Raw genomic sequence first — 72,089 nt, 5'->3', positions numbered from 1 at the left:
TGATTGTATGTATCTATGATTTGAATGAGGAATGAAAGATTCAAGGTTGAGGTGCCAGCCTTAAAATAAGATCGTCTGGCTGAAGAAAGCAGTGGACGAGATAGCCCAATAAGCCTGAGGGCATACTTTGCCCCAAGGACAGGGGGGCTGATGCACATCTGACAAGGCCCTGCTCCCTCCTCATGTCCAGGCCACCTGGCCAGTGGCTTGGCATGAGCAACTCTAAGGCTGGTAACTATGATAACAACCTTGCAGAACCTGTGTGTGTATGAATGAATGTGAAATTGAATGGAATGTTATAGCTATAACTGACTACTTACTAGGATTCTTTCTGTATTCACAATAAATACAGTGATAATTGCCTTATTCCCTTTAATAAGATCGTGCTGATTTTTATTTTATTGGTATAACAGGCATACCATGGATTTATGTGGAGGCAATGATATTTTCTGTCTTCTTATCTATCCCTTTCTTAATATTCCCAACATTCTGTTAGCTTTTTTGACTGATACTGCACATTGAGTGGACATTTTCAGAGAACTATCCACAATGACTCCAAAATCTGTTTCTTGAGTGGTAACAGCTAATTTAGACCCCATCATTTTATATGTATAGTTGGGATTATATTTTCCCATGTACATTACTTTGCATTTATCAACACTGAATTTCATCTGCCATTTTGTTGCCCAGGCACCCAGTTTTGTGAGATCCATTTGTAGCCCTTCGCAGTCTGCCTATCTTGAATAGTTTTGTATCATCTGCAAATTTTGCCACCTTGCTGTTTACCTTTTTTTCCAGATCGTTTATGAATTTGTTGAATAATGCTGTTCCCAGTTCAGACCCCTGGGGGACACCACTATTTATCTCTCTTCATTCTGAAAACTAATCTGGTTGAAAATTCCTTCCCAACCCCAAATATGGTGATCAGTTAGACCCTGAGCATGTGAGCAAGAACCAGCCAGCGAAGCACCTGCGAGAGAGAATTTTCAGTGCCACCTCAGAGTCCTGGTCCACTGTCCCATCTCTAACCATGACCTTCCCTAATGCTTCAGAGGAACGGCTAAGAAGATAAAAAACCACCTTCCTAGAACATATTGGGTTCCTGATCCTTGCAGTTGATCAACTGAAACCCTGAAGCATGAACTTTTAGGAAAATAGGACAAACTGGAAGTGAGCCCCAGGGCTGTTGAGCCCTGCCCCTTATCATCATGGGCAACCCCCTCATACAATTATGCTCAAATTTGTCCAGCTCTCTTAAAACCAAAAAAGTTGATTGCCCCCATAATTCTTACTGGGAGTTTTCTAATCTTTTTTGTGTCTCTTCTCTATCTCTCTCCAATTTATCAACATCCTTCTTGAATTGTGGACATAGTATTCTAGCAGCAGTTGCACCAATTTTGCCTTTTCTGCATTATTATTGATAATTCTACCATTTCCATCTAGCAGTGACCAATACCATTATCAGGATTATTTTTGTTTCTAATATACTTGAAAAACTTCCTCCTTATTGTCCTTAACACTAATAGCCTATAATGGGGTGTGATTCACCACTCTGGTGCCTCCTGCTGGCTGTCTTGGGAATTAGCTTTGCATGTTAGTGCGCCTTCTTTGGGTGGTGCCTCACCGCCATCACTCCTGCTCTAGGACCCATGTTTCTCCAAGGACTGCAGTGTCCTCTTCAGCAACACAGCCCTTTGGCCATGCCCCACACTGTGCTCCCCCTTCTGGGGGACCTGCAGTCTGCTGTTCAGCCACTTCCCTTAGTGGCTACTACAGCAAATTGTCTGGCCACTTCCTCTTTGCCCTTGGCTCAGGGCCTCAGCCTGTAAACCCCAGCAGCCAGCCAGGAGCTGTCTCTCACTCCCCTGGTTCCTGCTAGCAGCATTGCTCTCTCTCCAGGGTGCTGGCAGTTATCTCAGCCCTCCAGAGACACAGTCCTTTCACCCTAGGCTCCCAGCAGAGAACTGCCCTGCTTTGCCCTGGAGGTCCCTTTTTATATGGGCTTGATTGGCTGCTTCCTTCAGCCCTCTCTGATTGGCTGCCTCCTGCACAGCCTCCCTAGGGCTCTATTAACCTAGCCCCTTATGGGCCAGTGTGGGGCAGATGCCCCATCGCATAGCCATAGAGTCTTGTGTTCTTTGGCTTTCCCAGTCTATTTTCTATAATTGCTAGTGTCTGATTTATGTTCATTACGATCAGCTTTCCCTTTCTCTCATTTTGTTAATTTTTTTTAAGCCTGCCTTCACTTCTCCTGTAAACCAGGTTTTTTTTAAAATACATAAGGCCTTCTTCCTGAGTAGTGACTTTTGGGGCATCTAGTAAAGTGTTCTTTAACAATTTCCAATTATCATTCACATTTTTCTGACTAAATTCTTCCTCACAGAAGATTTGTTTCACACTTGTTTTAGCTTTGTGAAATTTGCCCTTTTAAGGCATTAACTGTATATATTAAGAGTTTGGACTTTATTCTACTTGCATGTGATAAATGTGATCAAGTCATGATCACTTGTACATAAGCCACTATTAATTTTTAGTTCTGTGATCAGTTTCTCTTGATCTATCAAGTTGATGTTTAATATAGAATTTCCCCTTGTTGGTTGCAAAAAACTTATTGAGTCAGAAAATTGTCATCTATAATTGTTAGACATGCCAAGGATGTGTTAGTACAGGCAGCATGAGACCTGAAAACATGCCACTCAACTTGAAGTCCCACATGATCACAGTGTTTTTCCCTCCATTACTGGTAAGTTCACAAGGAACGGGTCATTCTGATCCATAGTGTGATGTGGTAGGCTGTAGCAGACACTAATACCCCATGTTATATTTTATCTGTTAGGACATTGAGCCATAAGCATTGAAGATCATTTTCTTCCAGCAGCATTAAGTTCTCGTTAATCAACTGGAAACTATACAGAAGTCTGTTTCTTGTAACTCCAACCTGTACTAAGCTCTAGACAGTGCTCTGGTCTGCATGTGTGGGAATTTCCTGTAAGTGGTGACAATCCAATCCTCAACTGACCTAAAAGTGTTTAGCAGAGTATTTAAACAAATCCCATTCTTAAAACATTTTATTTTGATATTTTCCCAAAAATATTTTCCCTTTAATCTATGTAGTCTGCATACCAGCTTATGACACCCTAAAAATGTAAAAATAATTGAAATTTACCTTAAGGAAAAATTCTCCTTCCTCACCAATTAGGAGTTTGTCGACTTAGGGCCTACTCCTGTATTGATTTAAGCACATTAATGTCTTCGCTTATGTGATTTAGTGATTGGCACTGTGACGGGTTGGATCACAGAAACCCCCTGGGAGCTGCCACCTGATGTGCCAAGCCTACTTCTGCCCCTGCTTTCCTGCCCAGTCAGCTTAGGACTTCAGTGCCCTGCCTGGTTTGAGCCAGACCCACTAGCCTGCTACAAACCCAGACCCAGGCCTGAACCACGTCCCCTAACAGCTGTAGGCTTAAATGAAAGCAGCTTACAGAAGTGTGCCTGTCTTTAACACTCAAATGCCCAACTCCCAATGGGGTCCAAACCCCAAATAAATCCATTTTACCCTGTATAAATCTTATATACTCATAAATTTTTCGCTCTCTATAACACTGATAGAGAGGTATGCACAGCTGTTTGCCCACCAGGTATTAATACATACTCTGGGTTAATTAATAAGTAAAAAGTGATTTTATTAAATACAGAAAGTAGGATTTAAGTGGTTCTAAGTAGTGACAGACAGAACAAAGTGAATTACCAAACAAAATAAAACATGCAAGTCTAGGTCTAGTATAGTAATAAAAACTGAATACAGGTAAAATCTCACCCTTAGAGATAGAATCATAGATTATCAGGGTTGGAAAGGACCTCAGGAGGTCATCTAGTCCAACCCCCTGCTCAAAGCAGGACCAATCCCCAATTAAATCATCCCAGCCAGGGCTTTGTCAAGCCTGACCTTAAAAACTTCTAAGGAAGGAGATTCTACCACCTCCCTAGGTAACGCATTCCAGTGTTTCACCACCCTCCTAGTGAAAAAGTTTTTCCTAATATCCAACCTAAACCTCCCCCACTGCAACTTGAGACCATTACTCCTTGTCCTGTGCTCTTCCACCACTGAGATTAGTCTAGAACCATCCTCTCTGGAACCACCTCTCAGGTAGTTGAAAGCAGCTATCAAATCCCCCCTCATTCTTCTCTTCTGCAGACTAAACAATCCCAGTTCCCTCAGCCTCTCCTCATAAGTCATGTGTTCCAGACCCCTAATCATTTTTGTTGCCCTTCGCTGGACTCTCTCCAATTTATCCACATCCTTCTTGTAGCGTGGGGTCCAAAACTGGACACAGTACTCCAGATGAGGCCTCACCAATGTCGAATAGAGGGGGACGATCACGTCCCTCGATCTGCTCGCTATGCCCCTACTTATACATCCCAAAATGCCATTGGCCTTCTTGGCAACAAGGGCACACTGCTGACTCATATCCAGCTTCTCGTCCACTGTCACCCCAGGTCCTTTTCCGTAGAACTGCTGCCTAGCAATTTGGTCCCTAGTCTGTAGCTGTGCATTGGGTTCTTCCGTGCTAAGTGCAGGACCCTGCACTTATCCTTATTGAACCTCATCAGATTTCTTTTGGCCCAATCCTCCAATTTGTCTAGGTCCCTCTGTATCCTATCCCTGCCCTCCAGCGTATCTACCACTCCTCCTAGTTTAGTATCATCCGCAAATTTGCTGAGAGTGCAATCCACACCATCCTCCAGATCATTTATGAAGATATTTAACAAAACCGGCCCCAGGACCGACCCCTGGGGCACTCCACTTGACACCGGCTGCCAACTAGACATGGAGCCATTGATCACTACCCGTTGAGCCCGACAATCTAGCCAACTTTCTACCCACCTTATAGTGCATTCATCCAGCCCATACTTCTTTAACTTGCTGACAAGACTACTGTGGGAGACCGTGTCAAAAGCTTTGCTAAAGTCAAGAAACAATACATCCACTGCTTTCCCTTCATCCACAGAACCAGTAATCTCATCATAGAAGGCAATTAGATTAGTCAGGCATGACCTTCCCTTGGTGAATCCATGCTGACTGTTCCTGATCACTTTCCTCTCATGTAAGTGCTTCAGGATTGATTCTTTGAGGACCTGCTCCATGATTTTTCCAGGGACTGAGGTGAGGCTGACTGGCCTGTAATTCCCAGGATCCTCCTCCTTCCCTTTTTTAAAGATTGGGGCTACATTAGCCTTTCCAGTCATCTGGGACTTCCCCCGTTCGCCACGAGTTTTCAAAGATAATGGCCAATGGCTCTGCAATCACAGCCACCAATTCCTTTAGCGCTATCTGATGCGACTCGTCTGGCCCCATGGACTTGTGTACGTCCAGCTTTTCTAAATAGTCCCTAAGCACCTCTTTCTCCACAGAGGGCTGGCCATCTGTTCCCCATGTTGTGATGCCCAGCGCAGCAGTCTGGGAGCTGACCTTGTTCATGAAGACAGAGGCAAAAAAAAAGCATTGAGTACATTAGCTTTTTCCACATCCTCTGTCACTAGGTTGCCTCCATCATTCATTAAGGGGCCCACACTTTCCTTGGCTTTCTTCTTGTTGCCAACATACCTGAAGAAACTCTTCTTGTTACTCTTGACATCTCTCTCTAGCTGCAGCTCCAAGTGCGATTTGGCCCTCCTGATTTCATTCCTACATGCTCGAGCAATATTTTTATACTCTTCCCTGGTCATATGTCCAACCTTCCGCTTCTTGTAAGCTTCTTTTTTATGTTTAAGATCCGCTAGGATTTCACCATTAAGCCAAGCTGGTCGCCTCCATATTTACTATTCTTTCGGCACATCGGGATGGTTTGTCCCTGTAACTTCAACAGGGATTCCTTGAAATACAGCCAGCTCTCCTGGACTCCTGGATGTTTCAATAAGTTTCTTTCACAGACCAGACACCTTTCTAGTCTGGGCACAATCCTTTCCCCTGGTACAGCCCTTGTTCCAGCTCAGGTGGTAGCTAGGGGATTTCTCATGGTGGCTCTCCCTTTGTTCTGTTCCACCCACTTATATATCTTTTGCATAAGGCGGGAATCCTTTGTCCCTCTGGGTTCCCACCCCTTCTTCTCCATGGAAAAAGACCAGGTTAAAATGGATTCCAGTTCAGGTGACATGATCACATGTCACTTTAAGACCCCAAGCCTTCATTCCTCCCAGCCGGACTCTCAGGAAGGCCTGCCTGCAAACAGAGCCATCCACAGTCAATTGTCCTGCTTGTTGGGAGCCATTAAGATTCCAAACAACCATTAATGGCCCACACTTTGCATAACTACAATAGGACCTCAGAGTTATATTTCTAGTTTCAGATACAAGAGTGATACATTTATACAAATAGGATGACCACACTCAGTAGATTATAAGCTTTGTAATTATACCTTACAAGAGACCTTTTGCATGAAGCATATTTTAGTTACATTATATTTACACTCATCAGAATACTTTCATAAAATCATATAGAGTGCGTCACAGGCACCAAAGGCACCAACTGAGTAAAGTTGTTCATGAGCTTGCGGATTGGACCCTTAAATTTAGAGCAGGAACTATGTTTCCTTATTTGTCTGTAGAGCCCATAACTCTTTTTGGGCTGCAACCCTAATGGAATGTCAATAGTCCTCTCCCATCAGATAAACAGACTAGTTATTACAATAGTACTGACCTGTGAGAGAAGAAAATACCTATACACATGACCTATATCATAGTTCTATCCTTAGCAACACACATGCATAAGAGATGCCTAAACATACAAAGACTTTATTTAGAAGTAATGCATACTCTGTAGTGGACTGGCAAAGCACCCTAATCGCATCATCACATATTCTCTGTGGTAAAGTAGGTACAAATATACATTTCTGGGAAGAGAGGAATGCGTTTTCCCAGCAGTCTCCGTAATAGAATAGTCCCCATTTACCATCATACTTTGCAATGGTACCTTTATTAGCAGGTGAAAGGCAAAACATAGAATATATAGAAAACTAATACAGTAGAAAGGGTGAGTCCTTTAAAGGAAAAAGGAATCCTCCTGCCTGTACTCTGTTTTTAGGTAGTTATTAGATATCTGGGGAAAAAAGTCAGTGGACTAGATAACCTGCTATGGATCCCCATCAGGCTCAGCTTCTTTGATTAAATGACATAGTACTAAAATCGATTTAAGGCAACAGAGGAACAAAGCCACACACACAAAAGGCACTGGCAAAAAAAAAAAAAAAACTAAACTAAAGGAGATTTTTTTTCTATTTATACAGGAGTTATCAAACAAAATGAATACTCCTTACAGAAGTAAACACAGGATAGGAGGTCCTGTTAAAGAAAAATAAGGGGATGGTTTCCAGCAAGGCAGCTATGTAATAGTCCTTTCCTCTAGCTTGAACAACCCACACAACTGTGCTTTCTTCCCACTGAATCTTTGAGGCATAGTGAACTATTCTATAATTCTCTTTAATTGTAGCATCTTTGAAAGGTCACATCAACAGCAGGAAGTTGTATGAAATTGGCAGCCTCTGCTCAGGAACAGCAGGGGAATTTCAGCCTGAGATGGAGAAATATGGAATAATCTAGGTGATTTTTACATTCTTATATGTTGTATCTCCATATGTACAGCTTCTACGGTTTGGGCCTCCCCATTCAGAAATTTTCCAGTTGGATTCTATGGGATCATTTAGGTACAGTGCCACTCCAACATGATGACCTAATCTGTCTGGAAGGCATGTATAACCTGCTCTAAGTATAAATTTGCTTCTGCAGCCTGTTGGTAGCGTTCTAGTGGCATAGCTAGCTTTGGAAATGGTATGGGAAATGTGTTTAAGAGAAAGGAAAATGAATCTCTGGCATCACTACTCTGTATCACTTCTTTGTATTGTCTGATTTTTAAAGCATGTTTATTGATTTATGTGGAGTAAGTCTCTACGTACATAACCCCAGGACAACGATCACAATGAGCTAACACAATATTTTTCCATAACAAGAAAACTAAGGACATATGGGGTATCAGTTAGTTTTGTCATTATATTCCCCATTCATTCTATTATAATGGTGGTAGGGAAATGTCCTGATTTTCTAAAATGAAACAGAACAGTTTTAGAATACTTGTGATTGCAGCTAATACATATATTTCATTGCTATTGTTGCAAAAATATTGTGATTCAACAGAATAAAAAGGAAACGGAACCTACTCTGCACATGTAAGAAAACACCTGAACTAGCTCAGGAAAGATGCAGCAAGTGAGAGAAAGATTAAAAAATCACTGGTATAACTCTTAGAATAACCATATCTCAAGATTTTAATTGTCACATCTCTGCTATCTTCACTTATTTTATATAGCCAAGATCCTCTTTTAATGCTTAGTTTAGAAAATCTCTTTTCAGCAATTCTGTTTACCTTTAACAAATATATGAAAAGAAAAACAGGTTAAGCTAAATTTCCCAGCAAGTACTATTTAACTCCTCATGTCTATTCTGTGGGGGAAAAACCTCTGGGAAAACAAATAATCCTTTGGTTGGTTTTAAACTTGATTTGGATGGAAGACACTTTCTGGGAGAGTGAGAAACTTTAGCTCGCTCAAAAAGGGACCCTGGCAGCTCCAGTCAGCACTGCTGACCAGGTAGTTAAAAGTCCAGTCAGTGGCGCAGCGGGGATCAGGCCTCTAGGAGCAGGGACTACCAGGGAGGCTCTGCTCGCTATCCCCACCCTGAGCACCAGCTCTGCAGTGCCCATTCGCTGGGAACTGTAGCCAATGGGAGCTGCGGGGTTGGAGTCTGTGGGCGGGGGCAGGGTTCAGAGACCCCTGCGCCCAGGAGTCAGACATGCTGGCTGCTTCTGGGAGCCACGTGGAGCCAGGACAGGCAGGGAGCCTGTCTTAGCGCCGCTGTGCCATGGACCAGGAGTCACCTGAGGTAAGTTCCACCCAGCCAGAGCCTGCATCTCTAACTCCCTCCCGCACCCCAACCCTCTGCCCCATGTCGGAACCCCCCACACACCCAAACTCCCTCCCAGAGCCCGCAGCCCACACCCTCTCCCACACCCCAACCCCGAGTCCCCTCCCACACCCAAACTCTCCCCTGGAACCTGCACCCCACACTCCCTCCTGCACCCCGACCCACTGCCCCATCCCTGAGCCCCATCCTGCACCCCAAACCCCTCATTTTTGGCCCCATCCCAGAGCTCACACCCCCCTCCTGCTCCCCAAACCACTGCCCTGGTGAAAGTGAGTGAGGATGCAGAAGAGGAAGCGATGGGGGGTAGGGCCTCAAAGAAGGGATGGGGCAGAGCCTCGGGGAAGGGGCAGTCAGGGGGCAGGGCAAGGTTGTTCGGTTTTGTGCGATTAGAAATTTGGCAACCCTAGTACCAGGGCCTTCTCCAGCTCCCATTTAAGTCAATTGTAAAACTTCCATTAATTTCAACGGTAGCAGGATGAAACATCTTGTTGAAAGTGGAAGCATACCTCTGGTCATTCAGATCACTACTTTAGGAGAATCTTGTGGTGGTTCTGACAAGCATAACCATTATTCAACAGGGCTCATTTATCAGACATCAAATGTTAAGTCTTCTCTCTGCCAGCTAGTCACTTCCCCTCCCTTCTCAGCAGGGAAATACAATTCATCACATCTTAGCTGACTGTCCATTTTTGATTTTTCAGCTTAATACTATTACTAGGTTTGTTTTTTTAACATTAGCAAGCTCTGAGCAATGATTTATAATAAAGTTAAAATGCTACCACTGGCATATCTCTACAGTTGATCTACCATTATATGTCCCTTGTCCAAACATTAAGGATAATTAAATACTATGAAATTATTTTCTTCTTTCTTTCCCCTTAATAGCTAAATGAGTTTGTATTTCTGATTGCCTTCCACTTCTAACTTGCCATCAGGTCCTTTGGTTCACCTCTTAGCAATCTCTATGAGACATGATTTTGCTTTCTGCAGTTCTCTCCCCTGAGCTGGCTTTAATTTTTTTGTAGGTTCTTAGACAACTCTCTGACCTTTAAAATATCTTCTGTGACACTTGGTCAAAATCTTAGACTATCCTTATTTTAACAGAATACTTCAGCTCAGGTCCCCTACGGCTCAGAAGCCAGAAATAAGAGTTGTCAGACAGGTGTAGATATTTGCTGGGATTAAATGATCCCATTTACCAGACTGCCTGCTGATAGCCTATCACCCTGCTCTGTCAAATACACGTTTTACCCACATGTAGTCTGAACACTGGAAGTACTTCTGACATGTTTCTTATAGTCATTCAGCATGGGTCAGTTTTGTGGTATCATTGCTGGAATCATAGAAATTAGAGCTGGATAAAGTCTATTAGGTAATATAGTCCATGTTCCACAGCGTGTTACCTAATGTTCTATCCAGTTTGTATACCTCAGTGTGAAGCCTTTCTATGAATTAAGTTATCTGGTGGTCATGTCGCCTGTTGGGTTTGCTGTAAATTTAAACAGTCAAAATATCCAAGGTAACAGCAGGCCTACACACCAAAGGTACCCGGACATTTCAAAAAAAAAAAAAAAAAAATTTCCCTAGCTCTGTGAAAAACATCACAATACCTACTGCTCTTGCTTATGCCTATTTTAAATTGGCTTCTCAGTATTAAAGCACATCCAGAGTAATCTGTACTGATGTGCTGTCTTCTCAGAGAGGTCTCTACCTAATCAACATGAATGCTTGGTACATGCTGTATCTGTTGAAAGAGGATGACTGGATTTGTTTGGTGCTCATTTTTTTATTGTTGATGTCTCCAAGATCTGTCTTTCTGCTTCTCTTCTGGTAGCTTGGATGCTGCAGGCCCACTTCATATCTTCACTGCCCTAGTGATGGGATCCCAGAATGCTGGCTTTTTTCATTTGTTGGGACTTCACCAGCTGCCCATTTTGGCATCTCACTGTCTGGAAGGAGTTTTTGCAGGGCCTGATGGCAAAGGTCATGTCATGTCAATATAGTTTCCTTTTTGGTTTTCAGTGAATCAGCTTTCTTTGTTCTCCACCTCCCAGACACACATTCACAGTTGAAAAAATGTAAGCCACAAAGGCTGAAAAGAAAGCATATCTTTGCTAACTGGGTAGACTGATGTAACAAACTGCAGAGATGAATGGTAAAATCTTGACCACAGAAATCCTGAACTCAGCAGGGGTGTAACGGGGTTGGGGAAGAGAAGAGGTCCCCCTCTTAGCCCCTGACCAGAGCTGAGGAGTCAAGGCTTGGAGGAGTTAAGATGGCTAAATGGAGAAGAAAACAGGGAGCAGGGATTTAATTAGAAGAGGCTCAGCTGGACAGGAACAGAGGGAGCCTATATAAGCCAGGAAGCTGGCAATAGAAGTCTGGGCTGCAGGGAAGTAGGCTGCCGTTACCCCCTAGGAGGAGGAAGCTTTGTTCAGGACTAGAGGGTAGTCCACAGTTACTCCCTGAGAGGAGGGAGTTGGGAGGCTGGCAAACCAGGGGGGAGGTAGGAAAAGGCTCAGGGGGAAAGCAGCAAAGTAGGACAGTGCAGGCTTTCGCTGCTGACCAGAGGTCCCCTAAGCTGGCACCCAGAGTAGAGGGTGGGCTTGGAATCCTCTGCCAGCCACTGGATGAGTGGCAAGGCCAGAGCAATAAAGGGAAGACTGCCATTTTATATGAAGGGACTTTGATACATCTTCCCCCCAGAAGGTGAACCACATGTGGCTCTGGCCAAGTCATGATGGGGGAGCCCCTTGAGAGGCAGATGGTGACAGGATAATAGGAGGGTGTGACAGGTTTCAATCGGTCCTCCAAGCACCTAGGGGGCAATGGAGAGCTATGGTCCCACTGGCAGGCCTTAGTCACACCTTTCGGGCACTGGGGAGTTAGTGGGAAAGGTGTGCCGGCCCAAGTCTGCCACGCAGCCCGCGGGCAGGGGAGAGCCGGCCCGAGTCTGCCACGCAGCCCGCGGGCAGGGGAGAGCCGGCCCGAGTCTGCCACGCAGCCCGCGGGCAGGGGAGAGCCGGCCCGAGTCTGCCACGCAGCCCGCGGGCAGGGGAGAGCCGGCCCGAGTCTGCCACGCAGCCCGCGGGCAGGGGAGAGCCGGCCCGAGTCTGCCACGCAGCCCGCGGGCAGGGGAGGGGAACGCAGGGGCACCCAACTCCACTGTGTTCCAGCCCAGGGCCCTGACAGTGGCAGGAGCCAAAGGTCCCACCGCTGGGTCAGCAGGGCCGTCCGCACCCGCTGACCAAACACACCCACCCCAAGGTGCAGTTCTGCCCCTGGGCTACTTCCTACCCAGTCTCTCAAGCGGGTCTCTCCAGCTCGTCCGGGTATTCTGCAGCTGGCAGCTCCAGCTCCCCCTCTGTGTCGGACTCACGCTGGCCTGGGCTACAGCCGGGCCCCTCCAGATTCTCAGCAGCTGGCAGTCCTGGTTGCCACAGGCCTTCCTCCCAGTCAGGTTCCTCCTGGCCCAGGGCCTCCCCTGAGTCAGCAGCAGGATCACAAGGGAGCAGCCTGTGTCTGTCTCTCTCCATGATGCTCTCCTCAGTGGGCAAAGGGCCCCGCCCTTTGTACTTCCTGTCCCACCCCTCCCCTTCCAGGGATTGGCGTAAACTTGGTCTGGCCCCGCCCACTCAGGCTGAGAGGGTGGCTCTTTACCCTCTGGTTCGGAGGGAAGCCACCCTGGCTCCCTACAGAGGGTCACTGCTGGAGGAGGGCACGCTGCCTAGCCAGAGCTAATCCCCAGGAGGAGGTGCTACTAGCAATGAGTGTGCCCCTGTGACATATGGTGTTAGTCCAGCCTGGTATATATAACTCACCCAAAGCCTCTTATTGTATCAAACTTTAGCATGTGTCATAGGAAGAAATAACAGAATGAAAGAATGTTCTAGGCCTTGCTGGAGAAAGCCTGGCCTTGCTGAAGTCGATGGGAGTTTCCCTACTGACTTCAATGGGGTCAGGGTTTCACTCCAGATATTTATCTAAGTCCATATGCTTTGCCCTTCTTAAATGGCTAGATGAGGATTTCCTTTGCCTAGAGAGGAATCCTCCTTCAGGTCCTACATTGAGCAGAATTCAGGTGGATCTGATAACCTGTTACTGTCGGGCTAGCCAGTGCAGGGTTTTTAGAAATCTAATTTCTAAGGTACATTAGAATGGTGCTCAAAAGCTCCAGTGAGGATTGGGAGGCCAGCCCCCACTGTGTTAAGTGCTGGATAAACTCAGATGAGAACACATACCTGCTCCAAAAAACTGAGAGTCTGAGAATATTGCCCAATGACAAAGGATCTTTTCCTAAGGCACATTTAGTCTAGCCCTTGGGCATCAGAAACACAACCCTCCACCCCCCCAACTCTTTTTTTAGAAGATTTAAACAATCTCATTTTCCCAATTCAAAAGCTTAATATTCCCTCTCTGGGCTCCCTCTGCTAGCATTTTCAATAAAAAGCTCCTAGAAGAGCCTCTGGGGAGAAACCTCTCAGGGAGGCATTAGAATGTGGTTTTGATAATTAGAGGCATATCTCAGCCAGCCCACGTGTGGGCCAAGCTTTCTTATTGTGCTACTCTAATTTGTCTTAACAAAATATCAAATTTTAATGTCCGTTCTTGATTACACACAGTGTACCAACATCTCATTCTCTCTGTTTTATATAGAACCCCTCACTGTAGTCTAGGTGCTTGTTAATTAAGGTGACTAGTTTTCTCAAATAAAAACCCTGGGACACACATTAATCCCTGTATAGTGGGAAGTCTATTTTCTACATTCACCCCTTTCCCCCGATGCCATTGCCAGCTTCTGCCAATAAGTGCTAAGGCTGAGAATACTAGAGCGGGGCAAACTTTCTTCTACCAAATGCAGATTTGGGTCAGCTAAAATGTTTCACACATTCATGTAGAATTTGATGAAGTGATTTGGTTGAAAAACTGAACTCCCCCCTCAACATGTAGGATTGCTGTTTTTGAAACAAAAGGTTTTGATTAGAAATGCTTTTTATTTCAAAATTGTACTTCAATTTAATTTAAATATGTTTAAAGCTCAAATGAAATTTTCATTTTTACTCAAACAAGTGTTCTTTAGCCAAAATAAAAAACACATTTTAATTTGGGTTGAATGAAACATTTAGTTTGACTCAAAAATATTTTTTATTACCTAAAAATGTCAAATTATTTAATTTCAGATCAACGCTTAACAATTTTTTCTATTTTGTAGAACTGCCTGTGACCCCGCCACCCTCAAACCAGTTATTCATATGGCTCTAGAGAAGAGCTTTCCAGAGCCCACAGCAGCACTCTGCTGGAGCAAAGGAGTGCGGGATGTTGAGTATTAAAAGAAGATACATGTCCTGATGTAAAGTTCCAAATTTCCAAATTAGACTGCTGAAAAACTGAACTGCCCTGGGGGGGAAAAGGGACAGCTATTTATCACTATCCATTAAAATGACAGCATTAGTTTTATTGTTTATTGCTAATTCATTTATATAAAATGATCTAAAGACTCTGATTCAACTCTAGCAAGGTACAATTTTAGGAAACCCAGATCTCTTCCGTGTTAGTTTCACCAACTCTTTCATTTCTCCAGTGTCCCACTTAAGATACTACTCTCACAGCAAACACTAGATGGTGCTAGGTTATCAAGGATTATCCCAGAAAACACAACAACCTATCTTAATGTCTTTTCCTTCTCTTGAAGGCATTGAAAAGAACAGGATTTTTTATAATGCACAGTGGTTATCACCTTTTGTTTAGCTACATTTTCAAAATATATTGTGTTTAGAGAGGGCTGAACTGTAGCACTAATTCCAAGCTTTTATCAGAATAGGTCCAATTCCAAATCTGACCTTTGATTTGGACCCTCTTGTAATTGTGTCCTCTTTCTCTAAAAATTGTACTACCCTGGGTTCTTTTATTGTGTATTATCCTAGTTCTGTGTATAATTTGGAATGCTCACAGAAAAGAATACTTCATCAGTTTTCTATCTGCTTCTCTTATTTCCCCACCATTCAAAAAAACAAACAAAAAACCAACCTCTTGCTGTATTTTGCTAGATCTAGTCATAACATTTTGTATTATTTTAAAGTAATAAACATAATTTAAAGAAATGGTGTGAATTTGGTGTTAACAAAAGGATCAACTACCACTGTCTTTAACCAAGGCGGATGCAAGCAGGGGCTGTGCAAGCTTCTCCTACTTCTCAGCCTATGTACTTAAGTCCTTGACTTGAAACACCCATGCACCTCTTGAGCCAATGCTGCCAATCATATCAAGGAGTGAACAGGCTCTAAATGAGCCAGTATAGCCACTGTACCCTCTGTTAATTTTGCCAGCCAGACATATGAGCTTTGCTGCCTTTAGATGGTGGCCGTGTATTTTCACTAGGTTTTGACCACCATGAGAGCAGAGGTACTCCTCAGATGACAGGAATGACCATGCTCCAGTTGATGAGGAAAGAGGAGAAGTGAAGAGCAAGCCTGGTGGCGTCATGAGCCTTTGGCTAGGAGTCTGTCTGTGATTCTAGATAGCATTATCAGAGCCCCAAATACCCTTCATTTGCTCACAGTAGACTCTAGTCTGGGAATGTGGGTAGCAGGGAGCTGGGTGTTGGGCCTTGAAGAGCCTCAATGTGGGAATCCATCCCCCAGCAGAGCAACACTAGAGATGGCAAGAGGGATGCCTTAAATCCCCTGTGACTGGATGTCTGCGTAGGGGATACTAATGTAAAGCTTATTGGAGGATGGAAAGAAAACTAACTAGGGCCTATTGGAAAGTCTTGTAATGGGACCCAAGGTGGCATAAAAAGGGCTTCAGGAAGGGAATAAGGAGAAGGGTGTTGAAAATCAGGGAGATGAGAGGAAACATATCTGATCCTATTCAAGCTAAAAATGGGGCTAAGCTTCAAGGTAGGGTCTTTCCACAGAAAGTAAGTGATACATAGATCTAAAACTGATACATATAGGGGCCAAACTTTCAGACATGGCGCTTAAGTTTTTTGTACACAGCTCAAATTTGGGTATGCCCTTAGCAAATGGGTCTATTAAATGAGATGACAGAAATGAGTATTTTAGTTACTGCAGGCTGAGGATATGTAATTGTTTATTAATGTGGACAGAAAGCAGCCATTGAAATGGTCTTGCCACAGAGCCTTGGTAAAATATATTTCATTGTTTATTATATTGAGGAGGAAAGAGAAGAGAGATTTGCAGTGACAAGGAATGTGTGAGAGTTCATGGTGTTCTCAGAATTACCCACACAAAATCCGACAACTGTATATTTCAAACCATGAAGGAGTGGGGGGAGCTCATATTAGTCTCATCTGTAGGAAAATAGTTTAAAATGATGACTAAGACCTATATTTCAATTTCAATACATCTGTTTGAATTATGGCTATTTGGTACTTTTGAGAACAAATTGCATTTGAAATGGAATCTTTCTAATGACTTATCTTTCAGGCAGGTATTGTGCACACCTTTTTAATACATTTTATATGTTTGGAGGGGGGAAGAAAAAGAGATGAATTATGAAGAAGTTAAGAGGAAAATAATTTCAGGAGGTAATGGAGGAGTTCTGTCCAGAAGATTAATCAAGGCGGTTGCAAGAGAGTGCCAAAAGCATAACTGAAGTAGAACTAAATATCTGATTGTAATTAAAACTTTCGCCTTCTAATGGCTCCATGAAAGATATTTTAATAAACGTGAAATGCACTTTCTAAATGGCATGCTAACTTTTAATGACTTGGGTGTTTTGTTTGATTAGTAACCTGGACTGTTAAATTGAAGCCAACTGCAAGTGCATGATAAAATATTGATGGTTTCAGGCAAATGAATTGGGGGAGCTATGCTTGACAGATTTTTGGTATCATTAAGGATTTTAACTGGTCGAAAATACATGTTGCTGGTGCTTAAAGATATTTAAAGAGGATCTCACAATTTATATGCCCTAGTTTTAATTTTACAATAATAATGGGGGGAAAAATCTAAATTATTCATAGATGGCTGGCCAGCAGAGGTCACTGAATTTAAAGAAGTGTTATTTTAATTACACCTGTTTTTCATTTCCAGCATAGAAAATTAAATATTCTGAGTTATTTGGTTATTTCTTTTTCTCAGAATGCCCAGAGGTTTCTTGAGGTTTGTGTTTATTAAAGAAGGAAGAGTGACATGGTAGAAGGAGTTTTATTGTTTGTAGTTAAATCAGCTTTATTGGAAGTTAATTAAATAAAAAATGGTGTCTCATTTCAGAAATGCCACATGGGCTCTCCAAGAGAAATGTGGATGGTCCCAAAGCTCTAGCCTTTTTTAATAAGTTTCTTGTGCATCAGAATGCAGAGAGAGACTGATATTATCAAACTTCAGAAAAGTGAAGGGCCAAATCCTTAGCTGGTGTAAACTTGGTGTAGCTCCTACCAATTTATACTAGATGAGGATTGGGCCCAAGAGCTAATGTATTTAAATGTACATAATGGTCACTAGGTTTTTTTTTTTGTTACATTTCATAGATTTATATTTTCAGTTCTTTTGTTTAAAAAATGACTTGGAAGGAACAAAGAAAGATACAATCCCCAGGCCAGGTGTAATAACCTCAGAAGAGCTGGACAAGTTGTAACAAAAGAGAACACAGAGAGGAGGAGGAAGACTACTTTTGGACATTATAACTAAATTATACTTAAAGAGGAGGCCTGGCTCCACTGAAGTCAATGGAAGATTTTTCAGTTGCTTCAACGGGACCAGGATTTCACCCAAATATCTATCATCACCAGCCTCAATGTACTATTTGATTCGTTCTCCTACACTTGTCTCTGTGCTTGTTCCCACGCAGCCCCTCCACATAGAATAACCCCCCTACCCTGATTCTCTAAACTGGATCCCTCTCTGCATTCAGGCATCTGTCTAAGAATTACTGCTTACACAATGCCCCAAAATTAACAAGCCACCCCGTCACAAGGGGAGCTTCAGAAACAGCCCCAGTCCCTACCTCTCCCTAGTTTTCCTACCAGATCAGGTGACTTTGGGCTACAGCAAGGCCTGTTGGGAAGGGGGAGCAGCAAATTGCATGGGAGAGAGAGACCTAAGGGAATCTTAGGTGGTTATGTAAGCTGGCCAGGGCTAAGAGACAGCTATGGAAGGAGCTGGGAAGGGGTTTGGCTGAAGTTACGTGAGGGAGCTTAGGAACAGATCTGGGGAAGAGCAGCACCATGTTGGCAGGATTTTCGTAGGACCAACGATCTAGATTGAGACCAGCATCAGTTCCCTGTAGAGAGGACCAGGAATGGAACCCGTGAGGAGCCTCTCTGAGAAAGCTGGAGGAGATAGGCAGAAGTAGAAGGTGTCCTTGAGAATTGTGAAGCAGTATAGGTTGGAGTTAGGGCAGAGAGCTGGTCAATAGTAAAGGGTCCCAGGAGCAGCATTTGGAGTAGAGGGAGGGCCTGGTCTCCCTTATGATGCTACCTAGAGGCAGTCAAAAAATCCTATAACTGAGGGTGTCAGGAGACTAGGTCATAGGCAGTCAGGCCTACTCATCGGAGCAGGAGTCAGGTCTACTGGTCAAAGTCCAAATGCCAGAGCTCAAGATCAAGTCAGAGTAAGAACTGGATTACCTGGACTCAGGCAAGGTAGAAGCAGGGCTTGGAGTAAGGGAGGCAGAGAATTCAAAGGTGTGTGCATTGAGTGGCCACTGATCCTTTGCAGCTGCTGGGCTTAACAGCAAGCCACCTGGCTGCCTTAGCCAATCAGGTGGGGTTCTGCTGGGGCCCAGCTGCACTCATTGGCTGCCTGACGACTGAGCAGGTGCAGCTGCAGGCTCTCACCACTGAAAGAGAAGTAATTTGAGGAAGGTTGTAGATAAAGTATGCCTTGAACCCAGTGAAAGGGGAGAAGGACCTCCTACAACTAACAGGGAAGGATTTAATGGTTGCACAGATCCTAGGACAGACAGGTGTGGCCCAATGAGGACAAAAATTAGAGGATTGGGCCAAAAGACAAAATAGAGGATTGGGACAAAAGAAATCTGATGAGGTTCAACAAGGACAAGTGCAGAGCCCTAGACTTAGGAAGGAAGAATCCCATGCACTGCTATAGACTAGGGACCGAGTGGCTAGGCAGCAATTCTGCAGAAAAGGACCTAGGGGTTATGGTGGACAAGAAGCTGGATATGAGTCAATGGTGTGCCCTCGTTGCCAAGAAGGATAATGGCATTTTGGGCTGTATAAGTAGGAGCATTGCCAGCAGATCGAGGGACATGATCATTCCCCTCTATTCGGCATTGGTGAGGCCTCATCTGGAGTACTCTGTCCAGTTTTGGGCCCCACACTACAAGAAGGATGTGGAAAAATTGGAAAGAGTCCAGCGGAGGGCAACAACAATGATTAGAAGGCTGGACCACATGACTTATGAGGAGAGGCTGAGGGAACTGGGATTATTTAGTCTGCAGAATAGAAGAATGAGGGGGGATTTGATAACTGCTTTCAAGTACCTGAAAGGGGGTTCCAAAGAGGATGGATCTAGACTGTTCTCGGTGGTATCAGATGACAGAACAAGGAGTAATGGTCTCAAGTTGCAATGGGGGAGCTTTAGGTTGGATATTAGGAAAATCTTTTTCACTAGGAGGGTGGTGAAGCACTAGAATGGGTTACCTAGGGAGGTGGTGGAATCTCCATCCTTAGTGGTTTTTAAGGCCAGGCTTGATAAAGCCCTGGCTGGGATGATTTAGTTGGAGATTAGGTCCTGCTTTGAGCAGGGGGTTGGACTAGATGACCTCCTGAGGTCCCTTCCAACCCTGATATTCTGATTCTGTGAAAAGGCTGGTTGTGTCTTTTGGTTGGGTTTATTTACCCTGGAAAAGAAGGACGTCTGATTTGGCTGATGAGCACAATCACCCTACCAGTCCTGGCAAGACCCCCTTCAGTGGGTAAACTGGGGCAGAGCCACACGATTGATGTCAGTGAGGTAAGCTGTGCCCTTATTCCCGGCCCCTAATTACACACCACAAAGTTTAAACTCCATCAGTCCTTCCTCTGGATTTCACATTATGTCCCATTCTCTCCGTTTCACGTCTTACATCCCGATCCTACAAACGCTTGGGGTATGTCTACACTATGAAATTACTCCGATTTTACAGAAATCAATTTTTGGGAACAGATTGTATAAAGTCGAGTGCATGTGTCCACACTAAGCACATTAATTCGACAGTGTGTGTCCACTGTACCATGGAAAGCGTCGACATTCTGAGCAGTGCACTGTGGGTAGCTATCCCACAGTTCCTACAGTCCCCACTGCCCATTGGAATTCTGGGCTGAGCTCCCAATGCCTGATGGGGCCAAACATTTGTCATGGGTGGTTATAGGTAAGTGTCGTCAGTCAACCCTCCCTCCCCCTGTGAAAGCAACGGCAGACAATCATTTCACGCCTTTTTCCTTGGATTGCCCAAGCAGACGCCATAGCGTGGCAAGCATGGAGCCCGTTCAGCTCACCCCTGCATTATGATCATTGTAAACACCTCACGCTTTATGGTGCAGTTTATGCAGAGCAGAACTTGAAAAACCTGGCAAGGAGGCGACGGCAGCAGGGTGATGAGGACATGGACACAGATTTCTCTAAAACCACGGTCCCCGGCAATTTGGAGATCATGGTGTTAATGCGGCAGGCTCATGCCATGGAATGCTGATTCTGGGCCTTGGAAACAAGCACAGACTGGTGGGACCGCATAGTGTTGCAGGTTTGGGATGATTCCCAGTGGCTCCGAAACTTTCACATGCGTAAGGGCACTTTCATGGAACTTTGTGACTTGCTTTCCCCTGCCCTGAAGAGCAAGAATACCAAGATGAGAGCAGCCCTCACAGTTGAGAAGTGAGTGGCAATAGCCCTGTGGAAGCTTGCAACGCCAGACAGCTACTGGTCAGTCGGTAATCAATTTGGAGTGGGCAAATCTACTGTGGGGGTTGCTGTGATGCAAGTAGACAATGCAATCATTGAGCTGCTGCTATCAAAGGTAGTGACTCTGGGAAATGTGCAGGTCATAGTAGACGGCTTTGCTGCAGTGGGATTCCCTAGCTGTGGTGGGGCTATAGACAGTACGCATATCCCTATCTTGGGACTGGACCACCAGGGCAGCCAGTACATAAACCGCAAGGGGTACTTTTCAATGGTGCTGCAAGCACTGGTGGATCACAAGGGACGTTTCACCAACATCAATGTGGGATGGCCGGGAAAGAATGATGCTCGCGTCTTCAGGAACTCTGGTCTGTTTAAATAGCTGCCGGAAGGGTTTTACTTCCCAGACCAGAAAATAATTGTTGGGGATGTTGAAATGCCTATAGTTATCCTTGGGGACCCAGCCTACCCCTTAATGCCATGGCTCATGAAGCCGTACACAGGCAGCCTGGACAGTAGTAAGGAGCTGTTCAACTATAGGCTGAGCAAGTGCAGAATGGTGGCAGAGTGTGCATTCGGATGTTTAAAGAGTCACTGGCGCAGTTTACTGACTCACTCAGACCTCAGCGAAACCAATATTCCCATTGTTATTGCTGCTTGCTGTGTGCTCCACAATCTCTGTAAGAGTAAGGGGGAGACGTTTATGGTGGGGTAGGAGGTTGAGGCAAATCGCCTGGCCGCTGAATACGTGCAGCCAGACACCAGGGCAATTAGAATAGCACAGCAGGAAGCAGTGCGCATCAGAGAAGCTTTGAAAACCAGTTTCATGACTGGCCAGGGTACCGTGTGACACTTCTGTTTGTTTCTCCTTGATGAAAACCCGCCCTCTTGGTTGTCTCTAATTACCTGTAAGCCACCCGCCCTCCCCCCTTCGATCACAGCTTCCTTGCAAAGGAAATAAAGTCACTATCATTTAAAAACCATGTATTCTTTATTAATTGATTATAAAAATAGGGAGATAACTCACAAGGTAGCCAGGGTGGGGTGTGGGAGGAGGGTAGGAGGGAAGGAAAAGGCCACTTCAAAACTTGTTGAATGACAGCCTTCTGTTGCTTGGGCTGTCCACTGGGGTTGCGTGCCCGGTTGCGGAGTGGTTGCGTGCCCGGAGCCTCCCCTCTCCCCCCGCATTCTTGGGCATCTGGGTGAGGAGGCTATGGAACTTGGGGAGGAAGGAGGGCGGTTAAACAGGGGCTGCACGCGGCAGTCTGTGATCCTGCTGCCGTTGCTGAACCTCCACCAGATGCTGGAGCATGTCTGTTTGATCCCGCAGTAGCCCCAGCGTTGCATCCTGCCTCCTCTGATTTTCCTGCCGCCACCTCTCATCTCGATCGTCCCTCTTGTCCTCATGTTCATTGGCCGCTTTCCTGTACTGTGCTACTGTGTCCCTCCACACATTCTGCTGAGCTCTGTCAGTGCGGACGACTGCATGAGCTCAGAGAACATTTCATCGCACATGCTTTTTTTTCACCACCTATCTGAGATAATCTTTGGGATGGAGGAGGGAGCCCTGAAACATTTGCAGCTGCGGGAGGAAAAAGAGGGAGTGAAGTATTTAAAAAGATACATTTTACAGAACAATGGCTATACTCTTTCATGGTGAACAACACTATTCACATTACATAGCACATGTGATTTTGGTTCAAGGTCGCATTTTGCATCTTATATTGAGTGCCTGTGGCTTTGGTGTTAGAGATCACACACGCAGTGCCAGGCAACAGAATTCGGCTTGCAGGCGGCCATGGTAAGCCGTAGTCTTTCGGCCTCTGCAACCTCCTTTCCCATACCAAGCAAAGCCCGTTGAATTGGCCATTTAGTGCTGCAGTTTTCGTGTTAACGTGCAGCAGCAGAAACCAAACTAACCCCCCCCCCCATCCAATTCTCTGGGATGATCGCTTTACACCTCCCCACATCTTGTGGCTGGTATCAGGGAAGATCCCTGCTAGCCGAACGCAAACAGCTCAGTGCCAATGTCCCCCTCCCCCCGCACCACGTGGCTAACTCCGGAGAGGATTTCTTTTCAGCCACAGGCAAACAGCCCAGTAGGAACAGCCACCTCTGAATGTCCCCTTAATTAAATTCCTGTATTTCAACCAGGTTACCATGAATGATATCACTCTCCTGAGGATAACACAGAGAGATAAAGAATGGATGTTGCTTGAATGCCGGCAAACACCGGGACCATACGCTGCCAGGCTTTGTCATGCAGTGATACCAGATTACTTGCTACTAGCATGGCATGGTAAAGTGTCCTACCATGGAGGACGGAATAAGGCTGCTCTCCCCAGAAACCTTCTGCAAAGGCTTTTAGAGTACCTCCAGGAGAGCTTCATGGAGATGTCCCTGGAAGATTTCCGCTTCAGCCCCAGACACGTTAACAGACTTTTCCAGTAGCTGTACTGGCCACAAATGCATCCCAAGTCCTCAGGGCAAATTAATCATAAAAAAATGCTTGCTTTTAAAACATGTATTATATTTAAAAAGGTACACTCACCAGAGGTCCCTTCTCCGGCTTCTTTGAGTTGGGAGGGTATTTCAGTCAGGGTGATAAAAAGATCCTGGCTGTCGGGGAGAATGGTGTGCTGTGTGCTCTCCTCAAACTCGTCCTCCTCCCCATCTTCCCCGTCCGCAAAATCCTCAGGCATAGCTGAGAGTACCCTATCATCGGAGTCCATGGACAGGGGTGGGGTAGTGGTGGCGGCCCTCCTCCCCCAAAAATTGCATGCAGCTCAGCGAAGAAGCAGCATGTCTGGGGCTCTATCCCAGAGCAGCCGTTTGATTTTCTGGTTTTCTCGTACGCTTGTCTGAGCTCCTTAAGTTTCACACGGCACTGTGTTGCGTCCCTACTGTAGCCTCTGTCCCTCATGGCCTTGGAGATTTTTTTGAAATGTTTTGGCATTTCGTCTTTTGGAACGTAGTTCTCATAGCATGGATTTGTCTCCCCATACAGCGATGAGATCCAGTACCTCCCATTCGGTCCATGCTGGAGCTCTTTTTCAATTCTGGGACTGCATGGTTACCTGTGCTGATGAGCTCTGCGTGGTCACCTGTGCTGATGAGCTCACCTGGCCAATCAGGAAATGAGATTAAAAAGCTTTTCCTGTACACCTGGCCAGTGCATCCGAGTTCAGAGTGCTGTCCAGAGTGGTCACAATGGTGCACTGTGGGATAGCTCCCGGAGGCCAATACCGTCAAATTGCGTCCACACTAACCCTAATTCGAAATGGCGATGTCGATTTCAGTGTTAATCCCCTCGTTGGGGAAGAGTACAGAAATCGGTTTTAAGAGCCCTTTATGTCGAAAAAAATGGCTTTGTTGTGTGGATGGGTGCAGGGTTAATTCGATATAAAGCTGCTAAATTTGACATAAACTTATAGTGTAGACCAGGCCTTGAGATTAATTTTGTTCACTTGAGTATTCTATGGGAGCATTTGCAAGATCAGGGAATATAAATATAAACTCTTCAGGGCTGTCTTCCGTTTGAGTCATGTACAGTGCTGTGCACATTGTTGGTTCATAACAAAGAAATAATTCCCGAAGGCTCCCATATGTCAGAAAAATTCTTCCATTTCAATCTATTCCTGACTGGAGCTGTTTCAGATTTATATATTCAGTTGGCTATGAGCCATTCAGTGAGATGGGTGCAGTGTGTCTTTCCAATTGGCCACAATGACCCCAACTATTATTAAAAATCCACCAGTCTGTTGATAAAGACAAAATCTATTCCCACACAATCTAAGTAGCCCCAGCATAGGAGATAATGCAATATTCATTTATGTACAGGAGGTTACAGATACATTTCCCATATTGCGAGCCTTGTGGACTGCTGCATTCTCATGAATGATGTACCAACGTCAGCCTGGCTGGACTGGCATATAGAAACTGAGGATACGCCTGGCTGGCTCAGTTTTATTGTTATCCAAATGACCGAGTTCATAATGTAAAAGCACATCCGAGGCAGTGAATGCCCAGTCTTGAGTGTAGCCAGATGGATTTCCACTGTGTGGGCCCCTGTATGATGTCTAAATTTGCCTTCCACGCACTTTCAGCGTGCTTGGAAGAAAACCTTAATTTAAGCTCTTTATGGAAGCTTCATGCTCACTTTAACAAATTTTCGGAAATTTCAGTCAAAACACTGGCTGTATTTCTTACCAAGCTGAGAGGGAAATACTTTTTGTTTTTAATAAGGAAATACAGCTAAAAACTGAGTGGAAGTTGGGTTTCTGTGTAGTTAACTTCAGCTGCTGACATGCAATCAATATGGTCCTCTAGCCTCACTAAGCTTTCATCTCTATTATTTGGCCAAAGGAAGAGTTTACTAATGGAGGAAGATTTGGTTTGAATAACTATGATGAGGAATTGGTCCAGGATTAACAAAACTGTGTAGCTTTTTGTAACTGGATGCCCTGTGCTTAATTTGTAATGAAAGAGGTGCCAGGGCTTAAGCAGTTAGGTGCTGGGGCTCAAGCAATTTTTTTACTTTCATAACTGATGCCAAAAGCCCAGAGACGCCAGGGCTATGAACTGCCAAGCCTATCGTTGCTGGGGTTCAGCCCTGGCACAAATTAAGCACTGTAGGTGCCCACTAATGGCATTGGTGAGAACTGGGAAAGCTAATAATATTTGAAAAGAGAGTCCCAGGTCTCTGAATCCAGCTGTTGACAGATCTAACCAAGGATGTAGTCATGGTTGGCCTTAACTAAAGAATTTTTGGTGGCTCCAAACCTGAGCAAAATTAAATTTGTAGATACTATTGGCTAACTAAGCATTCTCCAAGAGCTACCTCTGAAAACTGACTGGTAGGTTCCAGAATAAACAAAATAAAAATGAAGTTTATTCTCTACAATGTTGTGTGTGTGCTGTACTTGCTGCTTCCCTCTCTTTTTTCAATTTCTTTATTCCCATCTCTTTCTTCCTACCCCGTTTCTCTTCTTTTCATCCCCATTCCATTTTTTTCTTACTTCTCCATCTATTGTTTTCTCTGTCCCATTTATTACATCTGTTGCCTGCATGGCCCAGCCTGTTCTCTTCCTTTCACCATGCTTGCATCTAACATGCTTTTATGGCCCCCATTACTGTGGTATTTGAGCACCTCTTAATCTTTTAAATTTATATCTCCTCACAGCACCCCTGTGAAGAAGGGAAGTGCTATTATGAACAAGTTTGGGAGCCACTGCATTAGACAATATATTCCCCACTCATATACAGAAGAATATGGGTACACTGGGGATATGAGTGGGGAATATATTGTCTAATGCAGTGGCTCCCAAACTTGTTCCGCCGCTTGTACAGGGAAAGCCCTTGGCGGGCCGGGCTGGTTTGTTTACCTGCTGCGTCTGCAGGTTCGGCTGATCGCGTCTCCCAGTGGCCCCGGTTCGCTGCTCCAGGCCAATGGGAGCTGCTGGAAGTGGCGGCCAGTACGTCCCTCGGCCCAGGCTGCTTCCAGGAGCAGACTCAGAGGTTTGAATTGATTCTGGCTTGGCAATGATGTGAGTTCCAAGCTGCTGCCTGTTTTTATTTCAATCTGCTGCTTGCCTAGAAGCAGGGTAAGAATTATTTCCATACAAGCATCTTTGTTGTGTGCACAGAACTGGCTTCTGTTCAGTTCGATCTGATTTTTTTTTTTTATTAAATGAAATTGCCCTTGAAAAACAAATGCTCTCTATGAAAGGGAGATAAATTTTGTGAGCCTAAAAGTTTCATGAAACCCCAAATGTAAAAGTTTTAGAGTTTTTGTGAAACCTCCTAAACAGCCCCATGTTCTCTGATTTTGTTAGCAAAGGATTCATTGCATTCAAGAGGCTGCTTAGACAATAGCAAGGACTACAAGCTAGGCCCAAATCCTGGAGCTTGCTGGGCTGTCTGAATAGTTGTGCTGTGCACTGGGGTTTTCAGTTCAGACGAAGATGTTCTGCTCCACTCCACTTCCCAGAGAGGCAGCAAAATGACTGCCATTGCACCCTTAAGGCTCCAGTAGCTCGAAAGTGAGGATGATGGTTACTGGGCTATTGACCCTTCCTTTGCCACTAGCCTGCCCTGGTCACAACTCCTGCCTGTGTGAGGGAGCCATTGTAGAGCTAGGTTTCAAAAATCTGGTTTCCCAAATAGAAGAGGGGACAGGATTTTCCCTTAGAAGCATAATTGATTTGGGGAGAAAAAATCATTGATATGGATCCTAACTCTGTTTCAATGGCCCTACCTTCTCCTCACCATCTTATTAGGTGCTCATTTTAGAACAGGAACCAAACAACTTTACAGGTAGGAAAATGTTCAGTTATGATTTTTATTTTATTCTTTATTACATACCTCTGCATTTTGAGTCTTGCCTAGCCAGCACTAGGACCAGAGATACAGCGAATATCTCTTGCATGGTATTTCATTGTTTCCACCACAGACAGAAGCAGGAACCATTGTACCAGAAAATTTGCAAGGAAGCCTATTCTCGTAAGATTTTTTTAGACCAATCTTGCAGATGCAAAAGCGTCAGATTCTGCAGTTTGAAAAACTCGGCTAAGCAGCCAATCCCTTTAGAGGCTTATCCAAATCTAACCCAAATGCCAAACCTTTGGAGGTTTGTCCACTATTTCTGAGGAAGGGGGAGGTGGTGGGACAAAGAATTCTGTGGAGGGAGTTGCTATGTTAATCATCTTTCCTGTGCTCCAATCATTTACCTTTGTCATGTTTTCAATGTAGCTGAAACTACTAGTGAATGGAAGGAAATAACTTCAAATTCCAGAAGTATACAACGTTGATTGCATGCTAGCCAACAAGATCTTTAGGGCCTGGCAGTAATACATGGTTTGCATCAGGGTCTTGGCTGCTGAAGTTTCTTCAGGTGGGGTGTGTCTACCTGGCAGCGGTGGGGGGGAATCCAAAGCTTTTTGGTGCATGTCAGATAACTCGCTCACACCACTAGCATGCACGCAGAATACCTGTTCCATTTTCAATTTGTATTGTGTGAACACATGCTGGTAGTTGCTACACCCCCACTTTAGAGCAATTCTCTGGAGGTTTCCCATGGTCCTTTGCTTTTCTGCTGAGCAGCACACATCCTGGGATTGTTTTCTCTGTGAGTTGTGAAAAGCCAGGTGGCTTCAATTTTTTTTTTTTAAGTCTTTTGTTTCCGTTGTCTCTTCCCTATAATTTGTTCTGGGCTGGCGTACATAATTGTCAGCCCGCATAGACCCAACAATACTCTGTGATAAGTGTGGATATGCACAGGCTGCTTGGGCTGTGTTCTATCAGTCAGAGCTCGATGAATTCTGCATTGGACTTCACCCGTCACACCACCGAGCAGATGATGCAGGAACAGGAGAATATTTTATGGCAGCAGCAACAACTCCTTTGGCAGTGGCAGGTTACCTGCAGCAGTGGCAGCAGGACAAGGTGGAAGAATAGGAGAACACTAAGCCTAGTGGGAGAGGTCAGTTCTGCAGAGCTGGGATGAGTAGCAGTGGCAAGAGAACATCAAGATGGGGAGGACTACCTTTTTTGAGAACCGTAGAACTGATCCTGGAGCCTCAGCCACAGTGTACCAACATACCCATAGAGAAACAGGTCGTCATTGCCATCTGGAAGCCGGCCACCCCAGAACGTTACTGGTCTGTAGCCAACCAATTCGGCATGAGAAGATAGCATAAAAATGGCCAAACTGGGTCAGACAAATGGTCTTCTGACAGTGGCCAGTGCCAGATGCTTCAGAAAGAATGAAGAGAACAGGCCAATTATTGAGTGATCCAGCCCCAGTCGTTGAGCCCCGGTTTCTGGCAGTTGGAAGTTTAGGAACACCCAGAGCATGGGGTTGCATCCCTGACTATCTTGGCTAATAGCCATTGATGGACTTCTCCTTGATAAACTTATCTAATTTTTGAACCCAATTATAGTTTTGGCCTTCCTAACATCCCCTGGCAATGAGTGCCACAGATTGCATTGTGTGGGAAAAAGTATTTCCTTTTGTTTGGTTTAAACCTGATGCCTATTAATTTCATTGGGTGACTCCTAGTTTTTGTATTGGGGGGAAAGGGTAAATAACACTTCTTTATTCTCTTTTTTGCTTTCACAAATATTGTCCAAAACACAACAAATGCAGTTATAATGGCTGGAACACTTTTTTTCTTCTGCTTCCAACCTATTCCATAAACAGCACCATCAGCCTTTCAAATGGCCAAATGCACACTCTGCTATCATTGTGCAACTACTCAGTTGATAGTTAAAATGTTTCTTGCTTCTATCCAAGCAGCCTGTGTGTGAATTCATTAGCCAGGGCATCAGGGGATAATCCAGGTCTCCCAGAATAACCGGACCAACCTCCACACCATCAGTGCCTACAGAGCGTTTGGGGACAAAAAGTCCTTTCCCCTTAATTTAAATAGTACTGAGTTCTGAAAGATCCTAGCATTATGGATCCTCCCAGACCACACTACATTTATGTCTGGAAACCTGCCACGGTGGTCCACCAGTCTTAGGAATTGAATGGGGAAACAAACCTTTCTGTTTATAAATTCTGCACCCTGGTTGGGAGGGAAGAGAGAGGGGAAATGATAGGCACATGGGTTCTATCAATTGCCCCAATACAGTTTGGGGACCTCATCAGTGCAAAGCTATCAATAATCTCCTGAGCATTAGTCAGCTTCATGACCCAGTTAGACAGCACCTTAACATGTATAGCAAACCTGCATGAAAAAGGCCTCAACAGTCAGTCAAGGTGCTAAAGGAGCACACAAGGAAAACAAGAATTCTTTGCATTAGTCTTCACTGTAGAGGAAGTGAAGGGGTGTGTGTGTGTGCATGGGCTCCAGCTGTGGGCCCCACATGGGTCTGTCAGCCAACAGGTGATGTAAGTAAAGCAGTGTCTACACGGCATCACCCTAACTACATCGACCAAAGTGTTACACCTGTCACGGAGGTGGAGTTATTCAGTCAGTGTAGTGGGCGACTTACCTCAGTGGAAGCAGCGTTGTAGTATAGACCTTTATAGAGGTAGGTTGATGTAAGCTACATTACTTCGACGTAACTCTGTAGTGTAGACCAGGCCAAAGTGTTTGGACAGATTGTGAACCTCAGCTGCAGCACATCCAGGTTGGAATGGTTGAACGGATTGATGAGGTGACTAGCAATTTAACTGCCATAGATCAGAGACTCTTCCATGAAATAGCAGAAACCAGGTAATCTTTAGCCAATCTGGAACTTGCCATCTCAGACTAGTTGCAGGAAGAATTTAGGGAGTGAAAAACTTAGCTACAGAAGAAAATCACAGTGGAAAGCAGCCATCTGAATGAGGAATTGAGCCAGCGAGAGGGTAAGACCAGACATTTACAACAATTTTCTATCTTGTTTGGAACCCACAGAGGCATAGATCAGGCTGTCCCAGCTCTAGTGATGCAAAAACCCTACTGTCTTTGAGGGATAAAACACCCTGGGGGGCTTATTTGGCTCAATTCAATGTTATACCTCAAATGAATGGCTGGGAAGAGGAACAGAAAGGGGTGTTAGTAGCACTTCTGGGTGGCCTAGCTTTGAGGGGGCTGCAGAACTTATCCCAGAAAAGAGATGGAGTTATTCAGACCTTGTACAAATCCTTGACATGAGGTTTGGAGCTAGCCATCAATACAAGCTGGCCAAGGCACAGCTAAGAGCTAGAAGGAGAAGGAAAGAAGAAACCCTCCTGAACCAGTACAGGACCTGTGGACACTTGTGTTTCTGGCATACCCAGATACCACCGAGGCCTTCCAGGATTTATAGCTGCTCATCTGGACCTGGACTTGCAGATCAAGATCAGGAAAAGGACCGAAGACCCTCTAAGAGGCTGTTGAAATTGCCACAGAATGTGGATTTTTTTCTTGCAGCAGTGCACCAGAAGAGGTAGCAGCAGGTTTCATGGAAGATGAAAGCTGATTGACATGAGTCCTGTAAGTAAAGCTCTATGTCTAATATGTAAGATGAAGGAGGGGATTCTAATCTGGTTCATGACCGTATTGAATGATTGGAACAAATGATAAATGTCATTTGTACAACCAGGGAAATTGGCAACAATGCAAAAATTGAAGAAAACAGTTCAGTTAAATGCTGGTACTGTGACAAAGTTGGCCACATAAAGAAGGATTGTTATAAATTTTAAGGAGGGCCAAGACAGACTGTTGTAGGTGTCTAGTGAAAGCCTCACTCCCAATTTGGGAAGGGGGAGGGAGTATTGCACCAAGCTAGAGGGTAAGGGGGGAGGCAAAGCTTGGAAGTACAAGGATCAGCCCCACAGGTTTTGTTTAGATCTGGGCAGATAAACAACAATAATGGGAATTTGGCTAGTGAATGTGTAATAGGTTCTGTGAATTGTATAGGGATAATTGACACAGGCTCAGACATAACAGTTGTTAGACCAGACACTCTAAAAAGGCTACGGAATAGTGGAGCCAAACCTGAACTCCCTAACTGGTCTCAAACGGAGACAGTCACTGGGGCAAAGACACCCGCCCAAAGACTGGGAAAATTGGGTTTGAAGATTGGACCTCTGAAATTTGAGCAAGAGATTAGGGTGGCTGAAAAAGTGGCTGAGCTGCTAATTGTATTTGAAGATAACTGTTGCATGTATCCAAATCTCCAATCCCAACAATAAGTCACTCCATTATTCCTGTTGAATGGAAATTCTTGAAACATTGGAAGTTTAATGACAGCTATTCAGGGGTACTACTTGTGGTGAATTTCAGTAGAAGCGTCAAACAAGTCACATGTTTAAGGTAAAATTTTCCAAAATGACCACTTAATTTCTGCACACTTTTATGTGCACAAAGCTTGAATTAGAGCATGTTATTTCCGTAGACTTCTAGCTACTTTGATTTGCGTAGCAAAGAGTTATTTGCACATGCACATTTAAGTTAATTTTTGTTAATGACAATTTCCACACATAAAATTATGGGTGCAAGCTTGGAGGTCAGTTTGAAGCCCATAATAATGGCCATTGAGGTAGGATACTGAGCTCTGCCATGTGCGGGGGCTATACCATCTGTAATCTGTTCCATATCGTATGACTAGAGCCAGGAAATAAAGTTCAATGTCTTGCCAGAATTCCTGTGTCACACCCTATTACAGCCCATTTTGAAAGTGTAGTCCTTAGAATGTTTTTGTAGAATGAAAAATGTTTTGTCACGTTCCAGGTTACACACTGTAGCTGGAGCAATAAAAGAACATTTTGCCATTCAGCGGCCATTTCCTATTCCTTTGAAGTCCAACATTTACTAGCTGGTAAACCAGGATACTTGAAAAGTTTTACAGCAAAGTAGCAGGCAAAGATGTGAGTATATAAGTAAAATACCTGATTATGTGGCACTGTCTTTGTTACTAAAGAGAATGGGACCTACACTTGGTCTTTCGGTGTGTGCGCGCATGTGTGCTGTGCACTCTCCATAGTCCTCTGTGCCTGGCCTTCTGTGCCATCTTTTATATTATGGTGCATCAGCACCTTTTGAAGTATGGGGAAAAAACCCTTTTTTGACACCCCCTTTGGAATGCTGCTTTTCTTTGACTTGGTTGGATTAATATTTCATCAGCTACTCCTCCCCTCCCCCCAAACTCAGGTTGTCATATCATGAAAAGAGAGGAAATCTCTTGAGAGAGTTTGCCACCCACAAACAGAAGAAAATAATAAGATCTGTTGCTGTGTTCCATAAAATGTAATTTTTTTCGCCAAGCTCACCGTCTAATCAGACAGGAGCATTTGGAAACAAGCAAACAAACCAGCTTTCTCTGGTTATAGCTGGAAAGGAAAATGTTATTAAAATGATCACACAATCCTGTTTTAGGATCAGTGTTTGCAAGCACTCTGGTCATGCTAAAGCTTTTATGCTCCCATACCACAGCGTGGCAAGCAAGCTGTCAAGATAGAAGCAACACCGAAGATATTTTAATTTTGTAACTGTAGGGGGCAATATAACACAATCCAATCTGATTTTTTAGCTCAACTATTTGTCAAAAAGACCAAAATTGTATTCATGAGTTGGAAACTGAAATACTAAATTCTAGCGTAAGGAGCAATCTTCTTTGTGTCATGCTTGCATGTTGTGCTAGAAATCCTGCGTGAGTCACTGAATTGTGTACACTGTGAAACGCAGGTGTCTATTCTCCCACTGATGAGGTGGGTTATTTAGCTCCAGAACTTCTATCAGCACTAACATTCTGATCCCAGTGATCTGCTACCCGTATTATAACAAGAGGTGCTGATATAAAGGATTCCTTCTAAGCAAGATAAACATTGTGTACTATGAGTGCACATTCTTGTAGAAGGAGAGGCTGAAGGACAGGAATCTGGTCATTTTTCTCCTTTAAACACAAATGTTTTCTGTAACCAAGCAGAGAAGCACTTGGCAAACAAACGTATGCACTTTCAGGAAATGTTTATGCATTGTTCCTGAAAAAATATACAGGGTATATTGATAGCTCAGCATGGTGTGGAACTTGTGTGAGGACCTTAGGGGGAAAGGGAGGCATTCTGGTGCATTCTAAAGCCAAAGCACATGGTCTTCAGAAGTATTTTTATGAGTTCCAGAGATAAGGCATCTCAGATGGGGATGATTTAGCAGTATCCAGAGATGAGGTAACTAACTCCATCAGAAGCAGGGAAATAGTCCCAACTTTCTCTCCAGTTTGGTGGTAGAATTTCAATCAGGGGTTTCCAAGACCCTCCCCAGGTACATCACTATTTGACTCTTCATAAGGACTACAGACAAAACTCCCACTGAAATCTGTGGAAGTGTTGTCTACATGCTGAACTGCAGATTCAGGTCCTAACTGGTGTCCTGTGCATAACCTTTCCATGCACTAATGCATGAATTAGCCCCTCAAATAGCAGCTGAATAATGCTGAGTTGATACAGCCAATTTTCCGCTCCCCAATATAAAACCATTGTTTGTCATAGGCCCTAATTTATATATCATTGCTTTAAAATTTTATTTTACTTCTGTTTTAAAATACATCCAGTTGATGTGGAACTGCAACATTGGCAGCCAGTTGCTTACTCTATTATGAGGAATACAGCCAGTTAGGTTTAATTTCAACTTTCTGAACTACAAATATGGAAATTTAAAACAACAAGTAACTTGGTGAGATGGGGACAGGTGGCCATACTGGATAGAACTTTGGACATGAAGGCCCTGGAGGGCTGACCTGGAGTTGCTTGTTGAGGTACTAAGGGGGGTGGGAGGTGGGAACTACTGTACATTAAAAATAGCCAAGAAGACACCACAAAATATGTTACTCTGATTATTGTTTTCTTTTGTTCCTGATTCTTGCTAACATGGTTAACATGTGCCTCTGCCTCGGGGGAGAAATTACTTGGGGTTAGATTGTGAACCACTTACAGCTATTGGTGAGCGAGTTGCTCCCAAGATTAGGTCCATTTACTTCAGTGGGACCACTGCTGGGAGTAACCACTCAGTAATAGCCAGGGGTTCACAGTCTGGCCCTCAATTTGAGCAATTTAAAATTAATCTTAATTGTAATTTAAAATTTATCCAAATAGCTCCCTGTGAGATTTAAACATTTTTCCAGGGGGGAAAGTGGGCAGAAGTTAAGAAAAGTCAGAGGCTTTTTACATTTTCTGCAAACTGAATTGCACATTCAAGGCCTAGTATCTCCTTTTCCCACCGGGGTACCAAAAATTAATACTTATTAGCAACTCTAGCCAAAGTGAAAAACAAACAAACAAAAAAAACCCCACCAAACAACTCAGTAACTGATGTTCTCCTCCGGGCACTTACAATAGGCTAATACAAACCAAAATATTAATGATGCTGAAGTCTAACGTTCAACCAGCTGGGGGGTTAGAAGGTTTTCGGTTTAGTTCCCAGCAATAAACATAAGCTTTGGAAGACATATCCAGCAAACTGTCTGTGACGTCCAATGAATATCAAAGAAATACTTTCCCTAGCTTTAAGCATGAGAGAATGGATTTATTTATTTATTTTCTTGTGGGGAAAACAAATGAGAAACACTTAGAATTAGAACAAACTGGGTCCCCATTGGCTTTATTTGTAAAACCTGCAGGCAAGCCTGGTTGCTCTGCCCTGACACTGAAAAAGATTCCCAAGAATCCCCTTAATATCAGCCATCCTGGCTTCTCCCAAACTCTTCTGAACCAGGCGAGAAGTGCCTAAAAGGAACAAATGGCAGGTTTCAGAGTAACAGCCGTGTTAGTCTGTATTTGCAAAAAGAAAAGGAGTACTTGTGGCACCTTAGAGACTAACCAATTTATTTGAGCATAAGCTTTCGTGAGCTCCAGCTCACTTCATCGGATGCATACTGTGGAAAATACAGAAGATGTTTTTATACACAGAAACCATGAAAAAATGGGTGATTATCACTACAAAAGGTTTTCTCTCCCCCCCACCCCACTCTCCTGCTGGTAATAGCTTATGTAAAGTGATCACTCTCCTTACAATGTGTGTGATAATCAAGGTGGGCCATTTCCAGCACAAATCCAGGTTTTCTCCTCCCCCCCCCCCACATCCCCCCCAAAAAACCCCACTCCTCTTGGTAATAGCTTATCTAAAGTGATCACTCTCCGTACAATGTGTATGATAATCAAGGTGGGCCATTTTCAGCACAAATCCAGGGTTTAACAAGAACATCAGAGGAGGGGGGGGTAAGAAAAAACAAGGGGAAATAGGTTACCTTGCATAATAACTTAGCCACTCCCAGTCTCTATTCAAGCCTAAATTAATTGTATCCAATTTGCAAATTAATTCCAATTCAGCAGTCTCTCGCTGGAGTCTGGATTTGAAGTTTTTCTGTTGTAATATCGCAACTTTCATGTCTGTAATCGCGTGACCTGAGAGATTGAAGTGTTCTCCGACTGGTTTATGAATGTTATAATTCTTGACATCTGATTTGTGTCCATTTATTCTTTTACGTAGAGACTGTCCAGTTTGATCAATGTACATGGCAGAGGGGCATTGCTGGCACATGATGGCATATATCACATTGGTAGATGTGCAGGTGAAGGAGCCTCTGATAGTGTGGTTGATGTTATTAGGCCCTGTGATGATATGTGGGCACAGTTGGCAATGGGCTTTGTTGCAAGGATAGGTTCCTGGGTTAGTGGTTCTGTTGTGTGGTATGTGGTTGCTGGTGAGTATTCGCTTCAGGTTGGGGGGCCGTCTATAGGCAAGGACTGGCTTGTCTCCCAAGATTTGTGAGAGTGTTGGGTCATCCTTCAGGATAGGTTGTAGATCCTTGATAATGCGTTGGAGGGGTTTTAGTTGGGGGCTGAAGGTGACGGCTAGTGGCGTTCTGTTATTTTCTTTGTTAGGCCTGTCCTGTAGTAGGTGACTTCTGGGAACTCTTCTGGCTCTATCAATCTGTTTCTTCACTTCAGCAGGTGGGTATTGTAGTTGTAAGAATGCTTGATAGAGATCTTGTAGGTGTTTGTCTCTGTCTGAGGGGTTGGAGCAAATGTGGTTGTATCGCAGAGCTTGGCTGTAGACAATGGATCGTGTGGTGTGGTCAGGGTGAAAGCTGGAGGCATGTAAGTAGGAATAGCGGTCAGTAGGTTTCCGGTATAGGGTGGTGTTTATGTGACCATCGTTTATTAGCACTGTAGTGTCCAGGAAGTGGATCTCTTGTGTGGACTGGACCAGGCTGAGGTTAATGGTGGGATGGAAATTGTTGAAATCATGGTGGAATTCCTCAAGGGCTTCTTTTCCATGGGTCCAGATGATGAAGATGTCATCAATATAGCGCAAGTAGAGTAGGGGCATTAGGGGACAAGAGCTGAGGAAGCGTTGTTCTAAGTCAGCCATAAAAATGTTGGCATACTGTGCGGCCATGCGGGTACCCATAGCAGTGCCGCCGATTTGAAGGTATACATTGTCCCCAAATGTAAAATAGTTATGGGTGAGGACAAAGTCACAAAGTTCAGCCACCAGGTTTGCCGTGACATGGAGCCCACCTTGATTATCACACACATTGTAAGGAGAGTGATCACTTTACATAAGCTATTACCAGCAGGAGAGTGGGGTGGGGGGAGAGAAAACATTTTGTAGTGATAATCACCCATATTTTCATGGTTTGTGTGTATAAAAACGTCTTCTGTATTTTCCACAGTATGCATCCGATGAAGTGAGCTGTAGCTCATGAAAGCTTATGCTCAAATAAATTGGTTAGTCTCTAAGGTGCCACAAGTACTCCTTTTCTTTTTGTAAAAGGAACAAAATGTCACATTTCTAAATTGCTTCTGTATTTAATCTAATAAGGTTATTTACATTGTAGTGACCCTTTAAAATACAAAAGACAAACACTTTCAGAGGTTAAGTTGTAAGCTCTTTGGGTAGAGAACTGGTCTAGCCCAGTAGCCCCAATTCTGCCACCCTAACTCAGGCTGAATCGTAATTTATCTTACGCGCTAAGTAATCCTGCTGGTTCAGCTTGAGCAAGTATTACCCAGCTTGACTAAGGGTAATAGAACTGAGCCTTCTGTTTGGATAGCTCTGTATAAATGTTCATTATTGAAAATAGTAACACTAATAATGGTTCATAGATTTGAAGACTGGAATGGGCCAATGTGCTAATCTAATTTGATCTCCTGCAAAATAGAGGCCAAAGAACCTTGCTTAATGTCTGCATCAGTCCCATAAATTCCGTTAGTTATAAATGTATCTTTTAAAGATATCCAGTGAGCTAGAAATGTAAATATGGAAATTCTCTTTACTTCAGCAACATGTGCTGAATGACCTCACTAACCAGGCTCAAAGATGCATTCAGCAAATAACTTAAAATATAACGTTTTTCTCTCTCTTAGGTTCTCTGAAGTTGCAAGTCACCATCTGGGTTCTAAACCAAAATCCCCTTTGGAAAACCATGACCTATGCTGAAGAAATGTGACTTCCCTGACCCACGTGAGGCAGTTTTGTGCTTCAGTGGAGTTGCTTACTAGTGATGATTGTTGATGGTCTGGGAATTTTTTCCCCATGAAAATTTTGGGGATTTGTTGGGAAGTTGACATTTTTTCCCCCTAGACCAAAAATGTTTGGTTTAAAATTGGGGTGGCGGGGGGAAGGATTTTTGGTAACCAAATAATTTCTGGTTTAAAACCAAAAGTTTTTAGTTTGGGGCTTTTTGAGAAACCCCTGGCTTTTTTAAAAAAAAATTTTTTAAGAGCAAAATTTTGGAAAAAAATTTGTTTTTGATGAAATCCCAGTCTTCTATGCAAAAAATTCTAAAACCCCCCCACAACCCCATAGACGAGTTGTAGTTGTGATGTCACAGCCTGATGTGAGATTGGGGGAGCACAGTGCTGTAAGAGCTGGGCATCTGATTTTGAGTGACCTTAAAAGCAAGAAGAATTTTCGCTATACACTGAATGCCCCTCTGAATGTGGTTAGTAATGGGGCATCTGGCTCATGATTCTGACAGAAGTAGAATTTTCACATATACTTGATATTCAACTTCAAGGCTGTTATTTAATACTCAGCACTGGTTTCATCATCAAAGAAAATGAGGCAAAATTAAAAATTCTTATCCTGTGTCTGTTATTTTCACAGCTTCAATTTCCTTTCAATTTTGATATCACCGTCCCTTTTGATAAAAGAAAACAATGCTTAAGGAACATGGCCGGCAGCAAGGAGGCAGAGCTAGAAGTGCTTTTCAACACTGACTTCACTTCTGTAGATGTTTATAATAGAGTATCTGCTGATCACTCCCTGCAGAAAACTATAACAAATAACATCACTGTTCATGGAAAGTGAATTCAGCTAGTACAGCAGCAGCTGATAGCAGACACCTTGTTAGATTATGGTCTCTTAACAATCATTCTCTTGTCTGGTGCAGTGGAATTTCTTTGTACTCTTTTATACAGTGTAGGTATAACTCTTCTTTTGTTTTTCTTAATGCTGTGTGTTAGAATGAAATGTTTCTAAAAGCCTTTTAGAGTTATTGATTGGGATAGACTCCCAGAGCTGGCTTTCAGGATCCACAAAAGCCAGTCACTGGAGGGGGCAGAGGGGAATCCAGTTTGTGGCAGCCTCCTATTTTTAGTTTGCCTCAACATTTAAATGGCGACTGTGGGGCTTGCCCCATGTTGGCACCTTGTGGAACAGCACAAGGATGTTCTCATGGCTTAGGCACTGGACTGAAATTGGGAAGATCTGGCTCTGACACAAACTTTCTGTGTGACCATGAGCAAGTCACCTAATCTTTCTCTGCCACTGATCCTGCAAACATTTATAGACACATGCGTAGTTAAGCATGTGCCTAGGTGTTTGTAGAATTGGGGCCTTATGTGCCGAGATGAATAGGCTCTGTGGATGAGGGGAAAGCAGTGAACGTGTTGTTCCTTGACTTTAGTAAAGCTTTTGGACCTAGGGGTGACAGCAGAAAATGACCTAAAGGGAAGGGGAAGGAAGGAGGGAAGGGAAGAAGGAGGATCCTGGGAACTACAGGCCAGTCAGCCTCACCTCAGTCCCTGGAAAAATCATGGAGCAGGTCCTCAAAGAATCAATCCTGAAGCACTTACATGAGAGGAAAGTGATCAGGAACAGTCAGCAAGGATTCACCAAGGGAAGGTCATGCCTGACTAATCTAATCGCCTTCTATGATGAGATTACTGGTTCTGTGGATGAAGGGAAAGCAGTGGATGTATTGTTTCTTGACTTTAGCAAAGCTTTTGACACGGTCTCCCACAGTATTCTTGTCAGCAAGTTAAAGAAGTATGGGCTGGATGAATGCACTATAAGGTGGGTAGAAAGTTGGCTAGATTGTCGGGCTCAACGGGTAGTGATCAATGGCTCCATGTCTAGTTGGCAGCCGGTGTCAAGTGAAGTGCCCCAGGGGTCGGTCCTGGGGCCGGTTTTGTTCAATATCTTCATAAATGATCTGGAGGATGGTGTGGATAGCACTCTCAGCAAATTTGCGGATGATACTAAACTGGGAGGAGTGGTAGCTATGCTGGAGGGCAGGGATAGGATACAGAGGGACCTAGACAAATTGGAGGATTGGGCCAAAAGAAATCTGATGAGGTTCAGCAAGGACAAGTGCAGAGTCCTGCACTTAGGAAGGAAGAATCCCATGCACTGCTACAGACTAGGGACCGAATGGCTAGGCAGCAGTTCTGCGGAAAAGGACCTAGGGGTGACAGTGGACGAGAAGCTGGATATGAGTCAGCAGTGTGCTCTTGTTGCCAAGAAGGCCAATGGCATTTTGGGATGTATAAGTAGGGGCATAGCGAGCAGATCGAGGGACGTGATCGTCCCCCTCTATTCGACATTGGTGAGGCCTCATCTGGAGTACTCGTGTCCAGTTTTGGGCCCCACACTACAAGAAGGATGTGGATAAATTGGAGAGAGTCCAGCAAAGGGCAACAAAAATGATTAGGGGTCTGGAACACATGACTTATGGGGAGAGGCTGAGGGAACTGGGATTATTTAGTCTGCAGAAGAGAAGAATGAGGGGGGATTTGATAGCTGCTTTCAACTACCTGAAAGGGGTTTCCAAAGAGGATGGCTCTTGACTGTTCTCAGTGGTAGTAGATGACAGAACAAGGAGTAATGGTCTCAAGTTGCAGTGGGGGAGGTTTAGGTTGGATATTAGGAAAAACTTTTACACTAGGCGGGTGGTGAAACACTGGAATCCGTTACCAAGGGAGGTGGTGGAATCTCCTTCCTTAAAAGTTTTTAAGGTCAGGCTTGACAAAGCCCTGGCTGGGATGATTTAGTTGGGGATTGGTCCTGCTTTGAGCAGGGGGTTGGACTAGATGACCTCCTGAGGTCCCTTCCAACCCTGATATTCTATGATTCTATGATTCGATTCTATGATTCTATGAATAGGCTGGTCATGACTCCATTATCTGTACTGTAATTGGTCTTACAGAAGAATGAGGAGAGGATGTAATGAAAGCGTGTGTGTGTGTGTGTGTGTGTGAAGAGAAATTGAAGAGATTTGTTGGACCCCATCCCTATAGACTTCAGCAGATTACTAAATGTAAATATCTATGTTAATGCAACATTGAAGTTGAATTTTTAAACCTGTTAGCTAACTTGTGAATTTCAATATATAAACTTCAGCCCTTTCTGAGTTGTATGCAAGAAAGTGTCTAAAAATTGCTTACATTTTGTGGGGGGGGAGTATTTCTTTACCTTTCCATAACTCAAAAATAACTGAATAAATGTTATTAAAATTCTTAACTGACTTCTGGTCAGAGGTGAATTTTATTTAAGCATGGAAAATTTTAGTTTAAAGTGAAATTTTTAGGAAGCCACTATACATGTTATCCTGTACACTTAAAATGGTTATTTTTTCTTTTCCAGGACAGAGAAATCCAGGAGCCATATTTGACGATGTGTAGTAATATTTCACAAGCTGTCTAATATAATATGATTCTCTTTCTCTATCTGTAGACCATAAGCCATTTGAGGCAGGAATTCTCTTCTCAGTTCATACAGCTCTCAGCAAAATGGGGCCCTTTGAGTGCGACCATAATATAAATATTTACTACTATTGCTGTTTGAACTATTTTTGTTATTTCTAATAAATATTGACTTTTTTAAAAAAAAGATTCCTGTACTGGTAACAATTAATAGTAGTTTATATGAGTAAAGACATTGTTGGCTATTGATACTGTTAAACAATACAAATGCAGCTCTTTCTATGTGAAAAATTATTTTAATTTGCAGGTTTTGTTGGGGGATTTTGAATAAAATGTGAGTCCTAGTTATATTCCCCATAATTGCCTATAATTCTGGGAATTTGTCAGCATGATCTGTTAGTTCATTCCTTAACTGTAGTAAACTATTTCTATACCTATTAATAGAAAACCCATATTTACATTATCATAGCACATAACTTAATTTGACCCTTTGTACATATCATTATTATTGTGTGAAATCCTAACCCCACTGGAGTCAATGGGAGTTTTATCATTGACTACAGTGGAGCCAAGATTTCACCCAAGCTTAACTCTAATTATTCCTGGTTTTTGTGGGTTTAAAGTTTCATCTATAATTCTTTATATGGGTGTGGGGTGGAGAGAGGGAAAGAGAGAGAGATCTGAGTTTGAGGAGATTCACTGATTTTCAGAATGGGGTTCAAACTTCATTTGAGAACACGGGCTTGTAAGAGGACCAGCACCTTTGTACTACTCAGATTCTGTGTTGCGGACTGTGCCAGGGATCTAGAGCAGCTGCTCTGTGGGCCTCTGCATCCTCTGTCCACCCCCCCCCTCCCCACAAAGGATCTTGGTGTCAGCCCACATAGGCAGACATGTATGGAAGTGATGGGGTGGACTGAGAGTGTTAAGATGGATCCACTGGTCCAAGTGGCCCGTCACACAGCATGGAGAGCTGCAGCAGTTGCTGTAGCCTGTATGCTGGAGTAGGGACTACAGAAGCAGCTGTTGTGTTGGAGACCCATGCAGTGGCATCAAGTTGTTCATGGTGAATTTTTCCCCTCCTCCACTTTGACTGCATGGAATGAATAACTAGGCTTTCGGAAAGACTGGTGAAGTAAATTTCATCCTAAAGGAAGGAATGGTCTCATTCAATGTCCCTTCACTTATAAGATGCATCCAGGACAGGGGTCCCCAACGCGGTGCCCGCGGGTGCAATGGCGTCCTCCGGGGCAGTTTGTGCGCCCACAGGACACCACGCGGCTGCCGGAGAACTGGCCACCGAAATGCCACCGAGAAGCGTTGCCATTGCTATTCCCACAGAAAGGTTGGGGACCACTGATCCAGGAGGATTCCATTTGACCACTGGGGCTCAAATGTATAGTGCCACCTATTGGGCCAAAGGAGAATCTTCATTAGCTAACTGAAAGCCGTAGAATGGTTCCAGCTGCTAGAAGGGAGAGACTACAACACTAGTTTCCTGTCCCTTTCCACCTCAGATTTAAGGTTATCAAAACAAACTCTCTACGCCCCCAAATATAAGCTCTCTTTATTTTCACCTTTCAGGTCCTAAATAGTTTAGCTTATAAACATCTTTTTGTTTAAAAAATCAGTGCTGTCTGTGATCAGACATTCCAAGTGAATGTCACACTAATTCTGGTTCTGAAATTCACTTACTCAGTGACTTTGGGGAAGTTACTTAACCACTCTATGTCCAGTTTCTCCAGCTGTAAAATAGGGATAATACCCTCGTGAGCTTGATAAATATGTCTTGAAGCTTAATTCAGATGTAACTACCGCGAGGTGCTTTGAGAGCTGTACAAAGCATTACCATAGTTAAGGCAGTCGATAAAGTTCCCGACATATGCAACTAGAGCTGAGCTGAGCAAAAAAAATTTGGAGAAAAATGCAGTGATGCTGAAACTTGTTGCAAATTCATGTCAATTTCACCAAATTGTTTTGGTCAGGGAGAAAACCCAGCCAGTCTAAAAAACTCAATACAATTCATTTTGATATTTTTGAAATTTTTTTATTCAAAACAACATTTTCATTATGAAATTTCCATTACAACTTTTTAAAAGGTCAGTCAAAAGGAAATGTTTTGTTTGACCCAAATGAATTATTTTGACTCCTCAATTTGCCAAAAATGTTGAAAATTTGTTTTCAGGTTGACCTGAAATAATTCTCTCTCCCCACCCCAGTTTTTCAGAATTGCCAGCAAACCAAAAAAATCTGTTATTTCCCCAGCTCTGTGTGCAACATACACACTATCATGGGACACAAAGTAGTGGCTCTGACAGCTGAGCTAACTGGAAGCCTCCTTGTAGTTGACACACTAAGCGGCCACATTTGGCTTCTATCCACTGGAAATAGTTCTTGAATATGGCATTTTCAATTTGGGATGGGCCACTAGTTACTTTATCCAAGCTGCTGCATTATGCTAAGGAGCAATAATGGAGCAAAATGTGTCAACTGTTCTTTACCCAACAGATCCCAAACCCTGTTTGGTTTGAAACACTACTTGTGCTAGCTGTAGGAATTCTGGAAGCAAAGTGGGTCAGTTAGCATGCTCATTTCCTTACTAATACACCTAGAATGCCCCTATTTTTCCAGCTTCCACAGCTATGTTATGGCTGTACTAGATCTGAATTCTAACAATCAGTCAAAAAGTTTGTTTCCATGTATATGCACATTGAGGTTTTGCAAGCAAAACTGGCAAGCTTTCTAGTTGTCTCAGGTTGTGGTGTGTTTTGTAACCCAAAACACACTTTTGTGTTTGCATTGAAAATTATGCATCAGCTGTATTTTAACAAATGTCTAGTCCCTGAATTTATGGAGTTGATGGTCTCTCAGCTGAGTTTGAAGGTTTTTTTCTGTATTGCAACTGGGATTTCTCTCATAGATTTCTTTAAAAATGAAGCCCTGTTTTATCTTTGTATCTTTGTCTTGTATAAAAGATAAAAATCTATAGTAATTCTTTCCTTTGTAGACTTCTCTATTTTCCCGTAAAACACTCTTGCAAATAAGTCTGCAGATCTTTCAACACAATGCCTGAAGCAGTGCACATGATAAAGCCTTCCCCAGTCTCAGCTTTCTGTAACCGTCCCCATTCTTCACAATGACACACAATTTCTCTCATTCATCTTTTATTACAATTCAATATTGTGCTTGAATATAATTAGTTTGTATGCAGTGTTCTTTTTTTAAAAAAGGACAAACTACTGTTCCTGTGCACATTTCATCTGGAAATTGAGTTCAGTGTTATAGGTTCCAATATATTTACACAACAGGTACAGAAAGGTATTGAAAAAAGAAGAAATATTTTTAACATCATAAACCTCTAGCAAAAATACGTATGTAATAGACTCTGGTACGATAGTATTACACACATTACAACTGTCACTGTGACTTACAGCCTTAGTTTAGCTAAAAGAAAATTTATAACCCTGGAAATGCAACAATGTCTGAGTCACAGTTCAGAGTAATCAATGTTTTTCAGAGAATACTGTCATCCATATTTCCAAAGCTGATACAACAACGGCATTTCTTCTAGGAATCTTTCAATTTCATGGGCGGAGGCTCTGAGCAAGAGAGAGAAAAATATGTTTAGGAGAAATTTATAAGTGATAAAATGCGTGTATGTTCAGAAATATTAGCCAGCTGGCTAGTACGTTCAGATGATTACTCTTGCCCTTGAATTACCTTTTAATAAAAGACCACATCACTTTTGACAGTGATATATAACTTCAAAGTCTGTTCTCTTGGGGAGAGGGCAGTTGGGAGGCAAGGGATCCTTAGGGATCCCACCTGACCACTCTTTGAAGCCCCCACATCATGGGAATCTTACTTCTTACAAGGAAAGCTGGATGTTGCTTCCTCCACAGGCTGTTACACTGTTCAGCTGTGGTGGAGTGTTTCTTCAGAGCAATATGGAGAGCTCTCTTTGACAGTGACTCAGCTTGCAGAGTAGCAGCCGTGTTAGTCTGTATTCGCAAAAAGAAAAGGAGGACTTGTGGCACCTTAGAGACTAACCAATTTATTTGAGCATAAGCTTTCGTGAGCTACAGCTCACTTCATCGGATGCATCCGATGCATCTGTAGCTCATGAAAGCTTATGCTCAAATAAATTGGCTAGTCTCTAAGGTGCCACAAGTACTCCTTTTCTTTTTGCCTCAGCTTGGTAGCTCTCACAAGCCGGTGCTAATTGCTGATCCATTGTGTAGCTGTGCAGTGAGGTGCCTTCATACTGCAAGGCCTTAATCCAAGGCCTTAGTCTAACATGCTATCATTGGTTGGCAAGGGGTTAGGTTATTTTGTGTTTTACTTTCATGGCAGAGTGGAACAATGTTCTGCCAATTCGATTCAAATTCCCCATCTGGCAATCTCAACAGCAAAGGCTTCTGCCTAATTGATATTTATGATCATCAGAAGTATGTCTTCCTCAGTAAAGGTGGTCAAGCCAATGACAGTGTGAGCCTGGCTTACATTGTGTCCTGGCTTTGTGTCTTTGACTTTGTGTATGGGGAAAAACATGAGTACAAGCCAAACTACTGAGAATATTCTGGCAGAACTTCCTGCTGGTCACAGTGAACAAATAGATCACATTATATATTTCCTTTCTCAGAAGTCTGTAGTTGGAGAAGCTGAGGAGTTTGTGTTTTGGCTCCGAAGACCTTAATTTGTCTTTGCTTTCAAACTTTCTGGCAAGCTTGTTCAAGTCTATTAATTTTCTAAACTCCATGAAAGCAAAAAAAGAGCAAATTGCATTAAGTAATCTGTAATCATTTGAGTTACAGCATGAGTGAAATACTCGTGTAGTTGAGCAGTTAAAATGGAAATGCAATGTTGAAAAGTTATATGTAGCATAGTTTATTGCCCACTATACATATTGCAGAGTATCAGATTTGTTCCAGTCAAGGTTAGACAGAGTTTTTTAATAGTAAATTGAGACACCAGTAATTGCAAAAACATTCCCCTTGTTGTTCCCTGTTTATTTTTTCTTTCCCAGTTGAATTGTGTAAAATGTCACATAGACAGATGTGCATACACCCTGCGCCACCTAGTAGGATGTATTTCCCTGCAAGTGTGTATACGATAGGAAAGAAGCCATTATGTTCATCTTGAGGAACAAAACCCTTTATCCAAGATCCAGGAACCCAGCACATCTAATTGCATTATCATCTCCAAACATTTCAGGCACTTGGTATATTGTACTCACATCATCTCCAGTATGCTGAGACATCATGCTTTCTTTAATGCACAGTACTAAAATTTTCAACCTCTCATAAATTAGCTTTATTAGCTACTTTACTTAGTCATCATTCCTATTACTGCTTCATTATATATCTGATTCATAATCATTGACTTACAAAGAACAGATTGGAATCCCCTCCCCCCACCAGCTTCATTGCGAGTTCAAATTTCTAAAGGCTAGACACAGTGTTACCACTGATGATGCTGTTCCTTTTCAAATCTTTATGGCAGGCAGCCTGATATATTCTATCACTCTATGGATTAGTTTGCCATATATACCTCTGAGGCATATTGTAGGCCTTTGGCCTTATCTTTTTTGAACTCAGTGTTTGACTCACCAGATAGTTGAACTGCAATGGTGGGCAAATTTTGTCATCAGGGTCCTGCTTTCACGAGTTAAGACAAAGATAGCATAGTCTCTGACCCTTGATGTCACCAACACAGACTTGTAGGAGTCTGAAGAATTACAGAGATGTAAAGGGTGCAGGGCGTCTTTTTTTTGGCTAGATGGTGAGCCCTTTACTTAGGTGAGTAGTCCCACTGAAGTCAGTGGAAGTACTCATAATTGCTCATCCAGGGGAGAAAGCTGTTCACAGTCTGTCCCTTTAGGTTTAGGATCGTATGTCTCTGTGACTGTGTGTTTTTATATCCACTCAGACACCAGTTTAAAATTTGGCACAGATGTGGCCTTTCCCCCAACACTCAGATGTCAAACAACAAGAGTGCATAAGAAAGCTCTAGCAGAATCTAGGGTTTGGTTCAGACCTATCCATCTCTGTTCTTTCATGTTTAAAATTGTTATATAACATGTCAGACCGGTTGGGAAGAAGGAGCAAAGAACTGATTGGTCTTAAAAAGAGGACTGAACTTGTGCCTTTCTTTTGCTGCTTCTCTTTTGTCTTCATAATCTTCTGGGAGTTTTACCTTGAACGACTATCGGCACTCTTCAATCATTCAGAATGTTGTAGCAGCTGATCTTTTAATCCATTGATCCACCCTGTTACATGTTTGAAAAAAAAAGTTTTGCTTGTTTGACATTTGTTAAAACAAAGGCTTTTCTCTCCAAGGGGCCCAGACGGAACTCTTCGACTCATCAGACAATTAAAGTGTTGACACTAGACTTTTCCGTGTAAGATTATCCAGCGGGCTGTGGGCTAGAGAAGGACACAGGCATGCTGGTCACATGGCTGACATTTGCACTGCTCATGTCACAAAGGAGAGTTTTTGGCCTTGCTTTGTGGTTCACCCTGCTTTTACTTTTTCAATGACGTGAAAATCTGTACTCTCAAATGGCTTGTAGAATTCTTTTAGGTAACTTTTAGAGACCTACAGCTGCCAAACTTGAATGTCTAAGTGGTCACGGAAGTGGCACTCTTTTAAAAAAGAAGTCTCTTGCATATTACTTTTAATTTGAAAAAGCTTTGTTGGAAAGATGTTGTAATAAAATTTAGGAAGAGAAGCCTCTTCTGCAGGCTGTGTAAAAAAGGCCCTTTTAGATGTCTGAGTATTGAATATCCTCATATAATGATTTGAGAAGAACAAGAAAAAGCCTAAACATGATGGTAGGAGTCTCACCGTAGATGTATTCTAGCTAGTCCCACCAGTAGTAGTTTAGGGTTTTAATTTTCTCAGGTGTCCCACAGATTTACTATAATCAGCCAAGTGATTCTTGCAAATGTTGGCAGCGCAGAAGTCTTTTATGGTGTGTCACAGGGTGCTTCTTCACTAGAGTCAAATAAATAATCAGGGAGGAGTATGACTTTGCAAGTCTCATGCTATGCAGCTCGCAGATGAATTCTTATGATTCAGAAACCACCAGTGCTTTGGTGCAGGGTCTTTTTTATGTATGGAAAAAACAATCCGAAGGTGGATTGACTGACATAGAAAGCTGGTTTCCAGTTAGAATAACCTCCCTGAAAAAAATCATACTTCATCCTATCTAGTCTCTGGATTGTAGTTATCAGACAGTATCCATCTGTTTGGAAAGTTTGGTACCTGTTGTATAACTGATTAAGATCTCTGCCAGAAACTATAAATGCCATGACACTTGGGATTTATGTAGGCAGCTGACTAAAAATATATCTTCTATCTAATAGGCACAGTACATATAAAGTTATCCATGCTGATCCAGAGCCACCTGTCAGTTCTGAAAAATATTGTGAGGATAATGTGTGCCTTTAAGGCTCAGCTGCAGGAAGGATAGAGTTAGCCTTCTTCTGAGAGTCCCATTCCAAGCATATCTGGCTTTTTAAAAAATGTGGTTAGCAGAGTTATCCTTATCATTATGGACCATCTTCTACGCATAGAGCTGGGCAAAGGCATGATTTGAAGAGAGGAAGTGGGCATCCATGATGGTAATTTTGAACAGGCAAGTTGAAATTAACTTAAAAATGTACAAAAACTCTCTGACAGAGACTCTTGAAGCAAAGTCCCAAGAAGATGAGTCTTGACAAAGAAAGAGCCCATTATTATCAGGGATGTTTCAGCCATTATTTTATGAATATATTCAATGACAAGAACTAGCTTGTTTCCAAGACAACAAAATTCAAACACCATCCATGATTGCTGTAAAGGAGGCTTCCTGTCATTTCATTACTTTGAAGAAACTCACAATTTGATGGGCAAAATGCCAGAAATAATTAGACAGAATAGCACCATAAACCCCAGTGGAAGCTTAAATACCTGCTGTAAGAATTTCCCACCAGAAATCTTGAAAATCAAATCAAAGCCTGGATAAGATCCTTTCTGCTGAGTATAGTAACCAAAAAAAAAAAAAAAAAAAAGGGGAGGGGGAAGAGTACAGAGTTTTCTACCTCCTCAAAGAGAATACTAAAACACAGCTTTGTGACTTGATAGTGCTTTCTAGTGAAATAATAAGTGGGCAGGACAATCAAATTTAAAGAAGTATTCCCAAAAGCAAGGTCAAAACTGCTAGAAATGTTCATTTCATTTTTATTTGCTTTTCTATGAGGTATCTACTATGGCTATAATTTCCCATTCTTTATGTGGAGATCAAGAGATTTGTGCTGTGCAGTGTACGAATCAATTCAGTTATCCTGGCAGCATGCCAATCTTTATTACGTTATTTGTTAACCCAACTTATTGCAGAATAGAATAACTGTTCTATAGGATAAATGAGTCAGTTTTTCTTATTTCCTTGACCTTGATTTCCAAGCTCCCACCTTGTCCCCTCTATACCCACATGCAGATAATGATTCTGTGTTACAGCAAATGAAATATAACGGCAGAGCCCATGCAAAAAAAAACAAAAAAACAAAAAAAACCCCAAACTTTGATCCTCTGGTATGTAAGCTAACCTGCAGTCTAATTCTCCTTTGTAGCAGCAATGCCTTTGCACTGTACAGTGTACAGATACTTGGAAATGTTTTGCTGCTAAAGGATTGAGTGTCTCCTCCTTTACATTGGTGAGTAGAATTAGCCCCCAATAACACTAATTCCTTTCCCCATGTTATGCCATTTCTATAGGAACCCCTTTAGAAATTGAATAAATCTGTCCAAATGGCCTTACTTGGAATATATGAATTTTCTAATTTCTCCAAGTTAAGTTGCTTAACAGTGATATAATATTGGTAGTTCTTGGGTGTGGGGTTAAAGACTCATTTAAATCATTGAACATTTTGCCTGAATAAGCACTGCTGGTGTGGGTCTAAAGCTCTCAATTAGAACTGGTCAAGAATTTTAATTTGGTTTAATTTACAGAAAATGCCGTTTCTCCAAAATCAAATTTGTGTGTGTGTGGAAAAAATATATACTAGATATTTTGTTTTGCATTGGGTTGGCCCAATCAAACCTTTTGATTTGTCAAACTATTATACCAATAAAATAAAAACCAGCAGGATCTTATTAAAGGGGAAAAGGCAAAATGCCACATTTATTGTGAATACAGAAAGAATCATAGTAAGCAGTTAGTTATAGCTATAACATTCCATTCAATTTCATATTTATTCACACATTCATTCATACAAACACACACACACACACGTTCTGCAAGGTTGTTATCATAGTTACCAGCCTTAGAGTTAGAATCATAGAATAACAGAGTTGGAAGGGACCTCTGGAGGCCATCTAGTCCAACCCCCTGCCCAGAGCAGGACCAATCCCAACTAAATCATCCCAGCCAGGGCTTTGTCAAGCCTGACCTTAAAAACCCCTAAGGAAGGGGATTCTACCACCTCCCTAGGTAACGCATTCCAGTGTTTCACCACCCTCCTAGTGAAAAAGTTTTTCCTAATATCCAACCTAAACCTCCCCCACTGCAACTTGAGACCATTACTCCTTGTCCTGTCATCTGCTATCACTGAGAATAGTCTAGATCCATCGTCTTTGGATCCACCTTTCAGGTAGCTGCTCATGCCAAGCCACTGGCCAGGTGGCCTGGACATGAGGAGGGAGCAGGGCCTTGTCAGATGCTCATCTGATGCTTCTGGAAGTTGGTTTGCAGAATCAGACCCCAAAGTTCTCACTTTCTAGAGTCCATTTTTATAGGAATTTCTTCCTATGCCAGTCTATGGGAATTGCTTCATCATGCTGTTGCTGAATCAATCAGCAGATAGCACATTCCTGATGGCTCCGTGCTGCCAGATGTTATCTTGTTCTTTGGTTCTCCCATCCTTGAGGCTGTTGGGTGGATTCCAGTCTACCCTCTGGGGGTCCTCTGGTTATTTCCACTTGACGCCTTCTTCAGCTGATGGACACTGGATTCTTAGGCTGGCACCTCCCTGATCATTCAGTTATTATCCACACCAAGCATCCATCCACATATATCCTCTATCTCTATTTTAATCACAATTGTTAACAAAGCGAGATGAATACAACAAAAGGGTGGGGAGTCTCTGGGTGCTGTTTCTGTTGTTACAGAGTATTGCTTTGAGTCTCTCTCTGTGTGAGTAGTTGTTGTTACAAAGAATTGCTTTGAGAACAGACTCTGTCTTAGGATGTACTAACACAATTAGCAGCTTGCAAGTTTCACACAGAGAGGGAGAGAAACAGTACCAAAAACCAAGAGACCTCTTAATTAGTAATACCCTGGAATTTAAACTATGGGGAATCAAACTCATTTGTGATTTTAATACAGAACTTCTTTAATATGATCCAACAAAACCAACGTTAATCTGTGTCTGCTTACGCTGGTGCAATGCCTCATAGGAATTGTAATTTGGGTGTCTTGTCCCCTATTTTCCTCTATGGGCCATTCTCCCTTCCACATTTCCCATGATGCACTGGTTTAATTGCCACAGCACATCATACTGACAGGTTTCAGAATAGCAGCCATGTTAGTCTGTATCTGCAAAAAGAAAAGGAGTACTTGTGGCACCTTAGAGACTAACAAATTTATTTGAGCATAAGAGTTCGTGAGCGACAGCTCAGTTCATTGGATGCATGCGGTGGAAAATACAGTGGGGAGATTTTATATACACAGAGAACATGAAACAATGGGTGTTACCATACACACTGTAAGGAGAGTGATCAGGTAAGGTGAGCTATTACCAGCAGGAGAGAAAAAAAAACCTTTTGTAGTGATAATCAAGGTGGGTCATTAGGCTTGAATAAAGACTGGGAGTGGATGTGTCATTACACAAAGTAAAAATATTTCCCAATGTTTATTCTCCCCTTCCCCCCACTGTTCCTCACACGTTCTTGTCAACTGCTGGAAATGGCCCACCTTGATTATCACTACAAAAGGTTTTTTTTCTCTCTTGCTGGTAATAGCTCACCTTACCTGATCACTCTCCTTACAGTGTGTATGGTAACACCCATTGTTCCATGTTCTCTGTGTATATAAAATCTCCCCACTGTATTTTCCACCGCATGCATCCGATGAAGTGGGCTGTAGCTCACGAAAGCTTATGCTCAAATAAATTTGTTAGTCTCTAAGGTGCCACAAGTACATCCTTTATTTTAGCACATCATACGAGTCTCATGACTGCAGTGCTTCATGAGATGTTGTCCGAGAGAGAAGACCAGCCCACCTGAGTTTGGGGGTTTGAGGCACCCATATTAAATTCCCATGAGACACAACAGCAGCTCAGGCAAAACAGCTCAGTGTCAAATCAAGCTGAAGTGAAACATTTTGATGCAGTTCAACACAACAAAACAAACTGTTTTGAGTTGGGAATTTCAAAATGTTTAGTTTTGCTCAAAAGTGTAAACATGAAGCTTTTTGACATTTCTGAATTGAAAATGTTCAAAACTTCCTATGCTGAGAAAAATTTCAAAGTTTTAATTTTGTTCATCCTAGTTTGGGAAATGTTGAAATATCAGAATTTCCCATGGGGTTTTCAACCGTATCTCGTTTCAGTGCTGCAGATCAGGTTACATAGACTTGTATTATCATTAGTAAAAGATAATGTAAAACACTGAAAAATAGAGAGTGGAGAGAGACAGAAATGCATTCTGAGGCTGGGAAATGGTTAACTGTTTAGAGGCAGGGAAGAGGATATCCTTGTCTTACCTGCCTTTGGCCCCCAGCAATAAACCACGATTGATGAGGAAATTTCAGTTTTGCAACTGTACATCCTATCATGTTTATAAAGGGACAAAGAGCCAAATATCTCTGTGGAATCTATGGCAAAGACTGGGATACAACAAACCCTGTAAACTCTGGGCCTAATTCTGCTCCCATTACAGTCAAAGGTGAAACTTTCATTGACTTCAATGTGTGGGTGAAGGTAAAGAGGGTTGCTGCAGTGCTTAATTTGTGCTGGGGCTTGCTGGGGCTGAACCGCGGCATTTCTAGGCTTGGCAGTTCATAGCCCTGGCAACGCTGGATTCTCGGCCAGCAGCCGCCACTCTCCATCTGCCCTGCTCAGAAGGCAGAGCTGCTGTCAACAGAAGACAGGGTGGCAATACACAATCCTGTGCCACCTTTACTTCTGTGCTGCTGCTGGCAATGGCACTGCCTTCAGAGCCGGGTGCCTGCCCAGCAGTCACCGCTCTCCGACAACTCAGCTTGAGCCCTGGCATCTCTTTCATTACAAATTAAGCACTGGGTTGCTGTGGTTTTTTTTTTAAGGGAGTTCTAAGGTTCTTCTCTTTTTAAGACCCAAACTTTAAGGCCCTGCAAGGCCCTACATTGTGATTACCATCCTTGCTTCCAGAAAGGACTGGGCTGCATTGCAGTCTGAAGGTTGCTTCTTAACTGGCCAGAGAGGGGTCACGCCTGGAAGGTACTTAGTCATTTCCAGCAGAAGGATGTGCTGGTTCTTGAGCGCTCTGCAAGCCTGGGGTATAAGCAGGACTGGACATCAAACATGGCTTTCCCTCACAACTTTTCAGACACTCACCCCTAGACTACAAGGGGGATGGAGCCCTTCAGAGTACTTTTTTAAGTAGCATTTGGGTTGTTCCGTTTATACTAAGCAGCACTAGCTATCTCATAAAATGCTGTTAAAACAGTCTTTATGTCAGGTTTTTTACAATAAATAAGCTACTGCAGATCTTGAGAGAGGAAGGTCCTCTCTGTTGGTGTAATGGCCCAATAAAGAAGGCTGAAATATTACTTTTCAGAGTATTCTTTCTCATCCTGCTGTTACATATTAAAGGGCTATTATGTGGAAGTAATTCTTCTACAGGATAATCTGAGACAAAATTGCTTACGAAGCACTAAAACTGAAAAAGCTGCTCAGCTGGAATCAAAATGTGAGACTTGAATTTGCAAGCCCTTTAAACTGATGCAAACAGATCAAAACAAAGCAAAACAAAAAAGCAGTAGGTAAACATATTGGAATGTACAATGGATAATGGATATTGAAGGATGATCTAGTCATGCATGCTAAACAGATACTTTTATGAGTATAAATTTAATTAGCATCTGCAAATTAACAAGGCTAGAAAGAAGGGCAATGTGTTTTTAAGTGAAGGCGATGAATAGGTACTGTTTGGTGAATATAGATAAATGACGATTTAATTTGTAAGGCATAATGAGCCAGGTGCCTATAAAATAATTTGTTTTGTGACTGGATATCAGGGAACATAACAATGTAACACTCCAAGGTCAGGCTGTTTCTACCTGTTACTCCTGTTCTGGTGAAATATTTTAAGGAAAATTCATCTTGTTTGCTTTTAAAAGACATGTTTGTACAGTCTAACTAAAACAAAGTTCATTTTCATAGTAGTATATTTTTCCATGAAAGACACTATCCTAATCAGTATCTATTTAAAACACAGTAGAAAATACAATTTCCCCATATTGTGCTTCACACAGATGCCAGGCACGCAAAAAGGTGGGATGATAAAGTCAGGGTTAGAGTTTCCTTAGGACTAAAGGAGTGTATTCTTCTCAGATAGTAAAAACATAGATCCCTAGTTCCTCAAGACCCGGTGAGGCTACCCAGGAAATTGATTCAAATTTGGTTTTAGCAGAGAAGGATCCCTAAAACAGCTATTTGCACTGGTGAACATTAGACATGGGTGAACTGGTTAGTAACTGAATCTAAATCCAGTCAGCAGAGAGGAGTGTGTTTCTATTCAGAAAGAATGAATTATTGGGTATAGACCACACTGAGATTACTTTGTTACACTGCTTACCTAATCTATGTCTACAGTATATCTCTGTTAAAAAAATAAGTACTATTTTTGTGGGGCTGGATAGCTCAGGGGGCTTTATAATGTTATACTCAGCCTTTTACCTTTAGGCTGCCTGTTCAGATCTAGCCCAGGTAAGATGTAACTGAAAGTCAGCTCTAAGGTTATTTGGAGATCCTTATAAAATGGCTAATTGGTAGTCTCAGTCCAGTTTATTGTATATGGACAGGCATTCTGTCTCAACTCAAAGACCAGAAGAATATTTTGGATCCCCTATAAACAATTCAACAGACACACTAAAATTTGAATAATCATGGAGGAGGAACTACCATTTCCCAACTAAGTGTGCTCTTTCTAGATTAAGATTATATCACACTGGTGGCATAAGAGAAACTTGGATTACCTGTGCTGGTGCTGTTTCTGTTATGCAGACAAATAAAAGGCATTGCTCCCTAAATTGTCAGTTTGGCGCCTTCATGGACACTAAATTCACATACCAATAAATGAATGGAGTATAATTTCTAAAAAGGAATCTGGTTACATTAGTACTTGGAATCTCGAAGGCAGGTTGGGTAAATTTGTGACCTTGCATTTACTTATCTGCAATGAATACTAACCTAATCATATTATGCCTGGAATTCTCTCCCCTCTACAAAGCCCTGAAAAATTTGTTTGCATTCAGCCATCTGTTGTAGAGCACCAGTACTTTCAGCCTTTCAGGACTTCGATTGCGATCCCAATTATTTTTCATTTGTTAACATTGGGAATGGTATATCTTCTCTAATATAAAATACAAAACACCTTGGAAATGTCAGATTTACAGTTGCACATACAACCTTAATTCTGCCTTCTGTGCACTGAATGAGGCAAAGGGTCCTTTGGGAAACTGGTAATGTCATTAAAGACTGTATCATAATGCATATGTATAAGGGGGCAGAATTAAGGTTGCACAAGCAACTGTGATTCTGGTATTTCTAAACTTTTGAGTGCTTGACTTTGAAACCACCTTTTATTGTAGGTTTTTAAAAATTTAATTTCCTAGTTTTTTTTAAAAGATGTAAAAACAACTCTATCTCTCCTTTGCACATCATCTACAAGGTATAAACCCTCAGCCTTCGGTATTATAGCCTTTGGTATTATACCATCTGAGCTACCAAGCTAACTATTTTAGCTAGTAGGAGGAGATGGCTCATACCCCAGAAAAGGGATGGACCACTGGGTCCAAGTGCTGGGTCCTAATCGTATACAGAAGGTGGGGGAAGCCTAGGCCAGCCCATCTCACTCACCCTACACACACTTTCCTAGATGTTTGGGGGAGATCCTACTTCTGGCCCATCTGTCTCTTTCTCCAACCTCCTGGAGTTGGAGGAAGTTTCTACCTCATGTGCTGCCATCAGATGGTGGCATGGACCACTGGGCCATGTATAGGACCTTGGGATGGGGAGGATAGCCTGGTTGTCTTTGCCCCCATATCTCTCATATAGCTGCGCTGGCAGCTCCAAGGCATTGCCATCTGCTTCTACTGCTTTGGCAGTGGGACTGGCCTGTGTGTTTATTTACTTATTTTACCACACTGCCAAAAAGAATGCAAGCCAGAGAAGAGAGAAAGCTACTCCTAACAGTTTATCTCTTAGCATAACCTGAACAGAATTTTGAGACAAAAATAGGCACTTCTCTAACCTGAGGTTGTTCCTCAAACCACATATCAAAGGTCTGCTGTAAACAATGGTGATGTGAGAACGTTTCAATGAAAAGTTCACACAAATCCTTTATTATGGAAATTGTTAAGCAACCTAAATACAGGGATTGCTCCTGTCTCCCTCTATAGTAAATAACCAACTTACCCAGGCTATGTAGCATGGCGGTGTTGAGTGAGAGTATACTCTATTAACCTAGACAAAGCTCAGAAGATGTAGCTGACCTGTAGGGAACATACTGGAGAAAGCCAATACGTTATGATTTGAACAGGAAGTATTTTGTCTCTTCCCCCTCCTTCCCAAAACCAGGGAACAAAGAACATTGGAAACTGCATGGAAAAGTGATTGCTGTTTTTCTCTTCTCTGTAGCAAGGAATTTCCTCTGTAATGCTCCAAAGGATTTTCCATGGATGGGTAACTGAGGATGCTTTTGGTGAGGTTTATTATTTAGTTCCATGTCTGTAAATGCCTGCCTGCATGCAGGGATTTTGTGTAATGAATCTAATTGAAATGAAGGGAGTTTAGCAGGGAATTTGAGTATGAGGAATGTTTTGATGACTACACAAATGTAAAAATTTGAATCTATGTATCCATGGCTAAACATGTATGTTCTACAGTGCATGGTGAAGTGTTGGGGGGTAAAGAGTGATCAACATCTTAACTGACAGTTCTTTGTTTTGTGGTAAATTTAACATAGCAGTAAAAAAGGGTTTAGGTTTATACAAATGGCTTTTATGAACAACTGTTTCCATCAATTTAATAGTGACCTTGCTTTTCTCATGAGAATAGTACAATTATCAATCTGTCACTACGTTTTGTTGTAGTGCAAGATAGCACTTCCTGTTATACTTAATCGTATCGCCCATCTGTGGAAGGCTAGTCTCTCCGGAAGACACCTGCTTTCTCAAATGTTATTTTTAAGGATCAGATACATTGTAGTTGATTGTGTGAGACCTGTTACAATTGGTTGTTTTTTAGGAAAAAGATAGGTGAAAGCCAGGCTTCCTATCAGTAAAAACAACCTTTAATTAAAAAAAAAAAAAAAAAGCATGCACAAAAAAACCCATACACAAACAACCCTCTCTTCGCATAAAGTCCTGAAGTTCAACACAGGATTTGCAATGAACAGGAGTTAATGGTTAATTTTAATACTTTTAATGCAATTTTGGATTTGGATAATCTAAACTAGATTTACTATTCTAGAAATAAAAACTGGGGGACAAAGGAATTTTCTCTGGTTTTATGCATGATGTCTTTGCTTTTTCCCCCTGCTGAAACATAAAATAGGCCCAAGTCTGAAAGTTCAGACCTTGATCGGGGCTGGCATTCCAGTGTTCCAGTTTGGCACTATTTATGGATTAAACCAATTTAAATCCTCACCAAGCTTGGTGTCTCAGTCTTTAGTAAACAGTATTTGCGACTGCAGAAAACTTGCCCTTGATAATTGCCATTAGATACACCTTGGAAGGACCGGCAGTGGAATCTATGTAGAAATGGCAAAGGACTGAGTTTTGATAGTATGGCTGAGGTCACTGATAGGACAGCCAGAGGAAGCCTCCTATTACTGGCTGCATCAGCCTTCCCGCTTTCCAAAGAGTGCGATTCATTTCCTAGTGCTGACAATTTAGGAGAAGACAGGTAAGGTATAAATGTCAACTTTGCACTTCCCCTACCCTCCAAAAATTTATATTTTAAAGGCAGAACTTGTAAACTGTCTCCTATTCAGATTATTATTTCTTTGGGCTTTACTTTGGTGTAACTTTTTGTTGGCAAAGAAGAGGTACCCAAGCTCCAACACTCTTGTGATGAGCAAAATAGTCCCCTATCTTGGGAGCAGAATTTGTTATACATTAACTGTTGAGTTAAAGTCATGAATGCTAGAAATGTTTTTTAAAAGGTAGGTAGGTAAGAGTGTGTGTGTGCATGTGTACCATGCTCATTATTGTACTAGCTGAGTATCTCCATAGTATCTGGGATGGGGAAACTAGTTTGGATAAATACTGTAAAATAATCCCTCCCCTTTTCCAGCAAATCTTCACCCTGTAAGGACCTAGGGCCTGAAGGGCTACCAAGCAACCAACAGCCCTGCAATGCTATCTCCTCTAAGCTGGTGCTGTCCTGTGAACAACAATCCACAGAGGTTGAAAACCCTAGGAGGTTCCACCTCAAATAATCTGACTGACAGTAGTTTTAGCAATCCTTGATTAGCTCCTTGTCCCATGGGGCATACATGGGAGTGTCCAGGCAACAATGTGACTTTCTAGGTAGGTGCTATAAGTGCCTTGCCGTTCCTGAGCTCCTGGTATTGATCTTGCCTCTGACTTGGATTGTGACTCCTGGTTGACCCCTGGAATCCCAATATTGATCCTGATACTGACCCTTGGCCTGATTCCTGTCATTGGCTCTGCCCTCAGATTAACTCCTGGTGCTGATTTTGACTTAGCCCTCAGCTTGGCTCTTGAACCTGATGCTGGCTCTGACCCCTGGCTTCAGTTCTGGAACCCTAAGCTCCTGCCACTAGTTCTGCCTACCTTTGCCCAGGATCCTGACACACCCTAACTTGAACTCGACTCTCTTTTCTACCTCCTCTTCTATTTGCATGCTTAAGATGTTTGGATAAGCTTCGGTTAAGAATCCAAGGGTTTGGGTGCTTGTCTTCCTCAAACCCCAACCTTGGGAAGTTTGCTTTTCATTAGTTTTAAACATGGGTGTTATATAATGCATAAATAGGTGTTTGATGATGCAGAGCTAGGGTTTGGTCCTTTACCCATTTAAGTCAACGGTAAACCCTGTCATTGACTTTAGTGGTGCGGGATCAGGGACTTAATGATATTCTAAATTAATGAATGTACATTGTGCCAAGAGATGCTTGAGCTTTCTTTTGGGAGAAGGCTGTTGCTTCCTGGTGGTGAATGAGGGCTGGGCAAGGCTGGACTCTCTCAGTCAAAAGAATGAAAAATTAAAGGCAAAATCCAAAAAGGTGGCTGGAGAGTGGCGGCTGCTGACTGAGGGCCCAGCCCTGCAGGCAGCAGCACAGAAGTGAGGGTGGCAATGCCACACCAGGCCAACCTTCCTTCTGCATTGCTGCTGGTGGCGGCGCTGTGGCCAGAGCTGGGCTCCCGGCCAGCAGCCGCCGCTCTCCAGCTGCCCAGCTCTGACGGCAGCACCACCGCCAGCAGCTGCAGCGCAGAAGAAAGGGTAGCAGTACCGCAACCTCCCCTACAATAACCTTGGGACAGCCATACAACTCCTTTTTGGGTCAGGACCCCTACGATTACAACACTGACATTTCAAATTTAAATATCTGACATTTTAAAAGTCCCATGACCATGAAATTGACCAAAATGGACCATAAATTTGGTTGGGCCCTACTTATAGTGAAAGATTCGAGGAGCTCAGCCCATGTAACTTATCAAAGAGAAATTGAAGAGGTGACTTCATCATAGTCTGTAAGTAACTACAAACAGAAATTTGATAATGGAGGGCTCTTTAATCTGGCAGACAAAGGTATAACATGAGCCAATGGCTAGAATTTGAAGCTAGACGAATTCACAGAATCTCAGGGTTGGAAGAGACCTCAGGAGGTCATCTAGTCCAACCCCCTGCTCAAAGCAGGACCAATCCTCAACTAAATCATCCCAGCCAGGGCTTTGTCAAGCCTGACCTTAAAAACTTCTAAGGATGGCGATTCCACCACCTCCCTAGGTAACCCATTCCAGTGCTTCATCACCCTCCTAGTGAAATAGTTTTTCCTAATATCCAGTCTAGACCTCCCCCACTGCAACTTGTTCTGTCATCTGCCACCACTGAGAACAGCCGAGTTCCATCCTTTTGGAACCCCCCTTCAGGTAGTTGAAAGCAGCTATCAAATCCCCCCTCATTCTTCTCTTCTGCAGACTAAATAACCCCAGTTCCCTCAGCCTCTCCTCATAAGTCATGTGCCCCAGCCCCTAATCATTTTTGTTGCCCTCCGCTGGACTCTCTCCAATTTGTCCACATCCTTTTTGTAGTGCAGAGGCCCAAAACTGGACGCAATATTCCAGATGTAGTCTCACCAGTGCTGAATAGAGGGGAATAATCACTTCCCTCGATCTGCTGGCAATGCTCCTACTAATGCAGCCCAATATGCCATTAGCCTTCTTGGCTACAAGGGCACACTGTTGACTCATATCCAGCTTCTCATCCACTGTAATCCCCAGGTCCTTTTCTGCAGAATTGCTGCTTAGCCAGTCAGTCCCCAGAATCAAAATAAGGTGCACATTTTTTAATAGTGAGGGTAATTAACCAATGGAGCAATTTACCAACCATTGTGGTGGATTCTCCATCACTGAATATTTGAAAATCAAGATTGGATGTTCTTTCTAAAAGATATGCTCTTGTGTCTAGTTCCTAAATTAATTCAGAGAAGACCTATGGCCTGTATTTTGTAGAGGGTCAGATTAATTGATCATATTGGTCCCTTCTGGCTTTATAATCTATGGATTATATAACATATGTTTGTTTGCAGGATTTGTGGCTTGTTTGACAAGTGGGAAGAAGTAGGAATGTTTTTGGGTCTTGATCCCAAATACTGAGAGATTCCAAAGAAAATAGTGGGTCAATAACATAATTTAATAATCCTGTAGAGAGAGGGAATGGTGTCTTTGGATATGAAGGAAGGAAATATTACCTCCGTCTTTGAAGGAGGCACTACAGTAATAGGAAATTATAGGGTAGTAAATCTGACTCCAATGGCAGGCAAGATCCCAGAGGTGTATGGAGATGAGATGGCAAAATATATGGAAAAGTATAAACTGATTAAAAGTAATGTCTTTTCACAGACAGGACATCTTATATGACAAAGCAAGTGAAGTTACTTTGTGGAGCTCATTCAGAGAACAGACTGGGAAGAAAGGGGAAACAGACAGAAGCCACTTGGATTTCAGGAGTCTGATCAGACAAGTCCATGCATTTAGACCAATATGCAGGGCTGTCCTTAGAGGTGTGTGGGGCCTGGGACATAGGCGCCGAGTTTCTAATCTGCCGGGGGTTGCTCCCCCGCTGGCTCTGCCAAGGCCCTGCCCCCACTCCACCCCTTCCTCCAAAGCCCCACCCCTACCCTGTTTCTTCCTGCCCCCACCCTGCCTCTTCCCTGCCCAGTTTCTCCCCTCCCCTGAGTGTGCTGCATCCTCGCTCCTCTTCCCCAGTGCCTCCTGATGCAGTGAAACATGGGATCCGCGGCAGTTGGTACGCGCTGAGAGGGAGGGGGAGCCACTGATCAGCAGGGCCCGCTTGGGGGCAGGAGGTGCTGCAGGGAGGGGAAGGTTCTGGTAGAGGGGCTCCTCCTCGCCCCCTGCCCACCTGCCACTCACATCCCCATTTGCCTCCTCACCCTGCTCACCCGCCTGCCTCCCACCTCACCTTCGCACCTGCCTACTCACAATTTTATAGAAGGGCAGGGCCCCCAAAAGTGCAGGGCCTGGGGCAGTCGCTCCGATTTGCTGTACCCAAGGGATGGCTCTGCCAATACGCCATGTTGAATGTTGAAGTAGAAGGCACTGCTTATATGACAGTAGACAAATATAAAGGTAAAAATGGGTGAGAAGGTATTAGGGAAAGTGTCAGGATGATCATTAGATGGATGGTGCATTAAGGTTGGGATGTTCAGAAGTACTCAGTGTTGGTCTAACTCTGCCCCCATTGAAGTCAGTGGGAGTTTTACCATTGATTCAATGGGGGAATACAGTTAGGTCATGTTGAGTGCTTTTGAAAATCCTGCCAATGATAGATAGACCTTTTGAACTAATGATAAATCTCAAGTAGCGGGGAACCTGCACTATTAACATATGGAAACTGCAGGGGAAAAGAAAATTTATAGCAACTTTTTAGATACAGACAGGATGAGATTGTGAAAAACAGCAGAAGCAACTACATCTTCAACAAAGAGAACAACAGTAGACAGATATTGAATGGGAAAGACATATCCCCACCATTATATGGCTTTATGAAACATGTCTACTTTTGAGAGATTGTAAATACTGGCATATGATGGGTGAAAGGGAACGAAGACATTTTAAATGGCATAAATTCTAGTTCCCTGTAACTGTGTCTGCTTCATTTGGCACCCAAGGTAGTAGCCTCAAATTCAAAAACTTTATTTTCTGTTTCTACTCTAGAAGGAAGGAATCAGCCTTCTACCAACTCAGAAGTTTTCTGTTCTTACTTCCTCTCTCTGTTGTCCATGCCCCTCACATAAAAGGAGTGAGTTTTGGAATCTTTTGCCAAAGGTGGATAGTTCCTTCTGTGTGTTACATCATAAATAGTCCACTGAATGCAAGCAAAGTTTAGGACACAGCACTAGAGCTGTGCAAATAGCAGATTTTTTTTTCCAGCTTCCCTGGCAATTCCAAACATTTTTAAAAAATGTCAGGCATGAAATATTTTGAAATTTTTTTGAGAACTAAAAAGTGGAGGGGGAGGCGGGGGAATTTTTTTTTTTTAATTAAACATTTCATTTTGACAAAACGGAACCATTTCATTGTCAATCTTTTTAAATGTTTTTGATATTTTATCAATAAAATAATAAAATAGTCAAAATAAAAAGTAACTTTGAACCACAACAAATCAATGTTTCATTTAAAAAATGTTGAAATGAAATATTTTGTTTTTTCATATTTTTTTTCAGCCAAAGCAATTCAGCAAAACTGACACAGATTTACAAAACTTTTCTGTGTTGCCAAATCTGCATTTTTTTTACACTGAAGCGAGTTTGGCGAAAAAATGTAGACCACCTCTTCACAAAACTCAGAGTAGTTTTCCAAAATAAGTTGTACTTCAAAAGTGATTCCAGTGGATTGTAGCTTTCCAGTTCTCCTAAATGCTATGCATCTAGCACACTACAATCACTTCTAAAATTACCACTCCATCCCTGAGAATACTAATGGCTACCAACACTAGCTGCGTCCAACACAAGTGGCACTAACATAAGCACCAACTCCATGGGTGCTCCGGGACTCAAGTGCCCACAGCAAAAAATAGGGGGTGCTCAGCACCCAGCAGCCACAGCTGTTCGGCTCAAGGGCTGGCCACCAATCAACTGTTTGGTGGGCCCCTAGGGTTGGCTGCCAATCAGCTGTTTGGCAGCTGGCGGGAGGCATTTAGGGGAGGGCAGAGAGGAGCCAGCAGCAGGAGATCTTGGGTGAGGGGGCTGAGAGGAGACAGCCTGGGGGAGGGAGTGGGGCGCAGTAGGTGAGAAGAGGCAGAGTGAGGGTGGAACCTCAGGAAAGGGGCGGGGCCAGGGTGGGACCTCGGGGTGGAGCCAGAGTGGAGCACCCAGGGGAAAAATAAAAGTCAACACCAGTTGCAGATGTTATTTCTGCCCACAATAGTCGCATGTACTTATATCTCCAGGAAGACTATTAATAATTTTCATTCAATAAATTAAAATGGAGACTGTTTGTTCTATTACATCTCATCAGGCCTGTCCAATCAAAAAAGAAAACAGAAATGGATTACTCAAGTGGTGGGATGGGGGTTCAAGATATTTCTTGGTATCATCCCTTCACATCATAGTCAGACTCTCATATCGCAGCTGACTGACTACTAAGAAAAGACCTCTTAGGGATTATTTAGAATGGGGATGGAAGATGAACCAGCCAGACTTGCAAAAACTTTGGTTAGCTGTAATCCTGGTATGCATAAGCTTAGAGGCATATGAATTGGATGGGGATTTGCTGCCTGCAAGCTACCTACTTGCCATTGTGGTTGGGACATACCCTCTTCATTTTAGCAGAAGAGGAGGTATCAAAAGGCAGAGCTTTTTTGTTTTAAGAAAGACTTTCCTCAAACCTCAGAAGTTACCACCTTTTGTTACTGAGGGTATACCTATGCTACAGCTGCACAGCAATGCTGCTTCAACTGTGACGCTGTAGTGCAGATGCTTCCTACATTGACAGAAATGTATTTTCTATTGATGTAGTTAATCCACCTCTTCAAGAGGCAGTAGTTAGGTCAAAGGAAGAATCCTTCCATCATCCTCGCCTTGTCTAAATGAGGGGTAGATTGACTTAACTTTGGTGCTCAAGACATGAAATTTTTCACAGCCCTGAGTGAGGTAGCTAGGCTGATCTAAGTTTTAGGTGTAGACTAGGCCTGAATTTCTGACTTCTTGACAGGATTGGCAGCCATTTTGCTTTGCAACTGACATGACTGTCTGTAGTTTCAATGGGAAGAAAATCATTCAAAACAACTCCAGCTAAAAACTTGATACACAGGGGATGGGGTGAATTCTAAAAGACTGTTGCACGAATGTAGTCATATCAAACTAGTATGTTGAGCTTTTCGGACTTTCTTGTGACACTTCACCTGATGGAACTGTACCACCACCTTGGTTGCCTGTACCCACAGTGGACATGAATTTAATTTCACTCAGTTGTACTTTACCAAAACAGCGATGACATGTTAAAAGTGTGTGTATGAGACAAAGAGAGAAAAAGTGCACTCTGAAATATTATCTCCCCCACTAAGCCACAAAAGAGAGATAAAGCATAGTCTCAGCCATAATGTAAAAAAAAAAATGATGATCACAAAGAGAAAGTTAATGGTCACCGGGCTACTATTATGGGCTCTACAAACAAATCAAATGATATATACTGCTCCCTCTGTTGTAGTGCTATTTCTGGTAGCTGTGGGGTAATGTCCAACACACGAATATCTGAAAAAACATCAGAATATACGTGCTTGGCTTAGCTGCCAACCTAGGGAAAAACTCTGAGTAATATGGACTGTCTGTGTCAGACTAAATGCCATTTTCATTATTCTGAATTCCACTAATATTATGAATGCACCCACACTCTCACACACTCATACAAATACTTCCCTTTCTTTATCCATTTCTGTTTTTCTCTCATTTTTGTTACCTGAAAATTCCTAGCAGGCTGATCTGTTGGAGTCTTAATTTTAAAGAAGTGCCGAGTGCTTAGAGTGCTGTTTGAAGTCAATGGGAGATACAGGTGCTCAGAACCTTCTGTAAATCAGGCCCATGGTGTTCATGTATGTATCAAATAAATACGTTCTCCCGCAATGAAATTGTAATCTAATGGGAAGAGTTTATTGAAGTAGTTAAAGTAGACAGTTTCAAGGTACTTGATGATTACCTGTTCTGTTTATTCCCTCTGGGGCACCTGGCATTGGCCATTGTCAGAAGACAGGCTACTGGGCTCAGATGGACCTTTGGTCTGACCCAGTATGGCTGTTCTTATGTTTACTTATCTATTCAATGTACTAGTGTAGTGATTGCAATAAGAACGGCCATACTGGATCAGAACAATGATCCATTGATCTAGTCCATTATCCTGTCTCCTACAGTGGCCAGTATCAGAGCTTCAGGGTGTGTGTACAGAATAGGGCAATTGAAGCAATCCACGCCCCCCTCTTCTCCTTCAGGTTTCCGGCTGTCAGAGGTTTAGGGTCACCCTAAGCATGGGGTTGCATCACTGACCATCTTGGCTAATAGGTCCATCGGTGGCTATCTTCATGAATTTATCTAGTTCTTTTTTTGAACCCAGTTATACTTTTGGCCATCATAACTAAGGCTACGATTTAGTCACAGAGGTCATGGCACTCATTGATTTTGTGACTTTACTAGACCTCTGTCACAGCTGAAGCCGGGGCTATTCTCTCCTGTCCCGCAGCTGGAGCTCGCTCGAACCAGGACTGTGTGTCCCTGCCCTGTGCCTTGCAATGGGGACTACAGCCAGGGCTGTGTGTCCCTGCCCCACACCTTCCGCTGGGAACTACAGCAGGGGCTGTGCACCCCCTTGGCGGCTTCCCAGAGTTGTGCGCCCCTCTGGCTGTGGCCAGGGCTGTGTGCCTGTGGCTGGGATTGGAGCCGGGACTGTGTGCCCCTGTCCCACAGCTGCAGCCAGCTCCGGAGCAGGGGCTGCACCCCCTCCGTCCCCGTGACTGCGCCTCTCCATGGCTGAATGCCCCTGCTGTGGCTGCAGCTGCTGGAGCCGAGGCTCTGCCCCCCACCATGGTGGGTGGCCTCGGCCTGTCAGTCTCCACCGTCATGGGACTCCATCTGTCATTCCTCCCCCTGCTACCTAGCCCTGACCCCCGGTTACTTTTAGTAAAGTCACGGACAGGTCATGGGCTCCCGTGAATTTTGGTTTATTGCTCATGACCTGTCCGTGACTTTTACCAAAAATAACCATGACAAAATCTTAATGTTAATCACAACACCTCATGGCAATGAGTTCCATAAGTTAATTGTGCATTGTGTGAAACAGTACTTCCTCTTGTTTGTACTAAACCTGCTGCCTATCAATTTCATCAAGTGACCTCTAGTTTTTGTATTGTGGGAAAGGGTAAATAACACTTTCTCCACACCATTCATGGTTTCATAGATCTCTATCACATCCCCCCTTGTCATCTCTTTTCTAAGCGGAACTGCCCTAATTTTTGTACTCTCTCCTCATATTTTTCCAGTTCCACTACATCCTTTTTGAGATGGAGCAACAGGACTGGATACAGTATTCAAGGTGTGGGTGCACCATTGGCCTTATGATATTTTCTGTCTTATTTTCTATCCATTTCCTAGTAGTTCCTACAGTCTTTTAGTCTTTTGACTAAAGGCTAGGATCTGTTGCATGCCCCAGTATGAAAATTAGCTCTGAGTAGGAAAAAGGTTTCTTGGGTCTCAGTTCATTCCTATGTACAGATATTAAAGCATTTTTATTATTATTATTAAATGCTATTCAAAATAGTTTTCCATAGTTCGAGACTTATCTGAGAATCTTATTGTTACCTTTAGGGAAAGTAGTAAAACATAGGTCAGCTACCAGACATGCTTTAAATTTAAGGATTTTTTTTCTATAATTGACTGAATCCAAGGTGCAATCTACAGATGAAAAATGCTATATAAGTAAGGTGGACATATTTTCAAAATGAAAAACTAACTTGTTTTTTGTAGCCACATTTTTAGGGTCAAAAATACTGTTCCAAAAGTGTATTTTTAAAATAGCATGAGATGATGTCACTACTACTAGCCTCTAACTTACAGCAACATGTGTATATTTCTCAAAGTGGAGGACTTTCCCCAATGCTTAGTGTTCTACATGAATTTATCATGCAATGCTGAGTATGTGTCCCTAGCTTTTACTGAGCAAAAGAACAGCTGTGATGGTATCTTCATCTTCCAAATGCTGTTGATTACACAGAACACTCATTCCACTGGGCTGTGTGTTCCTGCTAACCACAGAGCACGTTCCATGGGCTATAGTAATACACCTTGAACAAACATATTTTAGTTATAAAAACAAATGTTTTGACTGATGAAATGAAAAACTTCGATGTTATAGGTGTTCCAAATTGAACTCCTGGGACATCACGTGATAAACAGGGACTGCCCCACTAGAACTGGGACATATGATCATTTTTGTATGAGATTATTATGTCAATATAATAGGTTGTTACAAATTCCTACATTATAAAGAAAAATATAGTAAATACAGCTCTGGGTTAAATATAGGAGGGTTCCTATTATTTAAGTCTCTTATCTAATTAACAGGTTTCAGAGTAGCAGCCGTGTTAGTGTGTATTCGCAAAAAGAAAAGGAGTACTTGTGGCACCTTAGAGACTAACAAATTTATTTGAGCATAAGCTATCGTGAGCTACAGCTCACTTCATCAGTTGCATTCAATGGAAAATACAGTGGGGAGATTTATATACATAGAGAACATGAAACAATGGGTGTTACCATTCACACTGTAATGAGAGTGATCACTTAAGATGAGCTATTACCAGCAGGAGAGCTGGGGGTGGGGTGGGGGGGGCACCTTTTGTAGTGATAATCAAGGTGGGCCATTTCCAGCAGTTGACAAGAATGTCTGAGGAACAGTGTCAGGTGAAGGGGGGGAATAAACATGGGGAAATAGTTTTACTTTGTGTAAAAAGAAAAGGAGTACTTGTGGCACCTTAGAGACTAACCAATTTATTTGAGCATGAGCTTTCGTGAGCTACAGCTCACTCAAGTGAGCTGTAGCTCACGAAAGCTCATGCTCAAATAAATTGGTTAGTCTCTAAGGTGCCACAAGTACTCCTTTTCTTTTTGCGAATACAGACTAACACGGCTGTTACTCTGAAACCTTACTTTGTGTAATGACTCATCTACTCCCAGTCTCTCTTCAAGCCTAAGTTAATTGTATCCCATTTGCAAATTAATTCCAATTCAGTAGTCTCTCATTGGAGTCTGTTTTTGAAGTTTTTTTTGTTGAAGAATTGCAACTTTTAGGTCTATAATCGAGTGACCAGAGAGATTGAAGTGTTCTCCAACTGGTTTTTGAATGTTATAATTCTTGACGTCTGATTTGTGTCCATTTATTCTTTTACATAGAGACTGTCCAGTTTGACCAATGTACATGGCAGAGCTGCATTGCTGGCACATGATGGCATATATCACATTGGTAGATGTGCAGGTGAAGGAGCCTCTGATAGTGTGGCTGATGTGATTAGGCCCTATGATGGTGTCCCCTGAATAGATATGTGGACACAGTTGGCAACGGGCTTTGTTGCAAGGCTAGGTTCCTGGGTTAGTGGTTCTGCTGTGTGGGGTGTGGTTGCTGGTGAGTATTTGCTTCAGGTTGGGGGGCTGTCTGTAAGCAAGGACTGGCCTGTCTTCCAAGATCTATGAGAGTGATGGGTTGTCCTTCAGGATAGGTTGTAGATCCTTGATGATGCGATGGAGAGGTTTTAGTTGGGGGCTGAAGGTGATGGCTAGTGGTGTTCTGTTATTTTCTTGGTTGTCCTGTCCTGTAGTAGGTGACTTCTGGGTACTCTTCTGGCTCTGTCAATCTGTTTCTTCACTTCCGCAGGTGGGTATTGTAGTTGTAAGAATGCTTGATAGAGATCTTGTAGGTGTTTGTCTCTGTCTGAGGGGTTGGAGCAAATGTGGTTGTATCGTAGAGCTTGGCTGTAGACAATGGATCGTGTGGTGTGGTCTGGGTGAAAGCTGGAGGCATGTAGGTAGGCATAGCGGTCAGTAGGTTTCCGGTATAGGGTGGTGTTTATGTGACCATTGCTTATTAGCACCATAGTGTCCAGGAAGTGGATCTCTTGTGTGGACCGGTCCAGGCTGAGGTTGATGGTGGGATGGAATTGTTGAAATCATGGTGGAATTCCTCAAGGGCTTCTTTTCCATGGGTCCAGATGATGAAGATGTCATCAATGTAGTGCAAGTAGAGTAAGGGCATTAGGGGACGAGAGCTGAGGCAGTGTTGTTCTAAGTCAGCCATAAAAATGTTGGCATACTGTGCGGCCATGCACAGTACCCATAGCAGTGCCGCTGATTTGAAGGTATACATTGTCCCCAGATGTGAAATAGTGATGGGTGAGGACAAAGTCACAAAGTTCAGCCACCAGGTTTGCCGTGACATTGTCGGGGATACTGTTCCTGACGGCTTGTAGTCCATCTTTGTGTGGAATGTTGGTGTAGAGGGCTTCTACATCCATCGTGGCCAAGATGGTGTTTTCAGGAAGATCACTGATGGATTGTAGTTTCCTCAGGAAGTCAGTGGTGTATCGAAGATAGCTGGGAGTGCTGGTAGCGTAGGGCCTGAGGAGGGAGTCTACATAGCCAGACAATCCTGCTATCAGGGTGCCAATACCTGAGATGATGGGGCGTCCAGGATTTCCAGGTTTATGGATCTTGGGTAGCAGATAGAATACCCCAGGTCAGGGTTCCAGGGGTGTGTCTGTGCGGATTTGTTCTTGTGCTTTTTCAGGGAGTTTCTTGAGCAAATGGTGTAGTTTCTTTTCGTAACCCTCAGTGGGATCAGCGGCACTGCTATGGGTACCCACATGGCCCCACAGTATGCCAACATTTTTATGGATGTCTTAGAACACTTCAATCTCTCTGGTCACTTGATTACAGACCTAAAAGTTGCAATTCTTCAACAAAAAAACTTCAAAAACAGACTCCAACGAGAGACTGCTGAATTGGAATTAATTTGCAAACTGGATACAATTAACTTAGGCTTGAATAGAGACTGGGAGCGGATGAGTCATTACACAAAGTAAAACTATTTCCCCATGTTTATTCCCCACCTTCACCCCAAACTGTTCCTCAGGCGTTCTTGTCAACTGTTGGAAATGGCCCACCTTGATTATCACTACAAAAGGTTCCTCCCCACCCCCACCCCCCGCTCTCCTGCTGGTAATAGCTCATCTTAAGTGATCACTCTCGTTACAGTGTGTATGATAACACACATTGTTTCATGTTCTCTATGTATATAAATCTCCCCACTGTATTTTCCACTGAATGCATCCGATGAAGTGAGCTGTAGTTCACGAAAGCTTATGCTCAAATAAATTTGTTAGTCTCTAAGGTGTGCCACAAGTTCTCCTTTTCTTTTATCTAATTAACAGCCAGCTTGTCTCCTGTCTATTCATTCCCAGGTACATGAAAACAGTAAAAATCTAGGGTATATAACTATATAATGGCACTTACTTAGATACCATGCTGATAGGTGCCTTAGAAAAACCGACGATAGATAGGAAATAGATATAACAACAAGAGTGTTAAGTATATTTTTGTTCACAAATAATTGCTGGTAGCTGGAATTGTACTTACACGTGTGGTGTGTGTGTGACGACTTCAGAAACAAAATGGCTCTTTGGTTGTGGCAGAATGCTCGTCTCCCTCTGCTGGGGGTTCTTGGGGCTGCGGACTTGGTAGCCTATTCTTCTCAGCTTTGCTGCAGAGATATTTTAACTATTTTGGGGCTTTTTAAAGGGGTTTTGGTTTTAGCTTTCATCTTTTCCAGCATTTGATGGTAATTGCTTAACAAATGACAAAAGTCCCAGACTGAACAGTAGGCAGTGTGTTCTACGGGCCAGGGCACTGGTTTGGGAGTTATAAGATTTGCATTTTGCTTTGATATATCTCATAAGTTTACGGGCAAGATAGTTTTTTTGCTCTGTCACAAATTGCCAGGTTCATTCAAACATCGTGATTCATATGGGCACCAATTTCATGCACACACATGCCTTCTTGTTATACTTGCTTAGATTTTTCACTCTTTCTCTATTAGTCCTGCTGTTTCTCCCTCTCCTACCATTCATTGATCAGACCTCTCCATGGGACTTATATGTGTAAAGGTGTAAAGCCTTTTCTTTTGCTTTATATAATTTCCTTAATTTAAAAAAAATAGCATAAATTTTTATTTATTTAGAAGCTGCTATTAAAATGTTCAGAATATGTGATTCGTAATTGCTCTGAGTATTTTGTGTAATATTTATATCCCTCACATGTCCTTTGTGGTTGCAAAGTCACAGTGTGTTGAGTTGTAAAAATAATCTTTA

This window comes from Caretta caretta, chromosome 6 (assembly GCF_965140235.1).
Source record: "Caretta caretta isolate rCarCar2 chromosome 6, rCarCar1.hap1, whole genome shotgun sequence".
Lineage (NCBI taxonomy): Eukaryota > Metazoa > Chordata > Testudines > Cheloniidae > Caretta > Caretta caretta.
Note: the sequence above shows the minus strand (reverse complement) of the source record.